At 40.0% G+C, this 72,089-nt stretch overlaps 1 long non-coding RNA gene across 2 annotated transcripts; it reads left to right on the top strand.

Annotated features, from left to right (window-relative positions):
* The first annotated feature begins 21,103 nt into the window (after positions 1-21,103).
* On the top strand, positions 21,104-70,046 carry LOC103884229. 2 transcript variants are annotated; one of them, XR_002521944.2, is made up of 4 exons: positions 21,104-21,133; positions 41,250-41,873; positions 56,749-56,889; positions 68,471-70,046. It is a non-coding gene; the product is annotated as an uncharacterized LOC103884229 (long non-coding RNA). The 2 variants fall into 2 exon arrangements; XR_646751.4 differs by lacking the exon at positions 21,104-21,133 and having other exon boundaries at positions 40,758-41,873.
* Positions 70,047-72,089: the final 2,043 nt, after the last annotated feature.

Raw genomic sequence — 72,089 nt, 5'->3', positions numbered from 1 at the left:
ACTATTCGTTTTAATTATCTCAGATACTAGTTACTGTGTAATAAAACTGGGAGGAGGGTTCTCTCTTGGGGAGCTCACTAAAACAAGTGTTTATTAATAACTCAATATTTGACAATGAGGATGACAAAATATGGGTAATTGAATTATGGCTGAGATCAAAGTTTTATCTCACTTTTTTTTTTTTTTTTTTTGAGATGAAGTCTAACTCTGTCACCAAGCTGGAGTGCAGTTGCAGGATCTCAGCTCACCGCAACCTCCGATTTTCTGGTTCAAGCAATTCTTCTGCCTCAGACTCCTGAGTAGCTGGGATTACAGGCACGTGCCACCATGCCCAGCTAATTTTTGTATTTTTGGTAGAGACAGTGTTTCCCCGTGTTATCCAGCATTGTCTTGATCTTCTGACCTTGTGATCTGCCTGCCTCGGCCTCCCAAAGTGCTGGGATAAAAGGCATGAGCCACCGCTCCCGGCCTTATCTCACATTTAGCACTCAGATTTTGCTAACTCTTACATTTGTTCAGGCATAACTGGAGTATGAGCCCACAAAAAGGTGTGGGTGAAAATAAATTGGAATCTCTACACACCCCAATAGTTCCAAACTAAAAATGAGTTGTTTAGCAAATGGAAATGACCTGTTAGTATCCCTCTCTATCCTGGCTTGAGAGCTATTTCGGTTATGGACTCTGTCTTCTTATCACAGTCTCCCCATTAACCAGCCTAGAACCTAACCCATACCAGATTTTCATGAAATATTTGTGTATTTGAAATGAAGCCATCACTCACATTATTTAGATCATTTTATGATAGAAATGATTGATTAAATGTTCTATTTCTACAGTATCTCAAATATATGAGAATATAAATACATACTTCCTATATCTCAAATGTGTATATTTATAAATGTGACTGATATAAATGTGGAGATGTTGACGCTCTGCATAACCTCTGAGTGATATGGGTCATTTCTAACCTTCCCAAGAGCTTAAAGCACATGAGAGAATCTACGTTAAGCTCATGATGAATGGATATTTAGACATGAGTGAAATCAGTTCATTGAGGGCAGAGGCAGAATTTACATTGGTGATAGATTTGTAAATACTATCGAAAGACAAGTCTCAGCTCTTTTTTGATAAGTACTCAGGAGTCATAGGTTGGATTCTCTGAGAAGTAGGCCGTGAGATGGAATTAGAGTGTAAAAGGCTGTTGCTGTGCCAGAAGGGAAGGAAGGAGTGTTGAGCAAGAGAAGCTGTCAGGCTGACACAGACCTGGCAAAACCTCTACCAGCCAAAAGGAGAATTCAGTAGATTGCTTGTTAGAGGAACCCTGAATTTGATGAACATGGCCAGGTCCTAGTACCATTGTCCTGCTCAGTTGTTAACTTATTAGCTAATCCCCAGCAAGAGTGTGACCTCAGCAGAGGAGACTGTTGAGGAGCTAATAGCTGGGGGTATCTGGGCATCACGTTCCTTCTTGAGAGGGGACTTGGTGGGCCCATTTCCGTGTCTGCCAGAGTCCACCTCCTGCACCATTCAGACACACTTCTTGCTCCATGTGTGAAGGTCAACACTTCAAGGGCTCTGGTGGTCCTCTCCTTCTGAGGGTAAACCTCTCCTTCTGAGGAGGTTAGTGGGATGAACTGCAGACCCTTGTACGACAGATGTTTGTGAGCCCACCACTGGTATCCATCTTCTATCTCTCTCTTTCACTATCATTCTAAATTTCTCTCACTCTCAGTATTTACCTCTTTTGTTCTGTGGCTTATCTGTGTGTGACTCAAGCCCTGATTTCCGAGTGGGGATCTCAGATCTGAAAAACCATTTCCTACTTGGGATCCCAAGTAGATCACCCAAGATGGACAATTGTTCTTCTCTGACCCTAATGTGTAGCAGCAGCCCTACCTCCTCCTGTTGATCAGTCACTTGTCTGTGACAAGATGGTGACACCTTTTTATCTGACGACCTACTGCACAAGGAACACAAAGCATGCAAGTGACAGTTGTAGCTTGGAGTTCACTGGGATTGTCACACCTCTTTGGGGAAGAGGACCCCTAATCTTGCAGATCCCAAAGGTAGGAGTCAAGAAAGCATAGCTTCTCCCAGTGGATTGTTGGAGATAATTGTAAATGGGACCACACCTGCTTCCACCCCTTGTTTATTCTGTAACAATATATTTTTCCTATAGCCACATGAAAAGTCTCAGATTCAATGTGTGTACTAAAAACAGGGGAATTCTCTTCTATCCGCACAGGATGTTGTGTCTTAGCTGATCCATCAGCTGTGCCTTTAGCGTACTATTCCAGCACTCTATCAGACCATCAACTTCCAGATGATACAACCAATATATCCCATGGTCCTGGACACTCTCCCATGTCTCTTTCTCTGTAAAAAGATAAAGTGAATTTTCTGGCTAGATGCCACATGTGTGGGATTCTGCGTCTGTGGATCAGGCGTTCTGTGGGCCCATGAATATTGATATGGACTGAGTCTCTGCAGGCAGAAAAAGGAAAATTCTACACCTTGAATAGGTGTCTCTTCCTGTAGGATGAACTACATTTCCAAATGGAAAGGCTACAGTGTCATTGAGTAACCACCACATATTTTTTTCAAAGAATAGTGCTGTTCCAGGGACTCACTCTTGGTCTCTGCTGTTGTCAAGTCAGTCATAGGCAGCAGTAGCTACATCAGTTTTGGAATGTGGAAGGGAGTTCATGCTTCTGGATTCATGACTAGCCTCTATCTCTGCTACTCTGGCTTCTTTGTTTGTGTGGTCATGTCATCATGCCAGTACTGAGAAGGCCACTGACAAAGGCTGCTAATGACAATACATCATTTTGCCTACTTGGTCACTCAGGGATTCTTCTGTTATGGATATGTTCCCATTTGGCATTCATAGACCTCTATTTCATAACTTATGGTACCCAACCCTCTAATTGTTTTCATATTTAGTCCCTGACGTGGTAGCTAAGTCATTTTCTGACTCTGGAAAATTCTTCTTGCATGCAAAGTAGATAACCAGTTTTGGTCTCCAAAATCTGCTGAATGGAATGGGAAGAACATTTTTCACTGTTGTTTCTCAAAGATATCCCTGAGTGAAGATGTAACGTTGCCATGATTCATTTTAGGCCTCCCGCTGCATTCTGAGCCAGCCCATCTGTAAACCAAGCTCAGTCACTTTCGTATGTCTTCAGCTGGTCCTACAAGACTTTCTCCCTCTCTCCTATATGGCTTTGGATGTGTGAAAGGGGAGAGGCACTGATGCCGAGATGATGGGTTGCAGGGGGGTCTGGGCTACTTGCACATACAGCTGGATTATGCTCTCATTATCACTTATGCTTTGTCTTGGATGTGCCATTTTTATCTTATGATGAACTGCTGCTGGGCCCTCCAAACTCCATGACTTTGCATTGCCAATAAATCATAAGTCATGTTCACTTCAAGATTTATGGTCACTTTGGGCCTCATGGTCAAGAGTTCCATTTCTATCAGCACCCAGCAGTACACTGGAAATTGTTTATAAAAATTGTGCAATTCTCCTCTATGGATGTTATGACTTGCATGTGAACCCAGGGGGCTTTATTGTGATTTTCTCACTGGGGCTTGCTATAAACACCACATTGCACATCTCCCACCACTGGATCTCCACCATTATAGAATCTACCAGGATGTATGACCCAATTGGCAGGGCTGCTTGCATGGCAGCTGGAACCTGATGAAGAGTCCTTTCTTGATCTAGACTCTGCTCTAAATGGCATTCTTTCATAGCATCCAGTGCATAGGTTACAGTGGTATCCTAGGTGTGGAAGGTGTTTCCTCTGAACACAAAGAAGCCCACCAGGTATCGTGTTTCAAATTGTTTCTGATCTTCTTTCCTGTAAGAAATAGAAAAAATGTGCCAAGTCATTGGCAATACACCATAGACCTGAAGCTATGTTAAACTGCTCTACCATATCCTCCTGTCATAATTAGAGCTACTACCTGGTTAAGTTTGCCATAGTCTATAGTTATTCTTAGTTATTCATCTCATTTCTGCAGGTGCCAGACTGCTGAATCAAACGGAGATAAAAAAAGAGATCACTAGCCTGTACCCCTTAGATCTTTAAGAAGTGGACTCATTTCTTCCATGCCATTCTGAGATGTATGTAATTCATTCACCATCTTAGCTAGGGTAGACAGTTTCTGAAGCTTCCACTCAGCTTTCCTCACAATGACAGCTCTTACTCCACAGTGCAAGGGCTTAAGTATATCAGTCACAGTTATTCATCTGGGGACTGGAAAAATGATCTCCAACTAGGTCTGCAAATGCAGCAAATCCAGTGCAAACTAAACTTTGTTAAATATTTCATTTATTTTCTGAATTCTATGTTTCTGCTCTAAAAGTTGGGCTTGGATGATACTTTGGGTCTCTGGTCTCAATGTCAGCACAATCCTTGAGACATCTGGGGGTTTCTATTTCTCTGGTACATTACCACTTGAATGAAGGACCGTAGGTTTTCTGGGGGAAGAACCTGGTGAAATTTTTACAGTACATACTTGTAGGGTTGCAGGTTCATTTATCCTAGGGATCAGCACTTTTTTTTTAGCTGGTTGGTTCTATGTCTGGAAACTGACTAAGGACGGAAAATTAAGCAAGGGATCATGACATTTTATTAAGGCATCTTCCTCAGCCTCCTGATCATCCACTCTTGTTCTTCTGTGGTTACATATATTAAGCATTGCTCTTGCAGGCTGCTAACAGATTTTGCCCTTAGGAGCACTATATTTTATTTACTATCTCCATAACTCTCTATGGCTTCTAGCACATTCCAACCTTATTGGTTGTTATAAGTATGATCCCTGGCTTCTGGCTACTAAGGGATACTACCTGACCTCTATTTTGGGCCCCATCACCCCCTTGTTAAAACAACACAATTTTAGGACAGACTCTCTCACTGTTAGCCCATAGAAAACACTCCTGAATGTTTTTGATGGCTGCATTCATCAGTTAGTGAACCTCTCTCGGAATATAATCCTCTGGAAGATGTTCCATTCTCTTACAATATATCTATTTTAACATATCTGCTTCCCAAGAATTTTGAATTCTTTCCTCAGGAAATTCAGGCATTTCAAACTCACTCAGTTTGAGTTATTGCTTTTTGCAGGCTTCTAAGAGCTACCCCAAAAGTAATTTTGTGTCACCTCCTGGGGTTCTTGCCAGAATGTTGAGAATGTGTTCCAGTCACATAAACTCACCTCCATTCAGTCCTATTTTCCAGTGAGCCTTAATCAAGCATCCTTGAAATACAGTTTCATATGTGTTTCCCCAGGCTTTTCTGGTTCATGATGTCTGGGCTTTGCAGCTACTTTTGGATATAGTTCTTTTTCTTCCTTATTTGGCCATATTTACAGGCCTGGTGCCCAGAAGAGGATGTGGAGCGACTACTTAAAGGGGAATTTCTTATCTTCTTGGAGAGAGACCTCTGTATGTCTTACTTCCAGAGCAGAGTGCTAGCTTTAAAGAGGGATGATTGGTCACTTAGATAGATTCGGACAGTTCAGAGAGGCCTGGAGAGTTAAAGTCTTTGGGGACATCTACCCTAATGTCCTTATCACACGTGCCAGTGTTCCAGCTTCCCAACTAAGGCTCTGACATTGCATATCAGACCTTTCTGGGTAGACCATCCAGTACTCATTGACAATTAGCCACTCTGACTATTCAGACCTGGGCTTGCTCTTTAAGCTTTCCTTTTTACCAGTTTCATGTGATGAGAACTTCTTGACAAGCTATGAAAGAGATGCCTCTGACTTGCATACTTAGTTTTCCATTTTTATTCATTGCTCTTAGCTTTTAATTATTTGTCTGTAGGGTATCAATACAACCTAGTAACATTCATCAATTTTATTTTTCTTACGCCCATCATTTCCCAAGTACATGTTATATACCTGAATGTTTGCACAGACCAATGCATCCACTTCTATTGGCAAGCTCCTCCAGCTTACTGTGAAAGATTTAGTAATGGATCACTACCTTGTACCCTTACACTACCTGCCACCAGGGATGGAGACCATCTATCAGCTGGGCAGTAAGCAGTTTGGTACAAAAACTCATCTCATCACCTACTTTCTCAGACCTCTCCTGGTCTAACTAGGGCAAGATGGGTTCTTTGAGAAGCAAGCACTGAAATAAATGGGATTTGGAGTACAGAAGATTTATTTGGACATAACACTTATGAAAGCAAAAGGGGGGGAAACAGGATTGGACAAGGGACGACAGATGACAGGCGAAGGTTTTGTCAGCCCAATGGGGAGTTCCAAAGTATAGATGGTCTCTTAAAGGAGTCCCATATTTGACCGAAATGGTGAGGTCCTTATAATACCATGACTTTTCTCAGTCACCACCTGAGGACAATTCTGGGAAAAGCTAAGCGAGATTTTGGCTCAAAAGTGAAGGCAGACTTTATAGGAGACAAGGTAGTGAGCCTCCTCTGGATAGTGAGTGTGAGCAGTGCATTCTGAAGTTGGCCTCAACTATAATCTTTCTGAGAAAATGTGATGAACTTGCAATAAATGAGACACTTTCAATAGTTCATAATATGTAGCACAGGTTTCATAATATAATTCTACCTTTTTTTTTTTCTTCAGGAAATTGGTTAAATATCAAGACTGATTTCCAAGGTACCAAAAAAAAAAAAATCAATACAATGTTTCTACTTACTCAATTTAATAATAACTTTAATATTAGGTAGTATATTGAATGCATGCTATAAGCCATCATTCTTATTTTCACGATGGTAGTATTACCATGGAAGAGGCTAAGAGTGAGATTATTAGAGTTAGAAAGACTTAACACCAAATTGTAAATCTTCCTCTTATTTACAGTTTGATGTTGGGCAACTTACTTGCCTTCTCTGAGCTTCATTTACTGTTTGTGGAGTGTCCCTCTACTGTATCCAGGAATAGGCCCACATCTCAGCCTAGGCTGGGAAGTTAGAGACTTGGACCCTATTCTCAACTTTGACACCCATTTGCTTTGTGATCTTGGGAAAAAAAAAAAAAAACACACACACACACACACACACACACTTAATCTTCCAGCACCTATGTTAAGCTCAATAATTTCTTAAGGTTTGTTTTAGTTTTAGGATTTTATGACTTTGATAGGCAATTCTTTCCCTTAGAACAAGAGATTTAATCATTAAAATTGTGTTTAGTTTGTCAGAATCAAATTGATCCTCAAATTATATCTGAAATGTGTCAGGAACGTATGTCTGGTCCAAAAGGATTTGGAAATACCAACTTCCTAGCTGACGACCAGGAAGTTTGCTTTTTCATACCAGTGAATTCCTCCTACTTTCTGGGAAATAGATTGTTGGTGCTCTGATTTTAGTAAGACAAGGTCACATTATATAGTCAATTGCAAGGTTGAAGTCGTCAGCCAGGAGATGAACTTTACCCTAAAATCAAGGAGACTCTAATTCAGAATAATGTTGTGACTGACTTTTTAAAATCTTGGTAGACTTGCTAGATTCCCTGCAGAAGTTTCTCGTTTCAGTTTCCAGAAACATTGTGGGTGATTAATTTGCTGAAATGTGTGACCACTCATTTGCTTTTCTTCTGATGAACGATTTTTCCATGATTTATTACCATCCATTATGCACAGGAGACAGAGTTGTTTTACGCTTATGTTATTTTTGTTTTTGTTTGCTGTTAGTGGGTACACAGTAGACATTAAAAAACAGATCTCAATGGTGATAAATGTGTGGTTTGTGCCAAGTCAAAGGACCCAGTTTTTCATCCATGATGGTGAAAATTTTTGGCATCTTCATGAGCCTTTTTATAAGTACGGTGACATAGAGGTTGAATCTGAGAATTCCAGGAGGCATAAGCAACACTCTAACTTTTTAGCTGTGGCTTTACAATAGCAATGTTCATTTAGGGTTCACTTTGCACCAGGCCTGCTTCTAAACACTTAACTTATATTAGCTCATTTAATGCACATGCGAACTCTATGAGTTGGGTACTACGATTATTCTCATTTTATAGATGAGAAAGCTGAGACATAGAACTTAAGCAATTATCCTAAAGTTACACAGGGGAATAAGAATTCAACCAGATCCTCTGACTCCAAAAGCCAGGTCTTAAACATTGCATACAATATCAGTGTGGAAACATCTTAGAATTATGAATGCCTAGTGCTTCCCTTCATTGACCTTACTCTTTTTTCTTGACAGACATTCTCCCATCTTCTCAGCTACTCTAAGTACTAGGCCATCATTTAGTCCGTGATTGTGTGCAAAGTTTGTCAACATACACACTTGTGTATGCATGCACACACACACACACAAACACACACACTACACTTGTTAATTGCTATAGTGAGTATGCAGACAGAACATCCTTCCTTGTCTTTGCTGTAACTAGTAGAACTGTATTTGTTTTACAGCACTGCACAATAAATTACCCCAAACTTAGCAACTTGAAACAACACATATATATGATCTCAGTTTCTGTGGGTCAGGAGTCCAGGTACGGTTGAGCTGGGCCTGGCCAATCATCTCTCAGCCTGCAATCAAGATGTCAGTGCAGTCTACATTTCCATTTGGAAGCTTGACTGGGGAAGCATCTACTTCTAAGCTCACTGAGTTGTTGGTGAGTTAATTTCCTTGAGGCTCTCTCACGAAAGGCCCCAGATTCTTCCTGGATGTTAACTGGAGACCACCTTCAGCTCCTATGAGTTGCCCACAGATCCCAGTTGTGCGGGTTATAGGCCCTTGGTCCCCTAAAGTTTCCCTGAAATATACCGGCTTGAGACAAGATTGATTATTAGAAGAAAAGTCATATAAATTTATTTAATGCATATACATGGGAGCCTTCAGAATGAAGACCCAACTTCTTAGTGAATTATGGAAACATAGATATCATCCTAAGGCCACAGTAAAGAATTCAGAGTCAGAGCATGGCCAGAAACAGATTTACTAGGTAAACCAGGCTTAGTGGCAAGACAGGTTAAGAGGGAGAGAAAAGAAGCAGCTTGCCTTGCAAAGGTGGCTTTGTTATGTAGATGAAGCCTCCTTCAGAATAGATAGTAAACATTTCTTTTCAGACTTTTAAAAGTGTCAGACTCTCAATCTCTCTCAGATTGGGGAAAGGCCCAGAAAGGGGAGGGGGCATGGCTTTGCAAGGCCACTTCTGTTTGCTACCCAAGTAGCAGCTGTTTCAAAATATATCAAAGAAATATTTTAATTGCCTTAAGTGCCATATGGCCCTCTCCAGAGGCAGTTCACTGAATGACTGTTTGCTTCTTCAAGGCATGTTTTTGTTTGTTTGTTCATTTATTTATTTAACTTTTAAGTTCAGTGTTACAAGTGCAGGTTTGTTATATAGGTAAACTTGTATCACGAGGATTTGTTATACAGATTATTTTATCACCCAGGTATTAAACCTAGTACCAATTAGTTATTTTTCCTGATCGTCTTCCTCCTCTCACCCTCCACCCTCTGAAAAGTCCTATTGTGTGTTGTTCCCCTCTATGTGTTCATGTGTTCTCATCGTTCAGCTCCCACTTATAAATGAGAACATGCAGTATTTGGTAAGGATAATGGCCTCCAGCTCCCTCCATATCTCTGCAAAGGACATGATCTCATTCTTTTTTATGGCTGCATAGTATTTCATGGTGTATGTGTACCATGTCTTCTTTATCTGGTCTATTATTGACTGGCATTTAGGTTGATGCCATGTCTTTACTATTGTGGATAGTGCTGCAATAAACATTCATGTACATGTGTCTTTATAATAGAATGATTCCTATTCCTTTGGGTATATAGTCAGTAATGAGATTGCTGGGTTGAATGCTATTTCTGTGTTTAGGTCTTTGAAGAATTGCCACACTGTCTTCCATAATGACTGAACTAATTTAGACTCTCACCAACAGTGTGTAAGTGTTCTCTTTTCTCCACAACCTTGCCAGCATCTGTTATTTTTTTGACTTTTAATAGTAGCCATTCTGACTAGTGCAAAATGGTATCTCATTGTAGTTTTGATTTGCATTTCTTGAATCATCAGTAATATTGAGCATTTTTTCATATAATTGTTGGCCTCATGTATGTGTTCTTATGACAAGAGTCTGTTCATGTCCTTTGCCGACTTTTTAATGGGATTTTTTTCCTTGTAAATTTGTTTAAATTTGTTATAGATGCTGGATATTAGAACTTTGTCAGATGCATATTTGCAAACATTTTCTCCCCTATTCTGTAGGTTGTCTGTTTACTCTGTTGATAGTTTCTTTTGCTGTGCAGAAGCTCTTTAGTTTAATTAGATCCCATTTGTCAATTTTTGCTTTTGTTGTAATTGCTTTTAGAATCTTTGTCATAAAGTCTTTTCCCGTGCCTATATCCTGAATGGTATTAGGCTGTCTTTCAGGGTTTTTATAGTTTTGCATTTTACATTTAAGTCTTTAATCCATCTTGAGTTAATTTTTGTATATGGTGTGTGGAGGGGGTCCAGTTTCAATCTTCTGCAGCTGGCCAGCCAGTTATCCCAGCACTGTTTATTGAGTAGGAAATGTGTTCTCCATTGCTTGTTTTTGTTAGGTTTGTCAAAGATCAGTTAATTGTATGTGTGCAGTCTTATTTCAGGGTTCTCTATTCTGTTTTATTGGTCTATGTGTCTGTTTTGTGCCAGTATCATGCTATTTTGGTTACTGTAGCCCTGTAGTTTGAAGTCGGGTAGCGTGATGCCTCCAGCATTGTTCTTTTTCCTTGGGATTGCCTTGGCTATTTGGGCTCTTTTTGGTTCCATATGAGTTTTAAAATAGTTTCTTTCTAGTTCTGTGAAGAAAGTCAATGGTATTTTAATAGGAATAACATTGAATCTATAAATTGCTTTGCACAGTATAGCCATTTTAACAATATTGATTCTTCCCATCCATGAGCATAGAATGTTTTTAAAAAATTTTTTATTATACTTTAAGTTCTAGGGTACATGTACACAACGTGCAGGTTTGTTACATAATGTATACATGTGCCACGTTGGTGTGCTGCACCCATTAACTTATCACTTACATGAGGTATATCTCCTATTGCTATCCCTCCCCCATCCCCCTACCCCACAACAGGCCCCAGCGTGTGATGTTCCCCTTCCTGTGTCCAAGTGTTCTCATTGTTCAATTGCCACCTATGAGTGAGAACATGCAGTTCTTGCGATAGTTTGCTGAGAATGATGGTTTTAAGCTGCATCCATGTCCCTACAAAGGACATGAACTCATCCTTTATTGTGGCTACATAGTATTCCATGGTATATATGTGCCACATTTTCTTAATCCAGTCTGTCATTGATGGACATTTGGGTTGGTTCCAAGTCTTTGCTATTGTGAATAGTGCTGCAATAAACATACGTGTGCCTGTGTCTTTACAGCAGCATGATTTATAATCCTTTGGGTATATACCCAGTAATGGGATGGCTGGGTCAAATGGTATTTCTAGTTCTAGATCCTTGAGGAATCGCCACACTGTCTTCCACAATGGTTGAACTAGTTTACAGTCCCACCAACTGTGTAAAAGTGGTCCTGTTTCTCTACATCCTCTCTAGTACCTGTTGCTTCCTGACTTTTTAATGAACGCCATTCTAACAGCGATGGTACCTCATTATGGTTTTGATTTGCATTTCTGTGATGGCCAGTGATGATGAGCATTTTTTCATGTGTCTGTTGGCTGCATAAATGTCTTCTTTTGAGAAGTATCTATTCATATCCTTTGCCCACTTTTTGATGGGGTTGTTTGTTTTTTTCTTGTAAATTTATTTGCGTTCTTTGTAGGTTCAGGATATTAGCGCTTTGTCAGATGAGTAGATTGCAAAAAGTTTCTCCCATTCTGTAGGTTGCCTGTTCACTCTGATGGTAGTTTCTTTTGCTGTGCAGAAGCTCTTTCGTTTAATTACATTCCATTTGTCAATTTTGGATTTTGTTGCCATTGCTTTTGGTGTTTTAGACAGGAAGTCCTTGCCCAGAGCATGGAATGTTTTTACATTTGTTTGTATCATCTCTGATTTCTTTGAGCAGTGGTTTGTAGTTCTTCTTGCAGGGATCTTTCACCTCCCTGGTTAGCTGTATTCCTAGGTATTTTATTCTTTTTATGCAATTGTGAATTGGAGTTTGTGTATGATTTTGGTCTTGGTTTGGCTTTTGTTGGTGTATAGGAATGCTAGTGATTTTTGCACATTGATATTATATCTTGAGACTTTGCTGAGGTTGTTTATCAGCTTAAGAAGCCTTTGGGCTGAGACTATGGGGTTTTCTAGATATAAAATCATGTCATCTACAAACAAGGATAGTTTGACTTTCTGTCTTCTTATTTGGATGCCCTTTATTTCTTTCTTTAGCCTGATTTAGGTTGAATAGAAGTGGTGAGAGAGGGAATACTTGTCTTGTGCCAGTTTTCAAGAGGAATGCTTCCAGCTTTTGCCCATTTACTCTGATGTTGGCTGTGGGTTTGTCAGAGACAGTCCTTATTATTTTGAGGTTTGTCCCTTCAATACCTAGTTTATTGAGAGTTTTTAACCTGAAGCGATGTTGAATTTTATCGAAGGCCATTTCTGCATCTACTGAGATAATTATGAGGTTTTTGTGTTTAGTTTTGTTCATGTGATGAATCACATTTGATTTGTGCGTGTTGAACCAACGTTGCATCCCAGGGAGGAAGCCTACTTGATTGTGGTGGATAAGTTTTTTGATACACTGGATTCAGTTTGCCATTATTGTGTTCAGAATTTTTGCACTGATGTTTATCAGGTATATTGGTCAAGGCCATGTTAAGAAAGACAAAAACCTTAACCAAATTAAATTTAACAGAGTTTAATTAAGCAAAGAATAATTTGTGAATCAGGCAGCCTCTTGAGCCAGAGTAGGCTCAGAGAGACGCCAGTGCAGCCACATGATGAAAAGGTATTTATAGACAGAAAAAAAGAAAGTGATGTAGAGAAAATGAAAGTGAGGTTCAGAAATAGTCAAATTGGTTACAACTCTGTGTTTAACATATGTGAACATGTTTTGAACAGCTGACTTCTTTTGATTGGCCAAAATTTGGTGATTGGAACAAGAGTAGGTTGCAGTCTGTTTACATCTCCTTTTAGGTTATAGTTTACTATATACGAAGAAACATATAGGCTGAACTTAAAATATTTAAGGGGGCAGCCTTAGGCTAAACTTTATTTAGCAGCTGTCAGAGGAAGCTTTGTAACTCCAGTCTGCTGAGGTAGTCTTATGTAACAAATTTAATCACAGGAATGACAGCCATTATTTTTGCTGTAGTCCACTGATGATAAGTAAGTTATAGGTTCCACTTACATCCAAGGGGAGGGGATATACAGGGCATGACTTGTTGGAGGTCATCTTCAAGTGTGTCTGCTATATGTGGCCTCACTGAGCAGCCAGTTCTTTCCTTACTGGCTAGTTTCCATGGGAATCCAAATGATATTCAGGTTGTTATTTGGTGAATGATAATAACATCTCAGAAATGAGAGACAGAGGATGCCAGTCATGAGTACCTAATTGTCACATGCTTTATCCAGATGTCTTTTCTTCCAGACCAGACATTTCTGTCTAACTCTTACTTTGTGTCATTGGATTAAAATCCCAATTCCACTAATAAGGAGATTTGTAATCTTAGCCCTGTGTCTTAAGGTTTTTAAGCTTCTGCCTCCTATAAAATGGAAATCATATCATCCACCTCACTGAATTATTGAGTGATTGTGCTAAATGCCCAGCACCTGATAGGTACTTTATCAATGTCACTTCTCCCTCTCATCTATTTCTTGCTTTTGTGCTAAATATCATTTCTCTGTTGCCTCATTTGTAATTCAAAAACAGAACTTTTCACTTTGTGAAGCTCACATTTTAAAGGGAAAATCACATTCCAGTCATGTTTCTCCAAGTCTCTATTTGAGACTTCCTAAATCTCCTGGGAAACTTAGCTGTTAATACCTAGTTACTTTTATAGATGGCCTCATCTATTGCACTTTCCCCAATTTAATCCTCAGAGGGTGACCTGAACATTTGGAAGGGTGACATAACTGTGGCCCCTTTGTTCAGGGGAACTTAGTTTGTTTTCTGTGTGTCTCTGTGCACAATGCACTTTGCAAATATTTGCTCTTGTCAATACTCTTCACACATTCATGAAAAGGCATACTTAAACAAAGGTACTTGTTCTCTGCTTCTTCGTCTTGGCAGGCCTTTAATGGTTCTATGCATGTGTTCTTCTGCACTAAGCAGCTCACAACTTTGTGGGTCAGGTTATTGGTAAGGACTAGCCTGAGTGACTTGTCTTTGGTCTACATGGCACCATCTGGGAGAGTTAAGGCTGGAAGATCCACTTCCACAGTGGCATCTTCACTTCCGTGCCTGGTACTTGGTGGTCCTTGTTGCCTACCTCTCTCCCTTCACATGTCCTTTCTCCTCCAAGGTTTCTCCACGTGACTTAGGTTTATCTACATGGCAGTATCTCTTCTTCTATTGCAGCTGACTTTCAAGAGTACCAAATAAGTTAAAGGCTGTGCTCAGACCTTGCACAGTGTCACTTCTGCTATATTTTGTTAAAGCAATTACAGAGACCATTCAGATCTGAGGGTTTGGAGAATGGACTGCAATTTCTGATGGGAATGAGGCAAAGTTACGTTACAGAAGAATATCTGAAATGAGAAATACTGTTGCTTCCAATTTGAAAACTATAATCTCCCATAATCATGTAGGAACAGAGGAGTATATGAAAACAACAATTCACTTATTCAATACATTTTCTTTGCACATCTACTCTAATGCATACTTTACACAAATGACCAAGTAACACTATCTGCTTGTAAGATGCTGACTTTCTAGCAGAAGAGGCAAGAAAAGTGATTTATTGGTTAGTTTGTGCTGTGTAACAAAGTATTTCAAAACTTGATAGCTTAAAAACAAGTGTTCCTTTGGCTCATAATTCTGCGCATTAGCAGTTTAGTCTGGACTTTGCTGGGATGTTCTTCTGGTTTCAACTATACTCACCTATGAGTCAAGGGTCAGCTTTGGTGAGGTAGGTGGTTTTGCTGATCCTGGTTAGGCTCTTTCATTTGTTTTGGTGTTGACTACCTGAAGATTAGTCCCTTGGTAGGGAAATCTGGTCTGTCCTCCATGTGATCTCTTATTCACCAGGAAGACAGCCTTAGCTTGTTTTAACAGCGGATATGGAAGTCTAAGAGAATAAGAGAAGTTGTGCATGCCGGCTGAGGCCTAGGCTTGGAATTGGGGCAAAGTCACTTCTGCTGCATTCTATTGAGCAAAGCAAGGTATAAGACCAGCCTAGATTTAAGAGGTTGGGAAATAGACTCTATGCTTTGATAGGAGAACGTACAAAGTCTTGCTGCAAAGTAGAGATATAGAAGGACAATGATTTGTGGCCACTAATGCAATCCATCTATCAAAGGCACCAAGCAAGCAATGTCATTATAGTGTGGCAAATGTGGTGGGCTATGGGTACAGAGGAAGAATATGAACCTGGGACAGAGAGGAAGGGGAGTGGGGAGTAGCATGAAAAGAGGTCAAAGAAAGCTTCACTTAGGTGTGGATCCTGAGGATGGCTGGATTTCTGAGCTTGCCTAGAGAACAAAAGGGAATGGTTGTCTTTTACTGAAGTAGTCCTGCTTTGAAGTCTATAAGTATTTAAAGATCTTTATGTTATTTTTGGCAGGGTGTCAGAGGATGCTCAGGCAAGCTTCATGGTCACTCTGATAGCCCAGCTAAGAAATCCAGGGCCGGAAGGGATCCTGGAGATCAATTCTATTCATCTTCCTATTGTGCAGATGTGAAGACTTTCCCAGAGATAGGTCTGCCCAAGTTTATTAGTTTGCTAGTGCTACCATAACAAAAGTACCACAGACCGAGTGGCTTAGACAACAGAAGCATATTTCTTCATAGTTCTGTAGATAAGAAGTCCAAAATCAAGGTGTCAGCAGAGTTGGTTTCTTCTGAGGCCCCTCTTCTTGGCTTGCAGATGGCTACCTTCTCCCTGTGTCTTCACATGGTCCCCCAGCTTATGTGTATCTGTGTCCTATAAGGTTTTCTTACAAGGTTAAGAGTCATATTTGACCAAGGCCCACACTAATGGCCTTATTTTAAGTTAATTACCTCTTTAAATACTCTGTCTCCAAATGCAGTCACATTCTGAGGTACTGGGCATTAGGGCTTCAACATATCAATGGGGGAGCAGGGCACAATTTAACCCGTAACACCACGGTCACGTCATGTCAGCACTGAGCCCAGAAGCTCATGCTTTTCCCTGTGAAATAGGTGCTATCTCAGGTTTGAGCTAAAAGTGCTTTCATTCAGCTTCCCAGATGACTGTTGTTCCCAATGCAGATGCTGGTTATCTAGTTGCAACCCTTGCCTTGTATTCTGAACATCTCCTTCCTTGGGGATGCTCCCAGTAGTCAATAAGAAGTTAGAGGAAATCCAACAGAGCCCCGGGGTAAAGGACAGCTGGTACACAAACAGACTTGTGAGTTGCTGGCACATGTGAGGGATATTATCTTTAAATTAGTTGGAGAAAATTAATATTGCTCACTTGCTGTGCTCACCCTTATTGTCTGCTCTGAGAATCAGCAGGGCCGGAGCCTCTGTTGATAATATTTTTTAATTAAAAGGAAAATAACTTCTTGTGATTAATCTGCTTCTTTGGGGACTTGATCCAGAATCTCATAAATCTAAAATAAAAGCATCTGCTCGTTCACCTGCAGACTCCCTCCCCCTCAGCCAGCTTAGAAATCGGTGGAAGAGGAAGCTGGATGGAACAACATGAGCCCTGGTCAGGGCAGACCTAAGCCAGGAGATGAAGTGCCAGATTCAGAGAAAAGCTCAGTGGGATCCCAGATGGACCAGAATTCCTGGTAAGGACATCTTCTCCCATAGTGTTCAAGAGAGCAAGTGTTGGGACTAGAAAACCTTGGCTGTGAGTCTTGGGTCTGCCACTTGTCTGAGGCTCTTGGAGAATGTCTGAAACTCAGTTATTTTCCATCTGTGAAGTAGGGCTAGATGAATATTTACCTCAAAAGGAGTATTTGTGTAAAAGGATTCTGAGTTCTGGAGCCACACTGCCTGGTTTTTAATATGGAAGACTTTATTTTTTGACCTCGAGGTGGTTGTTTAATCATTCTGTGCTTCTGTTTCCTCTTCTGAGAAATAGGAATGATAAAAGGGCCTGTCTCATAGGGCTGTTGTGACTAAAAAAGCTTGAAAATGTCAAGTGCTGGGGCATGGCGTAGTAAACACCCAAGTAAATGTTTGCTCTCACGAGCCCATTCTTAGCACACATGCACACAATGGTTTCTGTAATTGTTATAAGTAAAAGGGATCTCAATGGGGGAAATTAACCTGCTTTTGTGTTTAAAGATTGAAAAGTGAGGCCTCAGAGGCAGGGTTGGGCTTACCCAAAGAACATTGAGCAAGTTATGGGCAAAACTGGACCTAGGATGCACTTTTGAACCCAGGGCCAGAATCACACAGTGTTGAAGTTCTTTCCTGGTTCTAATCTTCCAATAATCTAAAAACAAATCCACTTCTTGCAGTGCAGTTAGCCCCAAGCAGCATTGCAAGAGGACCAAGAGTCATGACACACCAACATCTCTCCAGGCCAAGCATCAGGCAGCCCTCCACACGCATTGACTTGTTTTATTTTCCCAGCAGCCTCCAGTACAGCCCTGTTTATGGATGAGGATACTGAGACTCAGGAGGGTACATAATGGACGAAATGCAGACTCTACAACACTGAAGTTGCCATCTCAGATGAGATTTAGTCTAACTCCAAAATGCTATGATTCTAGGGTGCCTCTTGGAGAAAGAGGGTCCTGTTCCCTATATTATCTACACTTTCCTTTTCTCCTCCCCTCCTTAGAGCTTTCTGTGGCTCATGTGGCCTCATCTTCACATATCCCTTTTCCAAGCCTGCTTAGGGAAGGGTTGGAAATGTATTCTTACTACGGTGTTAATGATTGATGCACATTTCAAATGTCAATCCTTCCCCTTTCCCACCAGCTCTCCTCCACATTGATTTAACTAAGGTCTTTTTCCACTGAACGTGGGCCAAAAGGAACCAGTGAAAAGTTTCCTCCTAATGGGCCTATGTGCATTCAATTCATGTTAGTGGTTGTTTCATTTGTATCATAGGTTGTAAAATACAATATAAACTGGGCCAATTATTATCACTCTTCTGGCAGCTATGTGAGGCGGGCCAGGCAGGATCAGAATCCTATTTGACAAACAAAATAATTGAAATCCTGGGAGGTGAATTTAGCACCTTATTTGTCAGACATTTAATTGAGTTAATAAAACCCTGGGTGTTCCTTCCCATTCTGGTGCTGTTTTCCTGCAATGTTGGGGCAATTGAGAACTCGTTTGCTTCTCAATTTTAGGTTACTGGAAGAAAGATGGGATTAGACTAGACCATGTTCAAAATGTTCATAAATGGTTTCTGGCTCATTTCTGACTTTCACGAAACAGAAATTCCATCAATTATATCAAAGGCCCCAAGCAACCCTCAAACAAGTGTTGGAATCCATTGCCCATGGACTGACAATGAACCTGCCTTTTAGCCCACAGAAGCCACTTGCATCTGATCATCCTGATTAATGCCAGAAACTAGGCTGGAGACAGCAGTGTCATTCAAAGAAAACTTCTCTCCTTTTTTTCTCCTTACACAGAGCTATGGAATTTATAGCTGATGGAACACTTACAGAATATCTAAGCAGATACTCTTTGTGTGGATGAGGAAACAAAGGCACAGAAAGGCTAAGCCATTTCCCAAATGTGATATGCGAATTATGTCTAAGCTATAGGAAAAATCAGTGTGTAGATGACAAAGGGAGATGACCACATTGAAAGCAGATGAACCGGCCTTCCTAACAGCTACTCCTCAGTGAAATGAATAATTTCATGAAGGGAAAGGTCTTTTAACACAATGACTGAAAACTGTGCGTCAGGTTTGCTGTAGAGGAGGCTCACACATCTGGGCTGGGACACTGTGGTACATGTGTGCTTGTGCTGGGGAAGAGGGCAAAATTGAAATAGATGATCTTGTCCGCCTTTATCTTCTTATTTGAATAGTGCCTTATTATTAGCAAAGCACATTAGTACAATTTCACTCTACGCTAAAGCAGATATTAAAGTTTCCATATTATATATAAAGAAACAAAGGCATAGAGGACTCAAGTAACTTTTCCATGTCGTACACTGGTCGTTGGTGACATTTGGACGGGAACTTTTGTTGCCTCACTCTCAGTCCTGTTCTCTGTCCTCTATGGGCCTGCCTTCTCACCTGTTATATTTCGTTTGATTCTTGGAAATTATTTCGGTCTTACACAGACACCATTGTCTATATTCAGCTGCACTTTTTGTTCACAGTGTCTGTTATATCTGTTGTGTGTGACCTTTGGGGTCAGACTCATTGGTTCACAATTCTAAATGTTTTGTGTCATTGTGCAAGTGACTTGACATCTCTGGGTCACTGTTTTCTCATCTCTAAAATGTGGAAGACCAAAGGAGGTATATAAAGTATGAGGAATAGTGCCAGACCCCCAGGTGGGCTCTCATGAAATGTTAAGTCATTTATATACTTCATTGCTTATCTTCATGGCCTCTTTCCAAGCTGTGTTCAGGAAGCCCCTGTAAAACATGGCCCTAGTTTGAGGGCTACAATATAGGATGGGAGAAGGAAGAGTTAGAGAATGTAGTGAACAGATATTTGGGACTTTACTGGACATTAGTGTGGCACCAAGAAATAGAGAGTGAACTAGGATTGTTGCTTATAACTTGCTCATTCATTTATTTATCAATCCATATTGCTGACCACCCAGTACCATATCTGTGTTAGGTACTAGACCAGATGTAAAGAAAAGTTAGGTCATGGCTTAGTTCCTCAAAACTTGCCTGGCTTTGTGGTGATTGGCCTTGGGTAAGTTACTTCTATTTTTGAGGACTCAGTTTCTTCATCTATACATTATAAATAACAGCTTTCTTGGCTAACTGCTAGTTTACTTGCTTTTAACTTTTGACGACTGAATCTTGTACCAGATATCAGGTCTGAATGTCACTCCTAGAGACAAAGGAAGGCATCGTCTAGAGGAGGAGATGGCATTGTCACCCACACTCAGTTGTGATTTTCTCAGGCAGAGTCACTGGAGCTGGCTGTCCTCTGCCTGCAGATGTACCCAACTTTGATCTGAAAAGAGCTTTTCTACATGCTGCATTCTTTTAACTGAAATTCCTAAAAATCTTATGCATTATTCAAGTTCCAACCTAAGCTGCTCATCTCTCCAAGGAGTAGCCAAAAACTTTCTTAAATCATGAAAAATCAGGTCATGTTAAGTCCTTGTTCAAAATTCTCCAAAAACAACAATTTTTGAACAAAGTCCAAAATGGTATCTTAGTTTGGGATATTCCCAAAGTCGACTCTGAAAGAAGGGCTTGAATTCAAATAGCATATTGGGATGAAAATGAGACAGGGAAGAAAGAAAACTGGGAAAGAGTATCCTGATGAATAGGTTATCATTGTATGGAACTGGGACTTCACCACTCTCTGAGGAACCTCATAGAACAGCTAAGAATTGTTCCATCAAGGGATGGTGAATCTGGGCACTTATCCATCATGTCCTTTCTTCATTGTGGAGGGTTGACCTGGGGCATATTAAACTTCTGCAACATGAAGCCTGCCCTGACTCTGGATTCAACACCTCTCCATGGTGTGGGAGAAAACTGCCAGGCAGCCAAGGGGAGAGAAGGCAGGCTTTTAGGGTGTGACTCTATCAGCATGGATGATGAGTCCCCCTATAGCTGCAGGTGAACATAGAGTTGGGACAAATGTTTATGAGCCTGGATACCCACAGTGTCCTCACAGCCTCCAAGGACCTCCACTCAGACCTCCACTCCATCTATCCCCTACTCTGCTCTGGCAACCGGATCATTATTATAAATGCCAAACAACTTTCTATATTTAGATCTGTATTCATATTCTGTAGGCTACCATAACAAAATACCACAAACTACATGGCTTCAACAACAGAAATTTATCCTTTCCCAGTTCTGGAGGCCAGAAGAGACAGATCAAGATGTCAGCAAGGTTGGTTTCCTCTGAGGCCCCTCTCATTGGTATGCAGCTATGTCTCCTCACCATGTGTCTTCATATGTTCTTCCCTCTGTGTGTGACTGAGTCCTAATTTCCTCTTCTTACAAGGAGACCGGTCATATTGGATTAGGGCCTGCCTTATTGACCCCATTTAACTGAATCAGCTCTTTAAAGACCCTATTTCCTAATACAGCCACATTCTAAGGTACTGGGGTTTAGCACTTCAATATATAACATTTTTGGGAAAAAAAAAAACCTCAGCCCAAAATAGGGCCTTTGTGATTTCTGATCTTTTTGCCTGGAACTTTTATTCTTCAGATATTTACATACTTTGCCTTTCATTTTATTCTGACCTCTGCTCAAATATTTCTCTTGGGTGGGAATTGGCTGATTATTGTTGTTAAATTAGCAACTCTGACCTCTTTTTTCTCTTCCTTTCCTCTCTTTCTCTTGCTTCATTTTTCTTGATTTTTAAAACATCATTAACCTCATAGATATGTGCATGCATACACACACACGTTAATTGTTTTGTTTTCTATCTCCCTCACTCTAAGTTAAGCTCCCAAGGGTGAGGACATTTTACATCTTGTTCACTGAAATATCCTATGGGCTTCCAGCATTCCTTGCTCCATGCACCGGGAAGACAACGTTTGCTTTGTAATAACTCACTGACTGAATGAGCATATGAGTGAACAAAGTGTACTGTTCTCTGCAGGATTGTCCTCAACTTTCCTTCTCTGCATTTTCCATTGCACTTAATGTTCTGGAATTGACTAGTTGATAGTCAGTATCTTGCACAAATCTCACAGAGGTCTAGAACATCTGATTTATGCTTCAGAACCTTAGGAACCAGTGGCTTGCTAGGCCCTCAACAGACATCCAGGAAATGTGTGTGCATATAATTGTTAATATTCTAACAATATTGCTTATTACATCATGCTGTTATTTTCATAAGAGCTCACATGAGAAATCTCTTTCAGAATTTAGCAGCAGAATTAAAAATGTAATTTTGTCCCATGAGGAATGTGTCTGTTTCTTTTTTTCCTATAAGGAAAATCATGTTAGATTTTCTTTTGTGTCCTGACTGCAAGGAATTGCAGTTATGTTATTAACACTTATGATTCAATTGTCTCCCTTCTCCATCTTTCCATGGTCTGAAGTTTACTTTTCTATGTTTAGAATATATTTAGTACTTTCTCCATTTTATGTCACCCTCAATATATTTGAAAAAGAGATAATAATAAGTAAAATGAATAAATTAAAAATGGGACTCTATCTGGACAGCAGATGTGGAATAGCAATGGCAATAAAAATGAAGGGAGGTGAGTGAAAAGGATCTGGAGAGTTTTGGGGAAGTCATGGGGCAGGCCTGCGCGGTCACCATGTGCTATGGTATTCAGGATAGGGAGGGGGCCCTAGGGGGCTTGCAGGGAATTACAGGTGAGCTATGGAGAGGGACAGGTGGACACGAGGGAGATTTCTGTTCATTGAAGTACTTAGAATTTATACTGTAAAGCACAGTTGGAAATCAAATGCAAATTGAAGTCAACTATCCTGCTCAGAAATCAGAACCTTTTGAAACACAGGATTGTGTTGCAGGCTTCCCAGGGTTCTGCTGTTGATTTTATTGCTTAATTTTGCATCTTTTCTCCTTAGAGTCATAGAACTTTACTGCCAGAGGGAAGTCTATCCCAGAGATTCTGTACCTGAATTCCAGGGGTAGATATAGGATTGGTAGATGAGCTTCAGGAAATCTGTTTCTCAATGATATTAGATGCATTTTTCCTGAGTCTATGGTTTTTTCTTCAGAATCTCAAAACGGCATGTGATATAGAACCTTTCCCCACTTCCTCCAATAAAAAACTGAATAGAGTACATCTTATTTAGAAGTGAGGAAGATGAAGCTCCACCCCAAAAAGTGACTTTCCCAAAGGCACACTCCAAGTTGACATCACAGCTGCGATCTACAGCCAGACTGATTTCCTGGTTCTAAGACTGCAGTTGTTGCTATTAAAGTGTGAGTCTGTGTGTAGATTAGAGAGTTAGTACCCTCTATGGTGAGGAGATTTTTCCATACTATGTGCATGCAGACACCTAAGGTGTTTAGCCCTTCTTTTTAGACTCTAGGCAGCCCAGAAGACCTCTGTTATTCAGAATCTTTTACGGAGATACCTTTGCTGCAGGTATTTCAGGACCTTTTTTTTTTTTTTTTTTTAAGACAAGCAACCCTCATTTGCACATGGAGTTTATGAAGCAAAATTCATTCTCTACTCTCAAAGCCCTTATTTACTGTATAAGGAAGTAGGCTTCCCAAGGAGGCCATGGAAAGCCAGAATCTCAGTGCCCAGAACAACTGAGTTGCACTGGCTTAAAGAAGTAGGCCCCATGCTTTTACAGTAATAATTTGGATGCATCAACTAGAGGCACATTTTAACAGTATATTTCTATCTAAAAGAGAGACTTTCTTTCTTTTTCACAAGAAGCTGGAGAGCCAGAACTCTGTCTGCACTTTGTTGGCCAATTTCTATTGTGTTTCTCAGGTGAGGCTATGCTTAGGATCAGGAAATAAGAATGACATCTAGGCAAAAAGCATGCTGAGACATGGGGCTTCTCTAGGATTCATAGCAAGCATCATTGGAGGCAAAATGCAAGCAGAAAGAGCCATATGTCAAATGTGACAAAATAAGCAATGGGGAAAGGATCCCCTATTCAATAAACAGTGCTGGGGTAACTTTCTAGCTATTTGCAGAAAATTGAAACTGGACCCCTTGCTTACACCATATAAAAAATTAACTCAAGATCGATTAAAGACTTAAATGTAAAACACAAAAATATAAAAACCCTGGAAGACAACCTAGGCAGTACCATTTAGGACATAGGCATGGCAAAGGATTTCATGGGAAAGATGCCAAAAGCAATTACAACAAAAGGAAAAATTGACAAATGGGATCTAATTAAAGAGCTTCTGCACAGCAAAGGAAACTGTCAACAGAGTAAAGAGGCAACACACAGGAAAGGAGAAGATTTTTGCTAATAGACATCTGATAAAGGTCTAATATCCAGCATCTATAAGGAACTTAAACAAATTTACAAGAAAAAAACACACAACGCCATTAAAAAGTGGGCAAGGATGGAATCAACCTAAGTGTCTATCAGTGATAGACTGGATAAAGAAAACGTGGTATGTATACAGCATGAAATACTATGCGGTCACATAATAGAACAAGAGAATGAGATTATGTCTTTTGCAGGGACATGGATGGAGCTGGAGGCCATTTTTCTTAGCAAACCAACACAGAAACAGAAAACCAAACACCACATGTTTTTAGTTATAAGTGGGAGCTGAATGATGACAGCACATAGACACAGAGGAGAAAAACACACACTGGGGCTTCTTGGAGGGTGAGGGGTGGGAGGAGGGAGAGGATCAGGAATAATGGCTGGTGGATGCTAGGCTTAATGCCTGGGTAATGAAGTAGTCTGTGTAGCAAGCCCCTTGGATACATGTTTACCTATGTAACAAACCCACACATCCTGTACATGTACACTTGAAGTTAAAAAAAAGACTCAGTATCCTCCTTCATCGTAATTCCACAGCTGGAAAAACCCAGAGACATTATTTGGGGTTAATTTACATACTTGCCTTGGGGAATGATGAACTACCTTGAGTTGTTCTTAAGATTTTATTTGCATTTGTGCCCCTGAGCCAATGGATTTGAAAAATGAACAAGAATTTGGGGTTATTGCCAAGTTTCTTGCATTATCTCGGTTTGAGCTCTATTAGGAGGGTGTGATGGTTTCTAACCTAAAATCTTTTCTGTTTATGGGCTGGGGACTTGGAGGTGAAGGCTTAGGGAGCATGAGCTTATTTCAGCTTGGGTGAGGTTCCATTTTTCTTTATGGAACACTGCTAAGAACTAGGACTTTAACAGTGACTTATCTAGCTTCTATTGTGCAGAAGCTCATAGTCATGAGGAAACTGACCACACAGTAGGGAAATATGTTGCAATGTAGTGATTGCAATTGTAGAGACCTGAATAGTGGCTAGAGAAGCAGTAGCAGGAAATAGGCTGCTAGAGAGGGGACCTAAACCAGGAACCAGAAAAGACTTCTTTCAGAAACAATGTCAAACAATATAAAGGACAATAAGAAGACAGGCAAAAGTATCACAGGCTAGGGCTGGGGGCAAGGTAAGCACAGATATGGAGGTGAGGAACCACAACGTGGGAGCAATGACTGTGAGAAGCTCCATGCTATAGGAGGGCAGAAGTGTGAGGTAGAGGATGAAGGAGTTGAGGTCTTGGTGAGAAGATAATACTCCTCACCTCCTCCAGTAACATGATGAACTGATCACTATTAAGCTTGGGAATAACATGGAGAGATTCTGGTTTCAAACAAATCATTCCCATGGCCTGAGAGGAGGATGGATTCGAAGGGAAGACATCACAAAGAGAGAGATCAGTTAAGAAGTCACTGGGAGCTGAAGATCCTAACAAGAGCAGAGGTCACAGTGATGAGGAAGAAAGGAACAGTTGTCATATATTATTGTAATAGTATCAGTTCATCTCAAGATGAGAGATAAGGAAGAATTAGAGGACCGGACCTCTGCTCCAAGGTATAGGAAGAGGGAGCTGAGAGGTAGCAGATACATGACCCTGAAGTGATTGAAAAAAAAGAAAAATGAAACCCTAAGACTTTTCGTGTAAGTTGCTTAAAAGCCTCCAAAAGACTGTTCTCTAGGGGTCATGCTGCTGAGACAGCTAGATGAACTGGCTAGTCCCTGGAAGACTTTAATCTTTTTTTTTTCAAAAGAGCATTACCACAGAAACACCACTTCCAAAAAGACCCTTCAACTGCAGGACCCTCTGGAAGGTTGGGTCAGCAGGTTCTTCCCAGGAGGCTTACAGGCAGCACAGGTGGATAAGCAATTGGGGGCTGTGGGTGCTGGTGCAGAGGGCCAGGGATGGAGGGATGGAACCTAGTCTTGGGAATGCCCACTGGCTGGACTGCCGCGCTTTTATATTAACAAGTAGGGTTTTTTTCATCAGAATCCTGGACGCAAAGCTAGGCTGTAATATGTAGTTTGACTAAAACCTCAATTCTTTCCTTGTTAGGTTCAAGTATGTTGTTGTTTGAATTGTGTCTTTCCAAAATTTATATGTAGAAGCTTTTGTCAGTTCATTTAGTGTTGTAACAGAATACCTGAGGCTGGCTAGTTTATTGAAACAGGAGGTTTCTTTAGTTCTGTAGGCTGGGAAGCTCAGGGCACAGCATTGACTTCTGGCAAGGGCCTTCGGGGTCCACAATATCATAATGGAGAAAGTCAAAGGGAAAGTGGACAAGTGTAAATAAGCTAAACCTGAGGGGCATCCTGGCTTTATAAATATGCCCTCTCACAGAAAGTAAGCCATTCATGTGGAGAACTAATCCAGTCTCACCAGAGTGAAAACTCACTCACTACCATAAGAACAAGAATTGCACCAAGACATTCATGAGTGATCCACCCCTGTGACTCAAACATCTCCCACTAGGTCCCACCTCCCAGTGTTGCCCCATTGGGGATCAAATTTGAACATGAGTTTTGGTAAGGAGAAACAAACCATAGCAAGGCCCTACACCCTAGCACCTCAGAATGAGACTGTATTTGAAGATGGAGCCTTTAAAGAGGTGAGTCAGTACAAATGAAGCAATGAGGGTGCATCCTAACTTAATCCGATGGTGTCCTTATAAAAAGAGGATATTAGGACGTAGACATGTACAGAGGGAAGACCATGTGAAGACACAGTGAGAAGACAGTTGTTGACAAGAAAAGGAAAGAGGTCTCAGAAGAAACCAAACCTGCTGCCACCTTGACTTTGGTCTTCCAGTCCCCAGAACTGTGAAAAAACGAGTTTCTGTTGTGTAAGCCATCTAGTTTGTGGAATTTTGTTATGGAAGCCCAAGCAAACTAAAACAAGGTACAAACACGAATTTCATAAGGCAGTTACAGTTACTATAAATAAGCATGTAGAACTCCAAGCAGTGACTGTCACATGCTAATCTTTTGCTAACTGCTCATAGTTTATTGTAGTAGACTTCATACTACCGGTAATGCCAGTGTTATCTTCACTGAAAGGAGGGAGCACATGGTTTCTTGGGCTACTGTGTGGTTCAGGAGCTTCTCTGTTCATTTGTCCTGGCCTTTTCTGACAGGATTTCACTACTGGTTTCTGGGAAGTTCTGGGGATGTTTCCAGATCATTGAATACCCTTAAAATTTAGTTTAGTGGCAATTCTCAAAGTCATATCCTGAGCACTACTAGGTTCCTGGCGATAGGATAAGAAGTTCTCACATAGAAAAAAGGTACTCACTTTGACCTTATGGAGCTCACAGTCTGTCTTGAATTTTAACTTGGATTTCAAATCCCAGTAAAAAAAAGTATATCAGTTAAGGTAACACTAGGTGATATAATAACAGCAACAAGAAAACCAGAATTTTAGTGGTTGAACACACTTAAAGTTTAGTTCTGACTCAAATATTAGTCATATGTGGGTCGTGATGGTTAATTTTATGTGTCAACTTGACTGGGCCATAACATGCCCCGATATCTAGTAAAATACGATTCCTGGGTGTGTTGGTGAGAGTGCTTCCAGAGGAGATTAGCATTCACATTGGCAAACTGAGTAAATTAGATGATCCTCTCCAATGTAAGTGGTCATCAACCAATCCATTGAGAGCTCAAATAGAACAAAAAGGTGGAGCAGGGTTGAATTTGCATTCTACCTGACTGCTTGAGCTGTCCCATGGATCTTCTGTCCTGACACTCCTGGTTCTCAAGCCTTCAGACTCAGACTGAAATCCACGGGATTAGCTCTCTGGCTCTCAGGCCTCTGAACTATACCACCAGCTTTCCTGGGTCTCCAGCTTGTAGAAGGCAGATCATGGACTTCTCAGCCTCCACAATCTTGTGAGCTAACATTGTGTGTGTGTGTGTGTGTGTGTGTGAGTGCACGTGTGCCCTGTTGGCTTGGTTTTTCTGAAGAACTCTAATACGTGAGTGTTCCTTGTCAATGTGTAGCTTTCTATGTAGTAAGTGAATCTTGTGGCTCCATCCTCCTCTTTGCCTTGAACACCTCCACCTTTAGCTGGAGATGGAGACAAAGAGTGAGCAAGACATGACACATCTCTAGCTCCCTGTCCTGAAAGTAATAATTATCTCTCCTGTTCACATTTTATTGGTGAGATTTAGTCAAATCATCTCAGATGCAAGGGTGTGGGTCACAGAGGGATAGAATCATTCTGAGCAGCTGTTTCCCGGCAACAACATAAAGCTGTGGAGGGAAAAGCATGTTATCTCTGAACAAAAGCTGATAATCTCAGCCAGAAACATATGCTGGATTTGGCCCGAGAGTACAGGATTAGAAAGCAAGATCTCTGTGTTAGGCCGTTTTTGCCTTGCTGTAAAGAAATATCCAAGGCTGGGTGATTTGTAAAGAAAATAGGTTTAATTGGCTCACGGTTCTGCAGGCTCTACAAGCATGGCACTGGCATCTGCTCAGCTCCTCAGAGAGTTTTTACTCAAGCAAAGGGTGAAGCAGGAGCAGGTATATCACATGGTGAAAGCAGGAGCAAGAGAGAGAATGGACGGTGAGGTCCTACAAACTTCCAAATGACCAAATCTCATGAGAAATCACTCACTATCATGAGGACAGCACCAAGCAGCTGGTGCTAAACCATTCATGAGAAATCTGCCCCCATGATACTATTACCTCCCAGGCCTCACTTCCAACAATGAGGATTACAACTCAACATCAGATTTAGAGGTGACTCATATCCAAACTATATCAATCTCTTTTTAGGTTTCCTTTACCCTATTTCAAAGGAGCAAATAACCCCTTCTTTAAACTCCTGGGTTGAAATTAAATGTGAAATAAGATAATACTGTTATGACATCATTGAGATGGAGTGCTGACAATAGAGGCAACAATATCATAGTAATTGTTATGATGAGCATTGAGGGTGGATTTATCAAAGAAACATTTTCTGACAGGCAAGAATTAAGTTATAGTGTATCTTGACCCCTCAACATTCCTAATAGAAACCTGGGATTAAGGTAGTCTCCTGAGTAGGTACTTGTATTGCTTACTTAATCTTTTATTTCTTAAACAAACATTCATGGATAGCCTTCTTAGTATCAGAGACAGTAGACACAAAGATGACTCAGACAGGGTCTAGGACCTGGGAGTACATTTGGTGCAGGGGCAGGCAATCCACATTGCCTGTGTTCACTTCCATATTACAGTGGCAGAGTTGAGAAGTTGCAGCAGAGACCTTATACTCTGCAAAGCCTAAAATATTTATGGCAAGTCCTTTACAGAAAAAGTTTACCAACCACTCGTCTAGGGGAAGGTAGATGGTTGTGGACCAGCTTGAAATTAAATGGACCAGACCACTTCCAAACTTCTGGGTAACTCATTTCGATTCTCCCTTTCTCAGATTAATCCGTGTCTCCCTTTTAGGTGTTTTCATAGACCCATATGCTTTTCTTCCATAATGATTACAGTTGATATAATTTTTCACTTTCTTGGTAATTAATTGATGAGTGTCTGCTTTCCTCACCAATATAGGCCTGATTATATGCCCAGCACTATTCTTGGCACTTTTCATACATTCACTCATTTAATTTTCTCAACAGTCCTCTCAACCTACTCTATGAGGCAGATACATTATTATCGTCATTTTACTGAAAGGACCTGAGACATAGGGAGGTAAAATAACCTGTTTAAGGTCCCTTAGAAATAAGTGGTAGTGTCAGGGTTTGAACCTAGGCAATTTGGCTCTAAAGCCAGCAATTAAAACATAGTACAGCATGTAATGGGCCCTAAAATACACTTACTGAGTGGATGAAAGATACAGTACTATGGGTCAGTGCTAGTCCAGAGAAATGGATGAAACGCTGTGCAGACAAAAAAGACGAGGCACATTTCTAACTGCATTTCAGGTGAGATCAAAGGGAATGGTATATATGACCTTCATGTTTTTACCTTGACTCAAGGTCTTAGAATAAGAAGCAAGAGAGCAGGCACCTTGTCTTTCTCCATTTTCATTTGCTGTAGTTAAGGACTAGTGCCCTCGCACGCCCCCACGTGCCATCTCTGGGCTAAGGTCATGCCTCTCTGGCCGTCCTTTCTGTTTTTCTGATCTGTGCAGTTGCAATCCCCCTCTCAAAGCAATCCCCTTGTTTCAACTCCCTCTTCCTTCCCCAGACTCTATTAAGCTTCAAGAAGCATAAAAGCAGCTAAGTCATTACCTGAACTGAACTTGAACTCTAAACCTCAGGAGATTCACCCATCATTGTGCTGAAAGGGCTCCCTGGGTTTTCAGCTGTAGCAATTTTGTGAAGTCAGCACAGTGTGCCCACGAGGATGCACCATACTTTATTCTTCAATCAAGCATGGTGCCGTCAAGGATTGCTTAAGTGGCTTGATATCAGCACTTTTGTTTTTCCCAAACAACTTATGAGCTTGACGTGCATGAATTTTGCCTGTGTGAAAGTGTGTCAGTTACCAACATTTTTCAAAGTCTTGGTTTTCTGGTTCTGAGTGACTTCAAGAGTTTCCTCCACTGGGATCCCTTGGGTCCTGTTCTTCCAGCAGAAGGTCAGCCTCCTTTTTGCTGTGCAATACTCTGTTGACACAAAATTGAAGCAGCCAAGTTCCACCTCAAGGATGGCAGGTCAGGGGTCAGAGGTGGCTTCAGGTATTTGGTTGGTAGCATACAAGACTCCTTGCTTGCAAATTGGTGGTGCATTTCTGCACTGCTTTCAGGCTGAGCAGAGTCTCTGAGGCTGAGAAAGCGAGTGCGGTGCTGACTGCTTGGAATCAGGTAATATTTTCCTTCAGCCTACTGCTCTGACTGGCTTTTCAGAAGACTGTTGCTTCTAATACAAAATTCCTTATTTTCACCTGCAAAGAAATCTGACTTGGACAGTGAGTATCTCTTGTCTTCTGAAATGCTAATTTTTACAACATTGAGACAGCAGCTGCAGACGTGTATTTGACAGTCCACCTCCCTTCTACAGCACAGCTGAGGAAAGAGAGTATGACTTGAGCATGTAGATAAGACAGTTTTCATCCTTACCCATCACAGCTAGAGAGATCTTGATCTTCCTGGTGCTCCCCCCATACAATCTATAGACTTAATTTTTGGTAGGTACAGTGTGATGTATAACTTTTCCAAGATCAGAGAATATCAGGGAGAATATCATAGGCCCTATCTGTCTGTTTTTCAGAGACACCCAAACTATGACCCAGTGATTTATTATGTATTAATTCAACAATGGCAACAGCACCATTCTGCCAAACTCTAATTACTCTCTATTTGAGACTGGAGGAAGTCAGAGTTTTGGTTCTAGCCAGTACTAGGTTTAACTGCTCAGATCTGAGTATCAAGATTTTACGAAACGCAATCTCTACTAAACTTACACACACACACAAATTAGCCGGGTGCAGTGGTGCACACCTATAATCCCAACTACTTGGGAAGCTGAGGCAGGAATCACTTGAACCTGGGAAGCAGAGGTTGCAGTGAGCCGAGATCATGTTACTGCACTCCAGCCTGGGTGACAGAGCGAGACTGCATCTCAAAACAAAACAAACAGATTTTAGGGTAGTCCAGACGAAAGTACTTTGTAAGTTAATATTCAACATTCATAGTTTCTAGTATATGTGAGTGGGTTGTAAACTGTAAAGCACTGTATGTGTTTGAAGCATTATTATTTAGATTATATACAGGCTATTATTACTTAGATGATTATATTATTAAGATAGGTTTAAAATTAATAACAGAAAAATATAGAACAAATAGAAGGATAGGGTATTTAAAGTATAGAAAATAATCTTAAATATTATTTTTTTCTATTTCCCCTTAAGCAAGAGGAAGGGGAGTTCCCAGTCATCATTTATAGTGTTTATTTAGTGCCCACAGTATATATCCCTTTTGTAGCCTTACATTTTTCAACATCTTTAAAGCATAAGATTAAGTTTCACGAGGGCAGGACAATATATCTGATCAGTTCATTGCTCTAGCACAGAAAAGGTCCTAATATATATCCATAGCATGAGTAAATGAGATAAAACTTACCACGTACATTTATTAAATGATACATTTCTCTCAAGGTTTGTAAGGAAACAATTTGAGTATCAACTACTGTGATCCAAAGTGCAATAGCTTTTGTCACTCTCAAATTCCCTTCAAAACTTACTAATGACTATTAGTAAGTATTTTGCTCACATTTATTGAATAGCTAAATATTCAAAATCCACCACACCTAGCATAACTCAAGGTGCTTTCCTCTCATTCAGTCTTGGGAGGTAGTTTTTTAAAAAACAGGTTTTATTAATATTCAGGTGGGCGAGTCCAACAGATCAGGAGAAAACTGCCAGATAAGATAATGTATTACAGTTGCCAGAAAGAGGAAGCCCACCATGCCACAGGAGCCACACAGGAAATCACTAAGATTGATCAGGAGGCAGAGAGAGCAAGAGGAAAACTGGGGTAAGAGCCTTTATTGTTGCTTTATTGGGAAGGAACAGGTGAAGTAGAGTAAATAGTTTAAGGTTGTCTAGTTTGAATTATTTCAGCAGTTTTGGGGGCATAGGAGCTGTCCTTAGTTGCCTGGTGCTGGCACTGGGGTGATTAGGGCAGAGGAGTAGTGACCTGAAGTGTTAGAGCCCGATAAATGAGATGGTCAAGGGTATGGGCTCTGTATTGGCTGGTTTGCAAATGAAGGCAAGTCCTTTATTTGTAGGAATTAGCTAGTCCTGGGAAAGGCAATCCCTCCAGAGTCAGCAAGCCTTCAAGATGTTAAAGCATCAAAAATATAGAAAACAAAAAGGCATGGTTAATGTATGTAGGTATTTATTTACATATTTCTGTTGAGAAAAAATGTTGTTCTGAGAAGTTAGGTGGCTTGATGAGGTGGAGACAGCAGGAAAGAGTATGTAGGAGTAGAACCCAGACCGCAGGAGGGCATACTGGCCCCAGTCTGCAAATTTTCCTCTTTTATTCATGACATCTTTTAGTAGCAAACTTGAGTTAGTTGAAACTGATATCTATAGTGGGAAAGGTAGGAATTTGAGAGTAGAAGGCGATATGGAAGGACTCTCTTTCCTCAACTCATCTTTGCTTTTCTCTGCATATGGCTTCAACCTTTCCTCTTGCAGACTGCCTTTCTTCAGAAGGCTGGAATAAAAACTTCGAGAAGTTTCTGTGCCCATCACTCAGGTATTCACCACTTGAGAGGAAAAAACACATTTCATACAATGGGAGGTCACTGACTGATCTAAGTTGGAATGCTATTCCACTCTGTGAACTAATTCTTGTCACCTGAGAAGTGAGCTACTATTGTTGCTCCATCTTGGGTCAGATGCTTATCTTCTGGGGGAAGGGAGGAAAAGGAGGGAGAGCCGTCACTAAAGAAGTCATTAGATGGTGGTTAGACTAAAACATTAGATACTCACCACAGGAGATTTGGTTAAACTCAATGTAAAATCTTCACCTTCCATTCTCAGTCAAATTCTTGGATGGTGTATTGGGTCATCTGAAGTGTTTTTACCAGAGCAAATCCCAGGAACATTTCAGCAGTCATAAAATGGATGGAGAAAACATTTCTTTCGTTGCACAACAGAAAAGTAAAGTTAAAAATGTCAGCACAATTGTGAATGGAGGTTGAATTTTGTTCCAAATAAACATGAAAGACAAAGAGAAGTGTAAGGGTTCTTTAGCTCTAAAGAGTGAGATTCTCTGAGCAATACAGCCCCTGACAGTCTGAGTGTGGGGAAACCACACTGATCCTTATAGAGTCATAAAGTGCCTTGAGTAATAAGAATCAAGCATTTACAATTACTTCTAAGACTTAGTCAGTACAGGGCTAAGGGAAACCAGTTCCCTTTCCCAATTTCAAACTCTTCAACCTTAATTTTTTGGGGGTTGGAATCAACTTTCAACATTTGTGATCAGGACAAATCCTATCTTTGCCTGACTTGACATCAAAGAGTCATCCACTTGACAGAGCACAAACTACATGGAGTGCTCTGTCCTTGTGTGTCTCTATCAAAGGTAAGTGACCACTTCAGACAGTACCACTGCCTACCCTCTCCTATACCCACCTGCGATTTCCCTTAGTAGTTTAAGCTGAAGTCTTTACAACACAAGGCTGTTGTAAGTTTAGAGTGCAGAGTAGGGCGTGGAAGGCTTTGAACCGAAGATCCCCATCTGTTGTCTTCAGCCCCTGAGCATTAGTAAAGAGGTGAGTGAGGGTTTATAAACCATTAAACATATCAAAATATCAAACAGAAATTAGATGTTGGCCAACATCAATGTCAAAATGGTCAATGCATATAATAATTGCCTCCACTTGTTGGAATTCTAACAATTTCTTTGTGTGGGTTACCTTCCCAAAGATCAGAATTTTCAAAGTTGGGCAACATGGATCATTGATTAGTACAAACAGTAATCAAGAAATTAAGAATTATTATCTATAATGCATTTTGTGATAAAAAAAACTATTTCAAAATATAAAGATTACTTCAAGGGTTCATTTTTTAAAGTACTTTGAAAGGAATAGCATTGAATCTGTAAATTAGTTTGGGTAGTATAAACATTTTAAGAATACTAGATATTCTAATCATTGAACACAAGATGTCTTTCCATTTACTTGTGTCTTCTTTAATTTCTTCACCAGTGTTTTGTAGTTTTTAGCATATAAGCCTTTATCTTCTTGGTTAAGTTTATTCCTAAGTATTTTATGCTTTTTGAAGCTTTTATAAATGAGATTTACTTAAAAATTCATTTTTAGGTAGTTCATTCTTAATGTATAGAAATACCACTGATTTCTATATATTGATTTTGTGTCCTGAAATTTACTGAATTGATTTGTTAGTTCTAATTGTTCTTTTTTGACGTCTTTAGGAATTTTTTATATGTAAGATCATGTTATCTGCAAACAGAAAATTTTACTTCTTCCTTTCCAATTCTGGTGATGTTTATTTCTTTTTCTTGCCCTATTGCTCTGGCTAGGATTTCCAGTACATGTTGAATAGAACAGATGAAAGTGGATATCTTCAACTTGTTCCTGCTCTTGGAGGAAAAGCTTTCATATTTTCACCACTGAGTATTATATTAGCTGTATGATTTTTATTCACATATATCAATGATATCTCAACAAGCTGTTAAAACATAAAATAGACTCTGATAGGAGAATATTTGGAAATATTAATAAAAGTTTCAGGCCCAGGCTGCTAATGGTGATAGCAATGGTGTGTGTTTAAAGTTAAGCACATTTGAAATGCAATGCTATATTTTTGTGGGAGAAGGGGATGAGACAGTTTTTCTTGCTCTGGATCCTTGAGATTCGGTGGTGAGAACAAGATGAAAAGTGCCTTATGGGAGGATCCTTAGGTTATGTGGTAAAATGTGTACAAGGACTAAATTCCTCTTCCCAGTGAAAATCCTGGAAAACAGCAAGAGCAGGGCATGAATAAACTAGCTCTGTTTATTCTGAAGGGTCAAAGAGACTCACCTAGAATACATCATGGGTGAAGCTTCAGAAATTCATTACATCCAACCCACCATTTTTCAGAGAAGAAATCTATGGCTTGGTGTAGAGGGCTTTGTCAGGCAAAATAACTTACCTATGATCAAGTACTCATAGTACAGGCAAGAAGTAAACTAAGAGTGAGCTTGTGTCTGGGTGACACCTTCACCATCTCCACCATCATACTCTTGGGAAAGTATATGTTTTTTCTGAAATACTTTAAAGGCTCATGTTAATTTTTTTTTCTGTTTGACTTCAAATGACAAAGAAGATAAGTGGTTTGAAATTATAAAAAATAACCGAATACATAGAACATTTTCTAGGAGTTAGAGCTGTACAAAAATGGAACGAGTCAGCATATCGTAGATCAAACTTTAGTGATCATGGTTTTGGGGAGGTGATAAGCCCTCCATAAGTACGAGAATTCAAGAATGGCATGACCAGTGTGGTAAGCTCAGAGACGTTTCCCCAGCATTGTCTTGGTAGGTGGCTGGGAGAAACTTGAAAATCACAGGATCTTAGTGAGTCTGAGGAAGGCTTGGAAGAGTAGTCAACTCATGATAGGGGCACTAGACCTTCCTCTACCTTTCTATTCCTTCAGAAAGCCTTCCATGATAAGCTTTTCCATCCTCAGGATTCATACAACCCTGTGACAATTCTCAATTATGACATCTGCCCCATTAAGTTAGTACAGAATACTTGACAGGGAGGTGTTCCTGAAGGCCTCAAATAGTTCAAGACTATTCTCAACCAAGGATGGTAGACTTAAAGACCTCAAAAAATATTCACTATTCCTATTGTTTTTATCAGCTGGCCTTTCTTTGAGAATATTAGGGGATGAAATGAAACTACTTCATGAATGCACTGTAACATAATGAAAATACATGGACTTTTAGGATCAGCCAAAATTCATTTCAAGTTTTAGCTTAATCATGTAACAGCTCAATAGCTCAAGGAGAAGGGCTTAACTCCCTCGAGACTCTGCCTTTTCATCTGTGTGATGGAAATTAAAATTTGTCTCAGGTGGGTGCTGCAAAGATTTACCAAAGTGGCATGTAATGCAACTCATCTAGAGCTTCATCTCTGGGATTAACACCCTTTGCCAGCCTCCACTGTTGGGCAGCTCACATTGCTTAAAATATCCTTTTTTTTTGTCCTTATTTTCAAATACTATCTGCTTACTTAATTTCTGCTTCCACCAATGGATTCCAGACATACCACTTTTATTGTTCTCACTATGCAAAAGAGCTGACTTTTCTGCCTCAAGTTCCCATGTAGATTCTTCATGTCAGTGGGGGCATAACAAATAATATTTGACCATGCCTGAAAATTAACAGTGAATGCCTTTTACTTTGTATTTCTAGTGGTGGCAGGTACTTAATAAATGCAAAGGAGTATTACATTCTGTTACAGAGATGAATACTGGTTGGTGGTATAAACGAATATTGTCTGTATTGCATTTCTCCAATCTTAGAATAGCATTATGAAAGGATCAATCATTTTGTCATTACGGTCTTCTTTGGCTCAAATCCAGCTTATTGGATTCCTTTAGTTTCAAGTAACAGTAAAATGAATTGCCTCTTGTATTGAAAAGGAAAATACCATGTTTGGGACAGAATTGAGATTTTATGACTTAGATAAAAATGAACCCACTGAAAATATAGGCTTCTTATCCATGGGCCAGTGAATTATATGTGAATAAAGTCTATTCCTTTTCCTTATTGAGGACTGATATTATGTCATTGGAATTTGGTTTTTGAAGATGAAGATTAGCATTTTGATTCAGATATTTCTTGTGTTTTGGAAGGAGGCAATAAAAAAGATAATCTATTCTAATATCTTTGATTTATAATAGAGAAACCAAGGTCCAAGTTCAGCCCTTAAAATGGCTTTTGTGTGTGCATTATCAAGCCCTACAGTTTCTCCTTTAACTTGATCTAACAGTCACAATTATAGGCTCCTGAAGTTTTAAAACTAGTTTGGAACTTGCTGATTATCTGGTCATACTTATTTTACAGTTGAAAAAACTAAGAGGTAAGTGGTTGTTCAAGGTCACATGGAGAATTACTGGAAGATTTGAGAATAATAGTCAACTGCTCTAGGACTTTTCCAGAGTATCTCATTTCCTCTCTCTTTTTATTTTTTTCAATCAATCAAACAAGCAAGCAAGCAACCACCTGTGTTTGAAGCTTCTCCACTGTGCTAGCACTATAAAGTAATATGGACGAATGAGGCAGAGAAATAAAATACTGTCCTTTTCATGGAAGAACTTAACACTCTTAGGAGACAAGATGTCTTAGGGAACAATCCAAGAAGAAACTGAGAGACAATAACATCCTATGTTCTTGTGTCCCTCCATCGCCCATTGAGTCACCTGCCTCTGTGCCCTCAGAAGTTTCTGCTCTCATCTCTGCTTTAGCCTTTATCTCACAGAATTGCAGTTGTTCACTTAACTTTTCTGGTTTTCATTTTTGTTTTTATTTCTTTGCCACTTGGCAAGTCAGTGCCTCACAATTTTCTACTCACAAACTTCAGGATTTGAAGCTACTAAAAATATCAAAATGTCAGAAATTCAGAACACTTTAGCGTAAAGAAGTAAAGAAACAGCTTACACAACTCAATACATTCTAAAACACTTCTCCCATCCTGGCCTCTCTCCTACCCTTTCCTTCTGTCTTAAATTTGTAATGACATTTTAATTTAAAAGTTGATAAAAATTATCCAGGAACATTTAACATTTGTAGATGGGGGCTGCATTTTTACTCAGATGGAACCTCCCAGCTTGAATGATTCATTTGTGGGAGTTGTACACAAGAGTTGCTTGCACAGAAAATCTTATGAGTAAATGATAAGTGAAGTCATCCTTTTCAGAAAATAAGAAGAGTTATAACTGGGGTGGAGAAGCACCTGCCCTCATCTCAAGAAGGGCCCTTATGCATGGCCACAGAAGAGTGAGGCCATAGCCCATGATTTTGGCAGTGATCATGCCCTCCCTGGGCATAGCAGGAGCCATTAGGTCAATCCCAGCATTAACTTGACTGTATTTGGATAAAACATGAGAATCGATCTTAAGTACTATTAGCGAGACCTGCCTATATTACCAGTAGCCAATGCAGCAGAAGCAGAAACAGCTGGAAAAAGCTACAAATCGGGGCCATGAGGGGCAGATGTAACTTGGCACTCAGGACTACAGAACATGTGGGGAGGGGCAGCAACAGCACCTCCTGTGATTTTTCTGCAAAGATTGAGGACAGACTCTGAGCTAGTATGTAAATTTGTTACCCTTGTGATTTTCATCCAGGCTCTTGATTATTTTTTTTTTGAGGTTATATGTCCAGGACACTCTTTACTTCCATAAAAGAATGGAGCAAGAAAAGATGGGGCAGAAAGAAGGGAGAATGACCTGTTATTGGGAACATTCTGTCTATAGAAAGAACACTGTGATTGGTTAAAACAAAAGCAGCAACAATAAAATTACCAAACACCTCTGTGTTCTGGATAGTGTGCTGGACAGAAGGGACATAGAGACAGTGGGATGAAGTCATATAACTCTATTAGTATATTTATCTTAGCTCTTATATTATAATCATCTACTTGCCTGTCTTTCTAAAAAGACTGAGCTCCTCTAAGGCAAGGATACTGTCTTTTCTATCTTTGTGTCTCCGATGTATACTGTATCCTTGCTGGCTATGGAACTTGTGCAAACTGAGACACTTGTGAGAATGAAATGGGTGCTATAAATGATTACTCCTGGGCGATAGACACAAGCCAGGACTTTCCCAGGCGAAAGGAAGAAGCACTGAACAGAACATGTATTTTCAAAGATAAATGCACCTTGGGCCAATTCTTTGAACTCAAGGCAAATCTTGAAACAGCTTCTGAGCTAGGCAGAGATTGACAACAGAGGGTATTTTGACTCTTTAGTTTTGTGTCAGTTGGGACATCTTACCATTGTGCATTATTGGGTTGTGACTGTGCAGAAACCCAATAAAAAAAAATAGGCATGTATGAGACTAGATGTTCCAGTCATCCAAAGAATGACAAAACCATTTCAAGAGGAACATGATAAGATCTGTTGGCAAGGATCTTTCTTGGCATCCTGGGAACTTCTGGGGTGAATGTATGCACTGAGCTCAAATCAGAATATCTGCAGGAAAAAAAAGGAAGCCAGACCAGGAAAGTAACAGGAAATGGATATCGCTGCTGGAGACAATGACTAATTTAAGCAGAGTAGGAGAAAAAATTTTCTTTTCCTTTGTGCCAGTGCCTTTTACACAACTTCAGAACATTCTATGACAACCCAGTGTGCAACTTGGCACTGTCAGAAGAGACCTGGGAAAGAAAGAAAATGCGGTAAGAAATGAAAACAGAATATTGTTGTTGAGAGCCTGGAGACCATTTCCAGAGTTTTTTACTCAGTGGGGAATAAGAAAATAGGAAAAACCTTTTAAAAAAAAAAAAAAGAGTAAACGGTAAATTTCTCCCTCATCCCCATCTCTTTTCACTGGAGGTAACAAGGAAAAGAATGAATTTTCACATTTGTCTGGGATTCTTCCTATGTAGGAAACAAAAAAGAACTCAGTCAGATAAAACAAAACACTTTCCAAGACTCATCATGGAGGGGTGGCCTTAGTATGAAATGATGATACCCATCAATGGCAGAAAACGTCTTTTCTTTCTACCTCAGGTTTGGCCCAGTGCCCTTTGTTTGAGTCTCTTTTTTCTATCAACAGAAATTGAGTCTGTAGAGACTATATGTAATGGTCTCCCCATGACTTCAGCATTTCTTTTTTCTTTTTTTTTTTTTAACTTGAAGTTCCAAGTTACAAGTGCAGAACGTGGAGCTTTGTTATATACATGTGCCATGGTGGTTTGCTGCACCTATTAATCCACCCTCTAGGTTCCCTCCCCTCACCCCCACCCCCAATGGGCCCCAGTGTGTGGTGTTCCCCTCCCTGTGTCCATGTATTTTCATTGTTCAGCTCCCATTTAAGAGTGAGAACATGTGGTGTTTGGTTTTCTGTTCCTGTGTTAGTTTGCTGAGGCTGATGGCTTCCGGCTTCATCCATGTCCCCACAAAGGACATGATCTCATTCCTTTTTATGGCTGCATAGTATTCTATGGTGTATAGGTACCACAGTTTCCTTATTCAGTCTATTGTTAATGGGCATTTTCGTTGGTTCCCTGTCTTTGCTATTGTAAATAGTGCTGCAATAAACATATGTGTGTATGTGTCTTTATAGTACAATGATTTATATTCAGCATTTCAAACAGCACATTTGAAGTAGACATGTGAGAGTTTCCAAGAGACCACTCATTTACTGCAAATAAAAAAAAGGGGGGGGGACAGTTTGAGTGTCTTTTCTTTTTTGTAAAGAAATAGTAGTTCACTCCAGTTCAGTGCTGGACACCCAAGGGTATGCTCAGAGGGTTACAGTTTCTGCTCCCACAATGGTACTGTGGCTTGCACTGGCAAAGATTGAAGGTGAGCACATATTGTTCTCATGCTTTTTTTCTTGGTTGCCTTCTCTTCTCTCTGCTTGATTAAACACGTGAGCTTGTAGCCTTTCCAAGACTAGTACACATCAGTCTCTTCCCTTCCTCCCATGCTTCTTGCTGGGACTATGGTATGTACATCCTTGGCTTGCTAGGCAATTCTACTCTGTGTGTGTGTGTGTGTACGTGTGTGTGTGTGTTATGTGGATGTTTTGTGCATACAAGTATGTGGTGCATATATGCACATGTGTGTCCCATATATGCTATGTGTGTTGTCTAGTGGGTGGATGTATATTGTATGTGTGTTTTACCTGTACTGGATGTGCTGTGTATGTAATGTGTGTCTGATGTGCATATGATGCATTGTATACATGGTTTATGCATGTTGTATGTGTGTAATATGCATGTGTTGTATATGTGTTTGCGTGTTGTGTTGTGTGTGCTGTGTGCTCAATGTGTGTGTGAAGCATATGTTGTATATGTGTTTTGTGTGTATTGTGTGTATGTGCATCATCGGAAATGTCGAACTACTTTCTTATGTTCATCACTTTTGTTGGATGTGCTGTAGCTCACCAATGTCTCTTTTCAGCTTTGGGCTGCCGGAACCACATTTCTTCAGCTATCTCTGAGTAGTGCACAAGATGTCAAGACTCCAGATTCACCATTCCTCTGCAAACAACTGCTGACTTTCTGTAAGTTTATCAGCCATTTTGCATGCACAACCCTCTCCCTGGAGGCTTCATCCTTTCCTGGTTATCACTCACCAGTCTGTGCTTTCTCATGGAGTTGTCAACTAATTCTCTCTGCATGCTCCTCCCTTCCCACTCATTCCTTAAACCACAGTGATGCAGCCTTCCTCTGCCACGACTCCACTGAAGATGGCCTCCCTGTAGTTAATGAAGTTACTGCCAAATTCACTGGACATTTTTTAATCCTTATATTATAAAAATCAAACAATTGTAAGCATCGTCAAACTCTTCCTCCTATTTGAAATTCCTCTTGCTGAATTTGGCAGCGGCATGTAGCAATTTCTCAAATAATGCTGTTTAATTCAACAATGTTTCATTATAACGTTTATGAAAAAAATTTGATGCCCAGCTGGGGCCACTGTCTGTATGGAGTTTGCAAGTCCTCCCCAGGTCTGTGTCTGCATGTGTTTTCTCTGAGTACTCCAGTTTCTTCCACACGTCAAAACTGTGCACATTAGGTTTGTTGGTGTGTCTCAGTGGTCCCAGTCGGAAGGAGTGTGGATGTGGGCATGAATGTGCGCTGTGATGGTATGGCATCCTGGCCAGGATTGGGTCCCACTTGGCTCCTGAGCTGCTGGGACAGGCTGCAGCCACCCAAGACCCTGTACTAGAATAAATGAGTAAATGATTATCTAACTTGTTTTTATTCACCTTTCTTCAACACATGCATATCTCATGTTTATGTCAACGTTTAATATTAGAAGTGTTTGGAGTTTCCATTTAGAAGCATAATGATGTTTTTCTGACCAGAATATGGAGTACAAACTTAAGTCTTGTTAATATCAATTAGCCTGTGGTAAAATTGGTTTTGTCACACATCGTTTTGTTTGGAGTTGCCATTTCCAAAAGCCTAATGTTAAGTGAGATCTTTCTTCACTGTCACACTCCCCTTGCTTCTCTAGCAGTTCCTGAATCTTCTCCATCTCATTCTCTTCTTCAGTCTATTTTTTAAATATTAGTCCCAAGTATTCCATTGTAGTCTCCATATTTCAGTCTATACGTTTTCCCTGATTGACCACATTCACACACTCAGTCTCATTTTCCTCCTCATGAATGACCCACAAGTGTCCAGGCTCAGCCAAGACCCCTTCCAGGTGCAGACCTGAGTTCTGCCTGCCTGCAGGACAGCTCCCTCTGGGTATATCAGCAAGTAACCCCCAGGATCTGCTCAGAGCCCATGAGTCCTCCTTTGTCTGTCATTGGCATCACTAAGCCTGTGGTCACTCAGACCAGAAACCCAACAGAGTCACTTACCTTCTGGGAAGAGAGAATCCTATTTTCCTCAGAGGGTTGTTGTGGGACTAAAATGAGATAAGCAATACAAGTAAATTTAATATATTACCTAGCTTTTAGTAGGTATCCAGAATATGATTTTTCTTTCTTTTTCTCTCTTAAAACATTACCATGGAAGTTCATTGAGTCAGAGATTAGTTACAGATGGGAGTTTTCAGACATGACTTCAGTAAACAATCAAACAAAATTACAATATTTAAACAACAAATCATGAACAAGGACTGTCTCTGCAGCACATGAATTCACAAAGCGATTCTACAACACCTCCATTATTGATGCCTAGAAATCTGTTGGACTGGAGGACAGGAATTGTATTGTCTACTTTGTAGAAAAGGAAACTGTGCTTCTGATGGATTCAGTGACTTCACCAAAGTCACCCAGCAGGCCAGTGGCAGAGCTGGGAGAGAAATAATCAGAAAGATCAGAATCCAGTTTAAAGAGGGTATTCACATAAAAAGCTGGGAATGGCCGCCTGGAAAACACAGACATCAGAGAAGTGAAGTCAGTTCTTTGAAGTTAAAAGTTAAGATTTTGCCTATGAAGGAAGAAAACAAACAAAAAAATTTAACAGGATTACAACATTTTCTATACAAGGCTGGTTTATGAGTTACAACAATTTAATTAGTTACAGTTTTTCTTTTCTGTACAACCAGTTTTCATTTCCTTTCCAATTTAAAAGAGTATGTTTAACCTTCCAGTAGACCAGAGGTCCCCAAGACCTGGGCTACAGACCAGTGATCCTGGACCACTCAGCAGAAGGTGAGAGTGGTTGGGCAAGCATTACCCCCTGAGCTCTGCCTCCTGTCAGATCAGCGGTGGCATTAGATTCTCATAGGAGTATGAGCCCTACTGTGAATTGTGCATGTGAGGGACCTATGTTGCATACTTCTTGTGGAACAGTTTCATCTCGAAAACATCCCTCCCACTCTACCCCTGCCCATGAAAAAATTATCTTTTGTGAAACTCGTCCCTAGTGTCAAAAAGGTTGGGACTGCTAGATTAGATAATTTGACAGCCGTGGTCTTCGTGTGAGAGAGGTAAGAGGGAAGTTACTGTATAACAAAAATCAACAATAAGAGGGTAGGGGGTCTTCCCTTCCTTGGTGCCCTTTAGTCATTTACATTTTACAAAACACTATAGGTGAGGGAGGAGGCTAATCCATAGTAAGAAAAACAAAGTTTACAGCTGCCTATGTTGCAGCTGCCTATCACCTGACTCAGGCCCTGTGATCTTATTCCTTTAAGGCTCAAAATAATTTAAAGTTCCAACAGCTTAGAGTTGGAATTATTTATTTTTACTCCTCCCAAGTGTGTGTTCCTTCTGTTTCTTGTGGCCTGCTAATAATCAGGTAGGTAGTGTCTCTCTACCAAGGTAGATATTACCCAATTGGACAGATTGACAGGCCACCATCCATCTCTGAGTTCAGTGGAGGGGGCAGTGGCTGAATTAGGAGGGTCTAATCACCATAAAAGTCATTGGTGAGGTTGAAGCTTATGATAGTTTTTAAGATAGGGATATAGATTTGGGGAGAGAAGTGTAAGGGGTTTGCTAAGCCTGTGACGTGACACATAGAATGAGATAGATGAAGGAGTAGCTTCAGGAATATAAATGCCAGACACATGATGTAGATTATTTTGCCTGTCTATGGGTGATCATTTCTGGAAGAGTGAGTACAATGCAGTGCCAGGTGCCACGGCAATTCAAAAAAACTAACTAAGCTCACCATTTTATAGTCAGTGTAGTGGAATCATATACACGATCTGATGTGGACGTTGCAATCACCCTTTGATGTTTTAGTTATTATTATTATTATTCCTCCTCTATAGGCCAGGAAAGTGCAAATCTCAGAGTAGAGAATTTGTAAAAGGTCTTGTTCCAAGGTCAACTAGCGGAGAGACAATAGACAAAAATCTAAGGCTATAGACCTAAAATCTCTTTAACTTGTTTACCATGCTACATCTGGGTCTTAACCTTTGCTCTCATCTTGGGCAGAGGCCTGAACGTAGGCCTCTCACAAATGTAGATACTAATAACCACTCTACCTACTCCATGCCATTGTTTGTGAAATCCAGATTGATGATGTACATGGAAGGGCTCTGTAGAATCCAATGTAGTATTATAGACCTGGAGAGTATTGCTATCAATGAGTTTCCATTTCTGCTGCCTTTCTGCTCCATGACTTTCAGCTTTATTTCACGGAGGGAGGTACCATTTTCTTTGCTGGCAATACAAGGCTGGTCAAATCAATGAGCCGAGCCTTCCTCAGCCATCAGGACAATGTGTGTTCCATTCCTGCACAGGAAGCTCTGGGCTGTTTGCAGTGCTGCCCTCGTATCACAGATGTCAGAATGTCAGTATGAGATGCCAGATCTCACAGGGTAAGCTCCTCTTTCTGCAAAGGAGTGGACACAGGACTGCAGTGGTGAAGTACAACATGCCCAAGGTCACACAGATGGTTAATGGAAAAGCCATTTCTAATAAACCATCTGTGATTTTCTTTTTGAGACCTTTAGCCTCTCTTTAGGCCCTTTCTATCCACATCACTGTATTCAAACAAAGAAAATAAAAGGCCTCCTCAGTCCCCGTGTTCTACTTTCTGCCTTGTGGTCTAGTTCCAGGAAGTGGGTGGTGGGGAGGGAACACAAATTCATCCTACTACTTTTTGGGAGAGTGAGCTGGCTAAGAGGTGATTTTGTTTTGTTGGTATCAGCACTTTAGCAAATGTAATAGGCTTCTGATTGTTTCTGTGAAAGAAGAAGACTAATTGGAGGAAAAAGAAAAGAGGTGAGCAACAAGGTGCTGATGCTTTAAAGGAATAGGTGAAAGTGACAACAGCAATAATAACAATGGTAACTAACATTTGTTGAGCACTCAGTGTGTGCCTAGATGTGTGCTTACAACATTTTAATTAATCTTTGTGAAAACACTATGAGGCAGTTATTATTGTTATATTTACAAAAAAAAAAAAAGGCTAAGTCTACGTGAGGTGCAGTGACTTTGGATAGCATGACAAAATAGTAAAAGGATAGGTGGAACGTGAACTCTGACCATCCAGTGGCAGAGGTTTTATGCCAGGGCATTATGCCACCTTGAGGGTAAGACAGTGAGAAGCATTCCTGTTGGGGTGCCAGGATTTTCAGATGACCAAGATATCCATGCTGTCTGGGTAGTCTACTCCTAACAGGTAGTACATTCCCCCAGGGTACTACTAACAAGTACTACAGGTACTACCTGTTAGGGATAAAGGTAGCCTTATAGAGAATGATTCAGAGGCCTCAGTCATGGGCTCATTCATTCACTTTTTTTTTTTTTTTCTGTTCAACAGGTGTTATCCTATTGGATTAGAGATTTTAAGCAAGTGAAATAGTGCTCCCACCTATACTTGACATTTCTTGTTCTTTGGCCTTTGGTGTGGCAGGCAGAATTCTAAGATGACCTCATTGACTCTCACCCTTTTAAGATTCTTGATTGTGAAAAGATGGGAAGAGAAAGGGTGATCGCTGGGAGTGGGGACACCAGATACATGATATGTCTAGAGATACAGAAGAGAGAAGGAATTTCGTGAAACAAAATCCCATAAAAATAGCAGATGAGGTGGTTATCATGGGATGGGAGTAAAGAAGAGATTACCCATGAACAGAAGTCTTACTGCCTTGTCTGTATCTTTCTAATAAGTAGGAGTGAAATGAGGGAGAATCTTATCTGCCTAAAGAGAATGGGACATTGTAAGCTTTGTAATAAAATCTGAGGGTTTAATGTTGATGCACATATTCATATACCTGCCACTCATTAGCCTCTAATGTAACCTTAACTTGATGGTATGTGCCTAGTAGACATTCAAATTCCTCAAAGTATTACAGTTTCTGGGTTTTTTTTTCTAGGCATCTTGTAAAATTGTACTTCTCTCTTCCCTTGCAGTTAGGCATGGCTGCAGGAGTTGCTTTACCAACCACTTTCGGGAAAACACCTTAGAACCAGTTCCCAATCGCTATCTTGTCTTCTCTGCCACAACAATCTGCAGTTATTTTGAGTGGGCTGTTCTGCCAACCTGAGCACTGAAGAGAGAAACAGTACAGCTTCTAGTTTATCCATAATGAGTATTTCACGACAGTAAGAAACACACATTTCTTGTTTTAATGTATTGGGGTTTGGGAATTGATTGTTACTGTAGCATGATCTAGATCATCCTGACAAAAGCAACACACAAGGAAAAAACACTTGGCTCCCCATTATTGAGATATTCCCCAAATGTATGAATGACACTATGCCATGTGCCAAGGACCATTAGAGCAACAACCAAAAATGGCAACACAGCAACAACAGCAGCAGCAAACACAATTGTGTCTCCATGCGTAGCCCTCTGGGCTTCCATGACAATTATAGTCACTGGGAGGATTGCACTGACTTTTCTAAGAATTCACTGCTCTCTCGAAGCAGGGACTCTATATCCACATTTCCCATATCATTTCTCCACAGCTTGTCCTTAGGGTGAAAGAACAAGGGCTTTTATAACACATTCCATTGGCTGGGTTTATGATGTTCTTCCTCACTCCCTCTGCCCCGAAGTAAAGCTGAATTATAAAATAGGGCCAGTCTTATCTTGGGCAGCCATGCAACAATGGTTTCTGGAGGTGAGTGTTGAAATATGTCTTGGGGCTTTGGGAAATGTTTTCAATTCAACATTCTGTGATCCTTGTCCGAAGATCCTTGATAGCATCCTTTAGGCGTCACTGAATACAATCAGCACACACACACACAAAAACAAAACAAAATTTTTGCATTCAGATGCCTTAAACTAACAAGTAAAGAAGCAAATATCTAGAAAATATTTTGTAGACTAAGTAAAAATATGACTATAATTACATGTATATATATAAATAATAATAATGTAGTCATGTACATTCATAGATAGTCATATATATTAGGGTTCAGAGTCTTTGAGAAGAATATTGCCCAGGTGTCAGAAGATTTGGGTTTTAGTCCAAGCTTATCATTAAACAAGAAACCTAAAACAAATGGCTTTCCTTACATTTCCTATTTATACAATAAAAACATTGAATATATAAACTAATTGTTCTCTGAAGGCTCTTAAAACTCTGATATTCTAGGATTTTATTTATTATTATGCCACAACCTCATCTAATCATAGTAACAATAGCTAACATTTCAGTTCCAACAACTATGGAGGATTGTTGGCAAAGATAGTGACAATTATTCCCTTCCCTTTGTCGTATGAACTTATAGTTCTATCAAGTGGTAGAGTCTAGGCTGGCCTTGTGGTTTTCTTTGACCAATAAAACAAGGCAGAAGTGGTGTTGTGCCAGTTAGAAGCCTAGGTGTCAAGAGTCTTGCATGCTTCCTCTTTTTCTTTTGGAATACTGCTGCTACCTTATGGACAAGTTCAAGGTAGGCTACTGAAAGATCTGAGACATGTGGCCCATGCAAATTCTATCACCCCAACCAACAGTTACCCAACTGCCAGAAAATGTAAATGAGACCACCTAGAGAAACCAACCCCCAGCCAATCCACCAGCTGACCTCAGACTCCTGAGCCAGTCCTGCTGAGATCTACCAATACTAGTTCAGATCAGCAGAGCCATCCAGATTACCTGTAGACTCATAAGCAAAAAGACATTGTTGTTTTAAGCCACTAAGTTTGAGGGTTGTTTGTTACATAGATGTAGTAATAGATAATTTATGCAACATGTCAAAAATTAACTCATTTGATCCTTACAACAAACCAATAAAGAGGTATTATTATTATTATTATTATTATTATTATTCTACTCATTCTACAGAGGAAGAAACAGAGACAATTTACTTGCCCTACTAGTGAGCAGATGAGCTGGAATTTTAACTCAGGTTGTCCTGCTCTAGAACCTCCATTTTTCCTATGACAAACACAAACTAGTAAATAATTTCTGCTAATTGTAAGAAATATCTGCCACCCATATATGTCTGTCTGCCAACCCACACTTCCATGTTAAAGTGAAATAAAACACATATAAAAATTTCACAGTTATAAATTCCCCATGTAACTCTCCCTCACCCTCCCATGATAGGCCCGTGTGGGATGTTCCCCTTCCTAGTCCAGGTGGATCTCATTTGTTCAGTTCCCACCTATGAGTGAGAACATGCGTTTGGTTTTCTGTTCTTGTGATAGTTTGCTAAGAATGATGGTTTCCAGCTGCATCCATGTCCCTACAGAGGACACAAACTCATCCTTTTTTATGGCTGCATAGTATTCCATGGTGTATATGTGCCACATTTTCTTCATCCAGTCTGTCACTGATGGACATTTGGGTTGATTCCAAGTCTTTGCTATTGTGAATAGTGCCGCAATAAACATACGTAATGACGAGTTGATGGGTGCTGACGAGTTGATGGGTGCAGCACAGCAACATGGCACAAGTATACATATGTAACAAACCTGCACGTTATGCACATGTACCCTAGAACTTAAAGTATAATAATAATAAAAAATAAATTTGAAAAAAAATTTCACAGTTTACATTCACATTACACATCTTCATCCACTTTGTCTTTGAGTTATGGATGCCAATAATAATTTCACTTATTATCTCCAAAGACAGTCTTTACAAATCTCCCTTACTTTCATTTATTTCAAAAAAATTATTGAGAAAGAGCAGCAGAAATAAACTCCTTCCCACCCAGAGAAGTTTTTTTTTCTACAGATCTGGAATCTGAGGAGTCACGCTTTCAATGGAACACCCCTTCACTTACTCTCACCTAATTAAATGTTGCTCTTCTTAAGGATGTTTCATAGACATTTCCACCAACTGCTGCTAATGGCAGAGACAAGGGAGAGACTATTTTAGTGGGTGTTTCTGACCACAGCCCAAAGTGATCCCTTGGGTATGTTGCATTGCATAACAGATTACCACAATAACAAACCTATATTATCTCATCATTTCCATGGGGCTGAAATCCAGGTACACCTTATCTGGGGTCACTGGATCTCTTACAATCAAAGGGTCAGACAGGGTTGCAATCATTTCAAGACTCAAATACGGAAGAATATGCTTGCAAGTTCATGCATCTAGTCATTGGCAGGGTTCAGTCCTTGTGGGTGGTCTGACTGAGGGCTTTAGTTCTTTGCTGGCTGTTTCTGACCAGGTGGTCATCTCAGTAGGACAGCTGACAACATGAAAACTGGCTTCATCAGTGGGATTAAATGAGAGGAAAGAGAGAGAGAGTGAGAGTTTCTAGTTTTTTTCTAACCCAAACTTGTAAATTTATTTCTATTAATTTTGCTGTATTCTATTATATTCCCTTTTAAAAAAAATATATACATTCATGGGGTGTAAGTGCAATTTGGTACATTGATATATTTCGTTGTGGTGAAGTCAAGGCTTGCACTGGAGCAATGCACATTGAACTCACCAAGTGACCTCCCATCATGACCCCCCTCCCACCCCAGCACCCCTCTAGGTTTTTATTGTCCATCATTTTACTCTTTGTTTCCATGTTTACACATTCTTTAGCTCCCACTTACAAGCAAGAATGTTTGGTATTTTTCTTTCTGTGTCAGAGTTGTTTCACTTAAGATAATGGCTTTCAGTTCCATGCATGTCGCTGTAAAAGACATTCTTTTTTATGAATGAATAGTATTTCACTGGGTATATATACCTCATTTAATCTAATTTTCCATTGTTATATACTTAGGTTGATTCTGTATCTTTGTTATTGTGAATTGTGCTAAGAAAAATATACCAATGCAGGTATCTTTTTATGATTTTTTCCTGCCTTTGGATGGATATTCAGTAGTAGAATTGCTAGATTCTATGATAGTTCTATTTTTAGTTGTTTAAGAACTAGCCATGCTACTTTCCATAGAGATTGTACTAATTTACATTCCCACCAACAGTGTATAAGAGCTCCTTTTTTCTCCAAAATTTTGACAAATCTGTTATTTTTTGTCTTTTTAGTAATAGCCATTCTGATTTGTGTAAAATGGTATCTCATGTGATTTTAATTTGCATTTCTCAGATAATTAGTGATGTTGAACATCTTTTCGTATGCTCGTTGGCCATTTGTATTCTTTTAAAAAGTGTCTATTAATGTCTTTAGCCCACTTTTAATGAGATTACTTGGGGTTTTTTGTTGAGTTGTTTGAGTTTTTTGTAAATTCTGGATATAAGACCTATATTAGTCCATTCTCACATTTCTATAAAGAAATACCTGAGACTGGGTAATTTATAAAGCAAAGAGGTTTAATGAGCTCACAGTTTGGCGGCTGTAAAGGAAGCACTATACTGGCATCTGCTTGGCTTCTGGGGTGACCTCAAGAAACTTTCAAACATGGCTGGATCAGAAGGAAGAGACAGAGGGGGGTGTTACACACTTTAAAAACGACAAGATCTCATGATAACTCACTCACTATCATGAGGACAGTACAAAGGGGATGGTATTAAACCATTCATGAGAAACCATCTCCATGAACAAATCACCTTCCATCAGGTCCCACCTCCAACTTTGGGGATTACACTGTGACATGAGATTTGGGTGAGACACAGGTCCAAACCATATCAAGACCCTTGTTGTATGTATAGATTGCAAATATTTTCTCCCATCCTGCAGGTTGTCTGTTCACTCTACTAATTATTACTTTTTCTGTGACTAGGGTTAGCATATACTCAAGGGACAGGAAATGCAAAAGGATGTATATGCCAGGAGGTGTAAATCATTGAGGGCCATCTTAGAAGTCTGCCTATTATACCTTGCAAGCTAGATACGTCTTTGAAGCTTTGTGTTTCATCTTTAAAATGTATGAATATTTCCATTATATGCAAAAGTCATTATGTCTACATTTATTTCAACAGAAGGATAGTATCTGAATTATTTATTATCAGGAGATGACACCTATTTTCTATTCTGTGACTTTCAGTATGACAGTTTGCAGGCATAAGCTCTGTTTGGAGAAGCATTGCCTGGGTCATTTTCTTATCTTTTCAATTCAAATCAATCTTGTCATTTGTATAAAGGAGAAAAATAATACCCAAATGGGACAGTGAAGGTCACCACTCTCCAAGGCAATGACAAAGTTGAAACTATATCCTGGGACTCTGGGGTTGGGGCCAGAATAGTTCTTTCAAGACCTTGCTTTAGTTGTGTCTCAAGCACACCTACTAGCATTTAGCACATACTTAATTTGACTTTTCCTAACAGTGCATGGCACGTGTGCCTTGTTCTCCCTGTGATGCTGTAAGGTGTTAAACTCAAGAACCAAGTCACATTTGTTCCTGGCACATTGATAGTCACATAAGACATGTTCAGAGTCCATTCCATTTATTCTTTTTTTCTTAATGTGGGAAGTCTTGATAATCAGGATTCTGTTATCTGTCAGAAAACTTTTTTTTTAATTAAAATATCTTAGGGTAATCGCTCACTCTCCCCTCACGGCTTTTCTCAGGCCCTCATTTTGCTCTCCTGATTCATGATGACAAACTGCAAACAAGTCCTCTGACACCAAGTTCTTCTTTATTTCTATATATTCTCCTCCCTTTAGCTTCTATAGGGTTTTGAAAGCAGATCTCTTTTTCCTGCTAAAAACCCACCAGTCCTCACATTTTCTTCAAATATATATCCAATTCCTTAGGTAGACCAAGTAGGGTCTTCATGTCAGGACCCTGGCTTAGCCTACAATTTCATCTCATCCCTCTCTTTGTCATCGGTCCTACTCTTCATCCAAACCATACTCCTTAGATATTCCCTAAAAGGCAGAGTTGTTTGTGCCTCCATGCCAATATCCACGTTGTGTCCTCAGCTTTGAATCACCTTTCCTCAAGCCTCTTCTCTCTCTTACTCATTCTTCAAGATTTATTTTAAGCATCTCCAGCATTGGAAGCTTTTTATGTGTCCTCCTCTCCCAGTCTGTACTTCTTACGAAAGCTCTAAGACATTCACTTCAGCTATTATCATTCCTCCTCTTTACATCTTCAATATCACACCCAGGCACCAATAACTACAAGATTCACAACAAAAACCACACAGCAATGAGCTATTTTCACATCATTTACTAAGCTCTTCTGACACATCAAACGCTGTACTATGTATAGTGTATGTTATCTTCTTTCTCTTATAGTAACTTTAAGAGATCAGTGTGTATGAGCTTTATGAGTAAAGTTATCTCAGAGAAGTTAAGATACACATGGTCAAAAATAGATCTCGGATGCCAATCTAGGTCTGTCTTGTGTTCTGTTACTATACTTCTCAGATTTATATTATTGAGGCGAATTATCAGGTAAAACTGAATCAGCATGACCTTTAGGGCATTGTCTCCGCAATACTCTTGTGAATACCCTTGTGATTGATCAAATTTGTGCAACATTTGCTAAAAATCAGCAACCTTTGCTTTTCCTAATTGAATTTGAGAATTAACTTGAAATGGGTCCAGGGGTGTGGCTACTGGCAGCATGGTATTGGTATCACACAGAACTGTTCTCCTGCTTGACTCCGTAAAGTGCTTTTCATTGCTTTTGAAGCCCTCAATGATCTAGTCCCTGCATCTGGATTTTGGGTATCAGATGTTCACAGCAGTGGTTTTTAACCATTAGCATGAACTTGTAGTGCTTGATAAAATACAGATTACTGAACCCCACCCCCAGGGCTTCTAATTCAGCGTTCCGAGGTGGCCCTGAGAATTTGCATGTCTAACATGTTCCCAGGTGACATGGGTGCTGCTGGTTTAGGGACCATGGATCATCTATTGAAAATGATGAGTTTACAAAAATTGTCTGGGAATGCTAGGGGAAGGGAGGCTATGGTCACACTCCACAGAATGCTTAGGCTGGTTACTGTTCCACCCACTTAGAGAAGGTAGCAACCACTCTGCATTCCCTCATGACAGCCGGCCTGCTTTCCTAGCAACTGAGAGTGAGTTTTTATGGTCATTTTCAGATAATTCGATTCACTGTTTCACATTATTATTAAACAAATCTGGATACATTTCTTCTTAAATGAGATAATAATATCTTTATTGTTTAATCTTTATTGTTTACTTAGGACATCTATTATTTGCGGTCTAATGCATCCCAAGTGACATGGCCCTTTTATATGAGCTTCTAAAAAGCACCATCTCACGCTCCAAGCCCCACTCCCTGGAGGTGTGATTATATCTTTCTTTTTTCCTTCTTTTTTTTTTTTTTATGAGACAGAGTCTCGGTCTGTCGCCCAGGCTGGAGTGCCGTGGCGCGATCTCGCTCACTGCAACCTCCGCCTCCCGGGTTCACGCCATTCTCCTGCCTCAGCCTCCGAGTAGCTGGGACTACAGGCACCTGCCATCATGCCCGGCTAATTTTTTGTATTTTTAGTAGAGACGGGGTTTCACCGTGTTAGCCAGGATGGTCTCGATCTCCTGACCTCGTGATCCACCTGCCTTGGTCTCCCAAAGTGCTGGGATTACAGGCGTGAGCCACCGTGCCTGGTCAAGGTCTCCTTCTACCTAAGAGTTTTGGTTCAATTTCTTCCAGTCTTGAGGTCCTTATTTCATCATTGAATCATTTTAACACGTGTTCCATCAGCTTCCCCCTCTTTATCTTGCCCTCTTTGGCATATAAACATGCTCAAGTTTTCTACTCTTAATGTAAAATGCTGAGGATGCTATTCTTTACCAATTCAACTTTAAGACTAAAGACACATTTTGGCAAAGAGATTCTTTACAGCCCAGGTATTGTTGACATTTCTGAAAAGAGGTGTAGTTATTGTGAAGAGCCCTAGTGAAGCTCTGCAATGAGATTTCAGACACAGCAATATTGACCTGTGTCTCCTGGAAAGAAACAGAAGAAGTGTCAGAGTCGCTAATGTTGGGGAAAGAGAAAGAAACATGCTACTGTTTACATGAGCTGTAGTTTGTAGCTGTACACAGACCACACTTAAAGATATTGCCAGGGACTTCAAGAAGAGGAAAAGAGAGGTCTATGCATGTTCCCTCCCCCCTGTAGAATTTATTCAAGAAAGTCTCACTTGTTTAAATCAGAAAGGTTTTTTTGCTTTAAAAACAAATAAATGAACAAGTAAACACATTTCTTTAGAGTTTGATTGAAGCCAGGCATTGCTTTTACATTTTACAAGTATGGAATGATAAGGTACTTCTTGAAGGAAATGTGATGGAATGTGAATTAAAATTCAATTGCCTTGATCCACTGAGTCATGTCAATCGTAATTCTCATCTCTCTCCCCCTTTCAGAAAGATTTGACAATGCAGTGTCTCCAGTTTTGATGTCCAATTTCAAATTTGCTGCAATACATTCTCAGTCCACAAAGGCAGCACTGACAGCCTTGGGACAATTCAGAAATTACTTCTTAACTGTCGAATTCAGTAGACTTACATCAGTTCCTCATTTCACCTAATTTATCTGCTTCATTTGACACTATTGACGTCTCCTCTAGAGAAAACGTTATTTGCCCTTTTCTGTTCCTCTTCTCCTTTGGCCTTGAAACTTGTTCTCTTTCTGTTTCCAGTCTTTTCGTGCTGTTTCTTACCGTTTCCTATTTCTTAAATGTTTGTATTTCACTTAACCTTGTCCCTGGTCTTTTATTACTCTTTCTGAACTTCCTGGGCAATCTTGCCCACTGTGTGGCTTTCACTCCACCAATTAGCTGCCTCCCATTCCTGGATACTTTCTAGGGCAATAATTCCCCCCATGGGGCATTTTGAAAATCTGGGGAGATGCTTTTTTATTATGATGATGAAGGACAGAAGGGGACTACTGGTGTTTAGAGGGCAGGGCTTCGGTAGGCTAGATGTCCTATAATACATTATATAGTCGCTCCCACAAAATAGAGAATTATCCCCTGCCCCACATGATTTTGAATGGCCAACCTGACACTCATGTAAGTAAAAGACCTGATTATAATAGCATGGGCCTAGAACATATGTCTAGTTTTTATAAAATGCCAAAGTATTTTTTTTTTGCTTATTTTTATTATATGCTTGAATTCCAGAAATGTAATGAAGGTACAAATCAGTAAGCAATTGTTGTTTAAGTTTTTCAGAACTTCACTAGAAGTAGTTGATCCATAAGGCAATATTGGATGTGGTGGTTTCCGGACACCCACCTGTGACACTGCGGTGACCGGTCTCCTGTCTGGCCTGAAGTGGATCTGGACCCCACACAGTCCCCATGTACAGCTGATACCAGGCTGAAATGGATCAGGTGGCTGAGGAACTAAGCCAGTGTCAGGTGGCACACCAGGCTGCCAAAGTAAGAGGATCTACACATACATGGCCTTTCTTCCCTTCTGATGTGCTTGGGTGAAATATGTGGATATACAACAGATATAGATCACATAGATATGATCAGTGCAGCTGACAGTTTATGAGATCTGACCACCTCAGGCAACACCAAAGGATTCATCAGCAGATGCCAAGATCTTCAGATGCATAGGCTGAGGATGAAGAGATGGATGGTCCTCCTTCTCCTCGTCTTTAGGTCAGTCTCTTCTCATTTTGGCTTTTCTACCCAGATCACATCTGTCTCTGACCAGCTTGTCTCTTTGGTAGGTGGAGGCTTGGATGAACACAGGAAGATTATGGAGCAATACTTGAAGCCCAAACGAAGCTCAGGACCCAGAGACTTCTCAAAACTTGTGTTCAATGCTCGAACTCTTCTGCAGCCACCTGTTTCTACTGGAGTTTAGCCAGGTAGGAAGGTGGGGCAGAGTAGAGATTGGGAGCTTCATTAAAAAGCTCTTTATTTCATGTCCCTCTCAAGCTTAAAACCCTTTAGCGACTTCTTTGCCTGCTACATAAAATTCAAGTTCTTTATCTTGGCCTTCCACAGTTTCCAGAGCCAGGCAGCACTCAAATCCTAAATTTACCACTTAATAACCATGTGACCTTGGGAAAGATCTTTGATCACTATGCCTTGTGTTCTCTTCCAGAAAATGAGAAAACCAATGTTGGACTGTACTGGACAGGATATATGTACTATATCAGGTCCTCCCTGGTGGTGCATAGAGTCTGTGCCATATGCATAGAGTCTGTGTCTCTTCCCACCACTTTAAAGACATGGATAAAATGCACTACCACAGGGCATGAGATCTGACATCCCAATTTGGCACCAGCAAACCTAGAAGTGTGGGAGAGTTAATACTTATGGGGTAAAATTTGACTAATGGAAAATGGGAGACAGCTAACTGCCAGGCAGATAAATTCCGCCTTCTTTCCTTCCTTCCATGAATTGCTGCAAAGTTCCATTTCTCCAAAATAGCACAGTCTATGGGGAGACTTCCCAAGTAGCAGGTGGGCACAACTGCTGTGCCTCCTCAAGGCTTGTCATGAAGCAGTGCCCAGCCTGGTAATACATCATCTTGTATTACTTCCCATTATTTCTTCTCTTACTTTGTCCCTTGCTTCTCACTCATAATGTCTTGAGTTTTTACCTCCCCAAATAAAACATCAGTATTTAGTTTTTTGGCTCTGTTTTCTAGGTGACTTTGATGGTGGAGGGAAAGGAGAACCTTAGACTAGGGCAGAAAAGAATGAATTCTACTCTAACTTCTCTTCCTGCTCTCACCTTTCTCAGCTATCTGGAGTACCAAGTACCAGATATTAAGGGAGTCTATCCTGCCCTGCTGTCTCCTGAGGTTGAGGGGATAATGACTATCCTGGCAACTCTGCCAGATAGTTTAGACATCATTTCCAGGCTGAGTAGGCTGTTTTAACCCAGAAAACTAATAGGAAGAAAGGAACTTGGCTATGCTATCAAGTGCAGGGCTGGAATCCCAATCAGGATCAGTCTGCTTCAGTGGTTGTCTCTCTCCTAAAAGATAATGTCTTCTGTAGGTGTTTCCTGAACCCACACTGGTGCCAAGCATGGCCGCATGATGGCTACAGAGAGAAATCAAATATGGTTTCTGTGCTCAAGGTACCATCGTGATCTTGGGGCAGAGAGGTCCTCCTAGGTACAGTAGCCATGGAGAAGACGAGCCCTAAAGGAAAGAGTCAGAAAGGCCTTCTGAAGGAAATGACCCTTGAGTCCAGTAAAAGAGTGTAGCATCTAGTAATCCCTCAAATGTTGAAATAAACTGAACAGGTAAATGAAGAGGAAAGAGGATTCCAGGCAGAGAGCACTAGACCTAGCAACTGTTCAGGAGAGAGTCAGCCTGCAAGTGTCCATTCATTCATTCGGCAGATGTCTTTTGAGCCCACAATACAAAGCACCAAGGCTATGTGGTCCCATGGTGAAGAGCACCAAAACAACTAAGAAATGTGTCAAGGAATAAAGGCTTCTCAATGAAGTACCTGAGTAAGACCTGAAGGACTCACAGGGGCTGGCTGCATCACCCATTTCTTGGACATACGCCCTTGGTCATGCTCTGTGCTGGACACAAGAATTCAGAGGAGCATGAAGGTACCCTTTCTGCTCCTCTATTGTGGAGCAGAAAGATCATGGACAATAATTGTAAACATATTCAGTGCTGCCAAGGAAAAGAGCCAGACCTCAGCAGGATTAAACGTATTTGGCTCTCTGGAGAAGCTCCACAGCCTTGGCCATGCCTGCTCCTGCCCTCCCACCCCTACCCTGACTTTATCTTGCTTGGCCACCTTTGTCTGTGTCACTAGTAGCCCCAGCATACTTGGGGTGGACGTCAGATGCCTTCCACCTCTCCAAGTGAGAGGAGTGGATATGATTGAAAGAACAGGGGCAGAAGGGACTAATTTGTGACCTGTTCACTAGCTCCAGGGATTGAGGTCGTGGGTGTCCAACGTCACTTTCATTTCTACCTGGGCACCAGGTCCCTTCCATGGAGCAGGCTATCTTGAGTTCCATGGGCCAGGGCTGATCTCTGTTCCCCAGCCCACCTGTCTCACACACAGCCCTGTGGGTAGGGTCAGCAGACCAGATTGCTTATTGTTGGAATGTAAGATGAGAGATCTGGTTGGTGACCTATCATTTTCACTGAGAGATGGACATGGAGAGTACCAGAGTGAGCAAGGGTGTATGATGTGCACTGTGATGGTGGGCAAAAGAGGCTCCTACCCTTGTGGAGGTCACAATCCAGTGGAGGAGGGATGTTACTAGAAATGTACAAGGTGCTGGGAGGACAAAGAGTGGAGACTTGCTGCAATGGGGCCAGGGGCTTAGGAAGGCATTTCTTGGAAATTGTGGTTTGAGGTCAGAGTTAAGGAAAAGTAAGCAGACAAAGAAGGTGAGATAGTGATTCAAGGAGAAATAAATCTGTCCTTTATCCAGAGATTACCCTGTGTGAGGCAGTGACTAAGCCTTTCCCAATATCACCCAAAGTCCTGCCTCTGCTGTTTCCTGGCTGTGCGGCTTTGGGCAATTTACTTGTCACTCTGTTGCTTCTGATAGCAAAGGGGATGGAGAGATAGACAAGTTGAAGAGAGATAAGGTTTAAAGCGTTTCCTTTGGCTGCTATCCGGAGATTGGATTAGAGCAGGGGTTTAAGAGACAGGAGGGACTTCAGTGTTTTTGGTGACAGTCAAGGTGGCTTGGGTCTGATTGTGATAGTGAAGGTAGGGAGAAGTAGAATGTGATAATTAATTAGATTTGCTTGGTGAGGGAGTGGTCAAGAATGACTCCCAGCTTTCTGGCTTGTGTTATTATAAGTAATACATAAAAAGAATGGATGAACTTCATTAATTTATTTTCTATTTATTGTGATATCTAGTATACTTGAAAAACATATTTTCTGCATATTCAATTTAAAGAATAATAATACTACTTATTTACTCCTTAGGTCACTTGAGGGAAAAAATTTGCCAATATACTTAAAGCCTTTGAGTCCCCCATTCTTCTCCCCAGGGGTAACTGCAATCCTGAATTTTTATTAATCTTGTCTTTCCTACTTATTGTTTTTATTCATATATATATATATATATTTCTAAATGATATAGTGATTGGTTTTGTATGATTTTGAATTTTACATTTACTCAATTTGGGGTTCATTGAACTTTTTCCAATCCAAAGGTTTATAGTATTAATAAAATGTGGAAAAAAGTAATAACAATGTTATGTAATTTGAGTCACCAATTTAACATAACTCCATCAGTTTGCATTCAAAGGGATTCTGCTTATTTACACCAATGTGTCGCGTTTTCTTATTTCGAAATGAAAAACAATTTTTAAAAAACCCATTAAGCTGAAAATCAAATGCTGTTAAGTTTTTTTACTCCAAACTGTTACATGCTTGCTTCTCGGCACATTGCTAGCCTTAGACAATAGGGGAGGGATGATACATAATTAAAATTAATAAATATTAGAAACCCCTAAATAGCATTCATTAATTGCCAGGCACTATTTTAAGGACCCGGCATATTATAACTCAATCCTCACACTAACCCTAAAGAGATTACTATTATGCCTGTTTACCTACAGCACAGAGGTTGAGTTATTTGCCTACAACACAGAGGTTAAGAAGTGTCCCAAGGACAAATAGCTTGTTGGTGAACCAGAGTCTACACTCTTAAATCACCATTTCACATTAACTCTCAGGAAGGCAACATCATCAGGAAAGAGCTTTGAGTGTGAGAGATTAATGAAATGTGGGAGACGATGAATATTCGCATTCCAGAAAATCCTAGAGAGACACATCACATTAAAGTATGGCCTTTAAAACCAGTTTATGCCAGTTGCAAGTGGACATGTACACTAAGAGCCAGGAAATTAGTAACTATTATGAAAAGCTTAAGTCCAAGTTGACAGAGCTTCTTGCCACACAGCCAAGAGCACAGTCTAACATGAAACGTGCCTGGTGCTGTGTTTTGCCTACTCCAGGAGTCTCTCCAGGTTCTGTTAATCTGTATATTATCCTTAAATTTTCCCATGACTTGGACTATCCTTCCTAGTTATTAAGGATTGATAACTTGGCTCCCTGTTTATCTAAAGATGGGTTCGGTTTTTCTCGTGGGTTCTACCCAATGGAAGGTCCCTATATTTAACCCACTGTAGTCCGTGGTCCTTGCCTGCCCATCCCAGACTTCCAGGACCCCAGCCAAGTTGCAGATCTTCAGATTTCCTTTTAGCTAAGATGAGACAAAGAATGCCACCAGATTTTCTTCTATATACAACAGAATACAAAGTGCTGGAGTGGGTGTCTCTAAAGATTCTTTCTTGCTCTAATGATGAACACTTTGTTTTTTCTTTTAGTGTGCAAATGGTTCCATAATTTAAGTTAACAGTGTTTATGACAATATGTAATAAATACCATAAAAAGTATAAGTCATTCTGGGTGTGTTAGCTCATTAAAACAAATGCTTGGTAGATTCCATAGTAAGCTTTAGAAACATGGTGCTAACTCATGTAAATTGCCATGACAAATGTGCTTTAGGACCAATAAAGTGTGTACTGACTCATTAATAGTCAAACCCAACATCTCCCTGTTGGTTCCCAAGAAAAGTCAAGTGGAGATCGGTGGAAGAGAAATTGCTGCCTGAATTCTGCCAACCTTCAGGCATTCTGATTAGCATGTGTGATTTGGCACTTGTCTCTTGTGACACTGTGCACTTGCTATATCACCCTTGTGTTTTTGATCCTGCAAGGTCTAGAAAAGCCTCATAGCTCAACACGTTCTTCCTGCCAGTGCCTGATGTGGAGTCTTTGGATTTATGTAGACTCCCCAGGCTCCTTCTGTATCAAAAAAAAAAAAAAAAAAAAAAAAGCTTTAAGGGGCTCAGAAGGGGGTTCTCAGATTAAACTCCACACAGGTGAGTGGAAATGGAACCAGTCCAAATGGTAAACAAGCATGTCTCCTGCTTCAGAAGCACCCAGGAACTACAGGCATAAATATGCAATAAAGCTGCACTGAGGGGAGGCAAGCTCATGTTTTATAATGCATTTCTATCTTACACAACATCTGAGATTCCAGGAACAGTCCAGATCATGGCTGTTTGGGTTTTGCTAGGAAGAAAGCATCTTTTTTGTTACTTAGTAAAAGTATGATTGGGAGTTACAGGAATGACTGTGGAAGAGGTTGAGTATGTTGAAAAATACCTTTGTTGTTCCTTTTGCTGTCAAGCTTTGCTATTTAATTTCACATTATACAAACTGCTTAAAAACAAAGGGTTAAAAGGTTCATTCAACAGAGTCCTATGGTCATGAAGTTCACAGGTCTCTAAACCTCAGTTGTCTGTGGATGGTCTCTAACCTTTTATGCTTTTACAGTTTACAGAGTTGACCTTCTCTATTGCATCCGATGTGGATGATGTGGTTATTGTCTCATATCTGCAAAGCACATTAAAGTTTAATGCACACGTTCATGAGATTTCTTTGATTGAATCCTCACCACTGGGAAAACACTGAGAAAGCATATTTCCCCTTTTACAAGTGAGAAAATATGAGACTCCGGGTAGCTAAGAAAATTGCCCAGTATCTTATAGCAAGGAAGTGACAGACATGGACACTAAATTCATTCCTTCTAATTTTAAAGTCTTATGCTTGACTTACTCCATTAAAGTAAGTGGTGGGAAGAGGGAAGTTTCCTCTTTCCTTTAGTACTTCCACCTCCTGTACCCTCACCTTTTCTTGGGAGTAGATCTTGATGATCAGAATCTGCTCACATTGCCTCTGGCTCATGTAACTTTGTCTTTGCATCAGACAGATACATGCCAAATGACAGTACACAAACAACCAACTTTGATGCCTATTAGATGCAGAATTTACCAGGTATCTGGGAGAAGAAAGGATATATAAAATTGAATTAGTCAGTCAAAATAGTTTATCAAGTGCCCATTACATGCTAGACATATGGTATCTGTCTTTTAGAATGTTTGGAGAAAACAGACTTTTATAAATGTATTGATCCACTCATCTTTCCATTCAATCATCAATTAGCTTAAATCGTTTAATTGCTAAATCATATAGTAGCCCCCTCCAAAACCAGATAAATAAAAGAAGAAAATAAAAAAAACCTCACCAAAGGAAACAAATAAAAACCCTCTGGGCCTAATTTATTCAAATTAGGACTAAAGATTGTCTATTTGAAAGCATATCAGCTCCCTTTACATTTTCTCCATCGCAGCAGGAATCAACTACTCATTCAGACGTTTATATCCACAATGTAATGTTAAGTTTGTATAATGACCAGAGCTAGAATTGCCTTGGTTTATTGGACTGCTTTCCTTGCATGCTTTTCTCCGATATTTCATGCCAATGAGTATAACTTCCCTCCAGTATATTTCAATTTTTCTTTTCATTCCTAAAGTGCACAATCTCGACAAACAGGAAAAGCTTTGACAGTAACTCTGAAAGGTTTTTTTTTTTTTTAAAAAAAAAAAAGCTTTTTAAAATTTACTGTTATTTCCAGGTATAGCTATCAGCCTGTACTAGTATACCTATTTGATGTAATTGAATTCTTAGAAAAAATAAAATATACTTCATAAAATGCTGGTGTAAAATCAACTGCAGCAAGCAGTTAAAAAAAAATCCATCAAAATTTACTAGCATGGAATTTTTAAAAATTTATTCCGTTTTTTATTAGATTTATATTTCAATTTTATGCTTTAATTTCTTATTAAGAGACTGCATAAAAATAAGTATGCAAAGGTCTTAGTTAAACAAATAGTGAACACAACTGTGTGAATGCATTATTGTAAAAATGAAATATTTGCCGAAAATCTAGGAGACAAATAGAAAGAGCTAACATTTACTGAGACCTTACTAACAACCAGACATAAAATACACATGCATTACTAATCCTCTTACCTTCCCAACATTTTTGTTGTTTTGTTTTGAGATGGAGTTTTGCTCTTGTCGCCCAGGCTGGAGTGCAATGGCATGGTCTCAGTTCAGTGCAACCTCTGCCTCCCAGCAGTTCTCCTGCCTCAGCCTCCCGAGTAGCTGGGATAACAGGCCTCTGCCCCTACACCCAGCTAATTTTTGTATTTTTAGTAGAGATGGGGTTTCATCATGTTGGCCAGGCTAGTTTAGAACTCCTGACCTCAGATTATCCGCCCACCTTGGCCTCCCAAAGTGCTGGGATTACAGGCGTGAGCCACCGTGCCCAGCCCAACTATTCTTTAAGACAGGCAGCACTGTTATCTCATTTTGCAGTCTGACCATTTTGGCATATGGAAATTATGGAATTCCTGCAAGGGCACTGAGCTAGTCCGTGCCAGAGCAGAGATTTGGGAATTCAAAGCCAGCTTGTCTGAATCTGGCTGTTACTATTGTTATCAAGCCGTCTTGGGTCTGTTGAGATTCACCAATCACCTAATTTGGAAAAGGCACTTTCATTTCTCCTTCCCTTAGCTTCTTTCTTCAACAAAGAATGAAACATTTAGGGACTATTTGAAACACATTAGATACAAAACTAAGCTACTAGCTTCTTTGTATCTACGGAAGTGTTGAAACAGGTTTTTCAAGAAGGAGTGAGTGAAATGTGAGAGTTGATGGGACCACTACACATGGCCAGGTTTAAAGACAAATAGAACAAAGTCAATTATTGGGCACAGAAGCAGCATATCTGTGCCCAAGTTAAATTAAAGTAATAAGGGATAGTGGAAAGTAGATGAAGTTTGAATTGAGGTACAGGTGGACTACAAAAGTAGTGTAGAAAGATAAACAGAAAAAAGAAAAAAGACAGGTGGGTGAAGACAACTGCACATATTGAAGAAGCTGAAAACAGTGGGTTAGTGGGCATAAGGATTACATTCCTCTAGGAAGAATTGGACTAAGGGAGAAGGTTGTTAACAGATAACCTTCTAATCCCCAATAGGAACTGGATTTCAACTCACCGTGACTTGGCTTCCATTATTTGATGCAGCAGGCCCCCTAAGAGCGGGTTCTCTCCTCCAGCATCTATCATTTTAAATTTCCTAAGAAATTATTTCCTGACTTCATTACTTGGCAGGTGTATTAGTTTCCTGTTGCTCCTGTAACAAAGTATCACAAAATTTGTGGCCTAAAACAGTCTAAATTTATTGTTTCCCAGTTCTGGAGTCCAGAAGTCCAAGATCAAGGTGTTAGGAGGGCTGATTTCTTCTGGAGATTCTGAAGGAGAATCTGTTCCAGGCCTCTCTCCTAGTCTCTGGTGGCTGTAGACGAACGGCCCTTGGTATTCCTTGGTTTGTAGATGTATCACTCCAATCTCTGGCTCTATCTTCACATGGCCTTCCCTCATTGTGTCTATATGTCTTTGTATATTCACACGATAGTATTCCTGTGTTTCTGTGTCTGTGTTCAAATTTTTCCCTTGTTAGGACACTAGTCATATTAAATTAATGCACAATGTAATGACCTCATATTAATTTAATCAAATCTGCAAAAACCCTACGTCCAAAGAAGATCACCTGTGCAGGTACTGTGGGTTAGGACTTCAACACGTGTTTTTGGGAGGACACGATTTGACTCCGGACAGTGGGGTGAGATCTGATGTTTCACTACCTGCTAGTTTTTCATATTTTACATCTGACAAAACCAAGTCTTAAGATATTCAAACATCAGGTTTTATTGGCATGATTTGATCCCAGGCCCAAGTCCTAATGAAATTTTTCTTAGTATACCATTCTGGAAAACTTCTTTTTAGCTAATGCTCATGGGGTCCCCTAAAAAGCCATGGTAAAAGATGTGGTTTAGGGAATGGGGCTAAGGAAGGTGAGAGTTGGGGTAACAATTATCTCTATTGGTATCAATGGTACTTTACACCACCTGGTACTGAGTAGACACCCAATATCTGTTTCATCAATGCAGAAAATCACACAAAGCATCAAGGACACTGATAGCAATGAAGGACTGCTTTTGATAATTCAAATATCTCACCAATAATTTTTGCACTCTCCTCCTGGTACACTTATCTGAAAATTGGCTTCCAGATTCAATTTCTCACTAGAGGTCTGCCTTCACTTCACCACTTAATAGAAAGCTCTACAGGATGCCTTACTTTTCTGTTCTAAAGCACTATCTTTAGAACAGAAGCTACAGAATAAAAGAGATCTGGTGTCAAACCCCAGCCCATTTCCTTGCTGGCTTTGTGATCTTGTGTAACATATATTAATCTTTCTTAACCTCGGCTTCTTCATCTATAAAGTAAAGACAAAGATAGCACCTGTGAGGATTAAATGAGCAAATCTAATGTAAAGTGTTAGAGAATAAAATCTGGTCAACAGAATGTGGTATGTTGTTATCATCATAAGTATTCCATGTACTTGACTTGATACATTGTATGTGATTTTACACATAATGTTCATAACATTTTTTGAGGTAGGTGCTACTTTTATCCCCATTTTGCCGACAGGAACTGACACAGAGGGGCTGAGGACCTAGGTTAAGCATTGATGGCTTCAGAGGAGTAGTGAAAGGGATGGGACAGGTCGGGCTTAGGCCTGTCTGACTCTAAAGACTTGTTTTTTAACCTCCTTATCCTAATATGTTGTATTATTTTAGGAAACCCAAAGAAATATGTTTTGGTTTAACACCAGACAGAAAACAGTCTGAATTTAACTTCACAGTGTTTGTTCAGATATTGACTTCTCAGATACAAGTAGAATAAAAACTAATAAATAAGCAAACAAACAAACAAGCCTGCTTTTCCTTAGTGGGAAGTGAACATGGCTAGAAACCATCTGCATCTCACTCCTACCTCAGCTCAACCCCTTCCCCATGACACTGTCAGGACTCTCATCGCCTCTCCTGGGTAAAACAATGGCCCTTTGGGTAACCACCAGCATGCAGGAACAGCAAGGTTCCAAATGGGATCCTGGCTAGTTTCAGTTACAAGGAGATTTTAAGCAATTCAACAAAGCATGATATACATACAGGGACCAAAAACAAGTGGGAAAAGTAGGGTGAAGAATCACTGGCAAACGAGTTACCAAATATGAACACAAGGGATATGTAAAAACAGTTATCCAAATCCAAAAGGAGCTGCAGAAACAAGGAGGGACCTCTGGAGGAAACCATTTGTGAATGGCTTTGATTTAGTTCCCCTGGTGTCCCCTCTGCAGCTCTGTAAAGTAGCAGACCTCAGAGTTTAGAATCAGATACCAATGCGTCAAGGGCATTCACAGGAACCTCAGTTCCAATAGCCAGCTGCTATGGTCTGAATGTCCCACAAAACGTCTGTGTTGGAAACTTATTCCCAATGCAACAGCATTGGGAGTTGGGTCCTAATAAGAAGTCTTTATGTCATGAGGCTTCCTTCCTCATGAATAGATATTGCCACAGTAGAAAGTGTTCATGGGAGTGGGTTCACTCTCTTCTACTCTTCTGCCATACAAGGACATAACTTTGGTCTCTGCCTGTCTTTTTACTTGGCACGTAAGCAGGCAGCAAGAAGGCCCTCACCAGACACCAGACACCACAGATGCTGGTGCCTTGATCTTGGACTTTCCAGACTCCAGAACTGTGACAGATAAATCCCTTTTCTTTATAAAGTTATCATCTGTTATGGCAGCCCAAAGCACACTATGACACCAGCTCTTCCCTACTCACTTGTCTGACCACCTCAGAGGGACAATCAACATGAGGTCAAATGCATTTACCTTGAGGATGCTACAAAACATAAACACTACCTACTGACATAGAATGTGTGAACCTACCTTCCCATAAGAAATTAAAGCATTTTGGTCTGCACTAAAAGTAGAATTCAATTATTATATGAAGACCTATGATGAAGGAATAAAAGAAGAGGTATGTAATGAATACGAGTCACAAGAGTACATTGGTGAACTTGGTTTCAATTATCCCAAGCATCAAGAGAGTTAGGGCTCTGAATTTTGTAAAAACTAGTTTGTTGCACATTTTAATGGAGGAGGTGATAAAGGCTGTAAATGTTCTGCATACTTAGTACTACTTACTTTAAAAAAACTTGAAATATAATTTTGTGTATTTAATATAGGTGGATGATTAAGTCAGGAAAAAATTTGAAAGAGGTTCTTTGATCTGCTTTTTCAGATTAAAGAATTTGGTAAATCAGATGACTAAACAACCAACAACTTTAAACCCTCAACTAAAATTTTATACTGTTATGACAGAGATATGGATTCACCAAACTTGATGCTGTAAAATGACAACATATATTTCAATTCTGCTGATTGGTTTCAGAAAGTAAAGCCACTCAGGAGAAAGCTGGACATGAGGATTGAACAGATGGTGACTTGAGACTGTAGCCAATTCCCATTGCTAAACTACCCTGAAGTCAATGGAATCACAGCTGTCAAAGAATTGTAGAGCTATTCAGTGGAAATGAAAACCTAATTGCAGAAACAATTCATAGGTTTGATGGGCATGAATCACACCTTATATTTTTGTGTCTGCCTTTAGGTTCCAACTCTATGGGTATATCTCAGTCATTTAGCATCTGCTCCATCTTTGAGACTGAGTTTCCAGAAGACCTGATTCAACCAGAAGCAAAAGACAGTGGCCAAGAAGATGGCACAGCATAAGAATTTGGGAAATGGATAAAAACATCCCAGAGACACACAACAATTAGTAACCATGTGAACAGATTCTGTAATATTGGGTCTGTTGGGCTCTGCGGGAAGGTATTCCCTTTGGAAATGACTGAAATGGAGATTTTGAACCACTTTCAATGATACAAGTTTGGGGTTAACATGGAGAAGGTGCTTCACAGAATACACCATGTTTCAATAACTGTATTCTTATTGAATTGTTCAAAATTGGCCAGTGACTAATATTAGGCCTCTAAGAACAAAATTCATTAGGTTTATTTAGCCTGTTTTTGTATTACTACTACAAAATCCAATAGTTTAAATAGCTAGCTGAATACTTTTGATGTTAAAGAGCAAAATTCCATGAAGATTTTAGAGCAAGAGAGCTACCGCTGAGAATAAACAATGCAGATTTGTGGTAAAGTGCAATGAATTTGTTGAACTGCCAAGGCTTCTGATCATCACTGTTGAAACAGTAATGCTGACTGCTATCTGAGCTTTCTCATTGCCAACTATTGAGAATGTCTGGATTATCCAGATGTTGCAACACAGTTGCGTTTTTGGCTTCACCACTCCCTCTGAGCTGTGATTCTGTTTTTTCTTATTGTTGATGTTCTTTGTTTTTAATATGAGGAATATTTGTGTATTATACTTCAGTTTTAGTTTCCTTAATCACAGACTAGACAAAAGAAAATTGGCTTCGTTTCCATTAGGAAACCACTTAGAAGCCATTATCAGAATTGTAGACATTACTGTGAACTATGTCCAGGTGTTGTCATGAACGTATGACATCCTAGAGTGGAAAAGCAACCTGGGTTTCAGAGACTGTTTTACTCCTTTATCTGGAATGTTGTTTTAGCTGCTATGGCTCCAACAGGGCGAGCATAGCATTTTATTTAATCTAAATATCTTTCTTCTTTTCTAAGTTATGAAAAGTCAATGACCACATTTCATCTCTAGCCTCTCGTGAGGTTTAAATTATACAAGGAAGAAATATTTACAACGTCAAATGCTGAAGATTGTTGGGAGTCAGAAGTGATTGTTCAGAATCAGTTTTAATGACAAGTCAGAAATTAGATGAAGAGATGAAATGCTAAGCCCCCAATGTGTTCTGAAAAGTTAAATAACCATCTTACATCAGTTGGTACCTTTTTGAAAGGATCGAGGAAGCATAAGTGATAAATTAATAAAAAGCACTTTTAAAAATCAACAAAAACATGGCAGGAAATGGAAGAAAAGAGAAGCAAGGGATTCATTCTAATACATATTAAGAACAAGCCAAAGTGCAGTATTTGCTTTAGGGTTTTACTGTTCATTGTGTCAAAACTGTCACAGATTTTAGATTTTTTTTTTTTTTAATGGGGAAAGTGAATGAGGCAGGTAGATAAGTAGAAAAAGTTCTGTGAAACTCTTTAGTACTGAAAATAAATAGTTGTACTTCTCTGTGACTGCAGTTAAAATTATTCAAAGCTCAGTATCCTAGTGGAAGAGTGGAAGTGAACTTCACATAGTTGTTCAACTGTCCTTTGAGTAGGCAAAAATTTCCACACATCATGTTTATTGATCATGATTTTTCTTTTCTTGAACTGTTGTTTTAAGATCAGTACACACTTTGCCTCTTACTTCTACAAAAAAGTGTAGGATCTCATGGTCCTGTGTATGTGCTCAATAAAGTCCATGATGAAGGAATCTTGTCTGTCTTTTGTTATACAGTCCAACAGAGAATAGAACCTGACACAGTGGAGTCGCAAAAAGCATGCGTCAAATGAATGAATAAAGAATCAACTCGCTTTATTCTATTTTTTCTAACTTTTTATTCTTCTCTTCTGTTTTTCTACTTACTAGTATTTTATCTTGTTTGTTTTATATGTAATTTTGAAATCCACCTCAAATCAAAAGGACAGGGAAGGAAATTTCAGATTTCAGGTAGCTATAAGGAATACTCCCAAGAACCATTGAGGGTAAGATGCAGGAGAAAGTCTGGGGTAGAATATGACTTTAGGTTTATAATCAAATAGACTTGCTTGTATTTTACCCCCAAATTACACAGACTTATAAACCTAGCCATTGCCATAAATAGGCAGCCACAGGTTCCTCCTGGAAAGAGCTGAGCTGATCCTTTTTAATTACTTCTCACATGTTCACCTCTTAAATAAGCTACTTCTCTTCTGCTGGTGTAATGGCTAATTTTATATGTCAACTTGACTGGGCTAAGGGATGTCCAGAAAGCTGATTAAACATTATTTCTGGGTACATCTGTGCAGGTGTTTCTGGAGAATGTTAGCATTTGAATCAGTAGATTGAGTAAAGAAGATCACCCTCTCCAATGTGGGTGGGCATCATTCAATTTCTTGAGGATCTAAATATCATAAATTCACTGTCTCTCTCTGAGATGGGACATCTATCTTCTTCTGCTCTCGCACCTCAGTGCTCTTGGTTCTTGGGCCTTCAGACTCAGACTGAATTATACCACTGGCTTTCATGTTTCCCCAACTTGCAGATAACAGATCATTGAAGTCTTAGTCTTCCTAATCTTGCAAGTGAATTCCTACAATAAGTCTTCTCTTACAGTTACATTTAATAAAATATTCTCTTATAGATATATGTGGAGTACTAATAACAAAAAGGATTCAGACTGATAGGAACACAGGACAGCAAAAAGATAAAGGAGATAAGATATAAATCTATCTTTTTCATGGTCCAGGACTTAGAGCCCTCCCACACAAATAACTCACAATCCTTCTGCACCTGACTTATCACCAGTCCCTCGGCTGATAGAAAAATACAAGTTAGCTCCTTCAACCTTGACATTATCAGTACTGCATATAGCCCTCTCCAGCACAAGCACCATCCTATAAAATTCCCAGCAAGCCTTTGTCTCCTTGCAGTCAGCTCCTCTCTTTCCTCCCTTGCTAGCCTGCCCCTTGCATCCTTGCAATGTATTTTCTCTATTGTTTTTATTTTTATTTTATTATTATTATTTTTTTATTATTATACTTTAAGTTCTAGGGTACATGTGCATAATGTGCAGGTTTCTTACATATGTATACTTGTGCCATGTTGGTGTGCTGCACCCATCAACTCGTCAGCACCTATCAACTCATCATTTACATCAGGTATAACTCCCAATGCAATCCTTCCCCCAACCCCCCTCCCCATAATAGGCCTCAGTGTGTGATGTTCCCCTTCCCGAGTCCAAGTGACCTCATTGTTCAGTTCCCACCTATGAGTGAGAACATGCAGTGTTTGGTTTTCTGTTCTTGCGATAGTTTGCTGAGAATGATGGTTTCCAGCTGCATCCATATCCCTACAAAGGACACAAACTCATCCTTTTTTATGGCTGCATAGTATTCCATGGTGCATATGTGCCACATTTTCTTAATCCAGTCTGTCACTGATGGACATTTGGGTTGATTCCAAGTCTTTGCTATTGTGAATAGTGCCACAATAAACATACGTGTGCATGTGTCTTTATAGCAGCATGATTTATA

Source organism: Papio anubis, chromosome 3, assembly GCF_008728515.1.
Source record: "Papio anubis isolate 15944 chromosome 3, Panubis1.0, whole genome shotgun sequence".
Taxonomy (NCBI): domain Eukaryota; kingdom Metazoa; phylum Chordata; class Mammalia; order Primates; family Cercopithecidae; genus Papio; species Papio anubis.
The sequence above is the reverse complement of the archived record's forward strand: the minus strand, read 5'-3'. Positions and strand labels throughout refer to the sequence as shown.